General features: G+C 37.5%; 1 protein-coding gene across 1 annotated transcript; it reads right to left on the reverse strand.

The window, feature by feature from the left end:
* Positions 1-1,458: 1,458 nt before the first annotated feature.
* ANXA1 (annexin A1) lies at positions 1,459-17,652 on the reverse strand. Its single transcript, XM_084224935.1, has 13 exons — positions 17,613-17,652; positions 14,066-14,144; positions 11,724-11,817; positions 10,829-10,923; positions 9,996-10,109; positions 9,327-9,417; positions 8,290-8,369; positions 7,337-7,393; positions 5,913-6,006; positions 5,266-5,361; positions 4,213-4,271; positions 3,223-3,345; positions 1,459-1,802 (listed from the first exon to the last, which is right to left on the reverse strand). Exons 2-13 carry the CDS (start codon positions 14,129-14,131, stop codon positions 1,743-1,745), a joined length of 1,029 nt encoding a protein of 342 aa, XP_084081061.1. The 5' UTR covers positions 14,132-14,144; positions 17,613-17,652; the 3' UTR covers positions 1,459-1,742.
* Positions 17,653-72,089: the final 54,437 nt, after the last annotated feature.

The following is a 72,089-nucleotide window of genomic DNA, read 5'->3' on the forward strand; positions in this document are numbered from 1 at the left end:
TTGTAAATATACTTCCTTGGTACAAATCTGTGGACTCTTCCCATGCTTGAACCTCAGCACAGAGAGAAGAATGCTTCTGAATGGAGTCCTTAGGGACTTATTGAAACTCATTTGCAGTCATTTTATGCGAAATTTTTTCCTTTAATGCAAAAAGATAGGGACAAAAAAAATCAACACAACCTTTGACTACTAGTCTTCTGTGGTAATCCATTTTATCTTAATGACAATCTGACAAGAGCTAGCATATGTAGACTTTTATTTACATTTCACTGCTGATGCTGTTATTAATTTTCATTGACAACGAATATTATTTGTGCTGGTCCACTTAATTCTCTGTCTCTCCCCTTTACTGCGCCGCATAGCTCTTTAAGACAAGGACTGTCCTTCTTAATGCCAGGAAGTTACCTTTCCATTTATGTCAGCATACCTAAAAATCTTTGTTTTATTTTGTTTTTTGTTTAGAAACATCTCTCACTTCTTCTCAGACCATCATGGGGACCTCTGGCAGTGAAATAGATGGTGCTTTGTTTCACAAGCATTAACCTCAGTCCTATTTTTTGCAGTATGAAAGTTCATGACCATAATAAAGGGCTGCAAGTTTCCATGGCAATAAATAGATCACAACATTTAAAACAATTGTGAAACAGCCATATGAAAGAGCCATATGAATGGAATATTCTAAAACTTCTGGTTTTTTAAATGTTTAAGGAAGTAGTTCCCTAACTGTACAGAAACTTGTGCCTCCCAGACAAAAGTGAAGGCCTAGGAGGATTGAGCTGGCTTGCAGTAAAACTGAGACTTCTCCTTGATACACCACTACACAAACCAATCCATCCTCTTTAAAACAATCAGTATATGCATTTTAGAAATAGACAAAAATAGAATACAATCAAAATATAACTACCTCTGACTAAGACGCATACATAACAATACTTTAAAAAAATAGTGAAATTGCCTTAAAATTAGGAGAAATGCTTACAATGCAGCAATGCACAGTAAACATTTCCTCTGTTGCATGGTCTGGCAATACCTCTGTAATCAGATAACAACTGTTTTCATACTACTAACATGTTTATCTTCTCCTTTACTCCAAATGAAAATCCTAAGTGCTCCCTCATTCGCATTTTGAGGTTGAATAGTTAGGCTGGGCTCTCACAAAGGACATGTTTCTGCTGAAATGCTTCTGCACTTTGCCAAAAAGAAATCTTATGTAGATCAGAGCTTTGCTTGATATTACTACATTATTTTTTGATTGACATGTTTCTGCTGAAATCCTTCTGCACTCTGTCAAAAAGAAATCTTACGTAGATCAGAGCTATGCTTGATATTACTACATTATTTTTGATTAAGCTGTTTACTGATTTTCCCCCTCACACAACTTGAAATTAAATGCAGAATAGCAACAAAGGATATACAAACATACACACGGCTGAATTCTATTTTTCAAAGTTTATTTGCTTAGCACAGATGAAAATGTAACCATTTTCATAATTAATCCCCTTAATAGAAACTTCGCAGCATTTTTTCACTTAGGATAAATAACAACAATCAGAAATAATGATGCTGTTCAGAGCAAGGATATTGAAAAAAAACCATTCTGGATTACAGGTTTTCAACATCATATGTATGCACTAAATGCCATTCCACAGAAACCTCTGTGTGTAAAGCCTGTGTTTTACATAGACATGCAAATATAAAGATTCTCAGCAACTGGGCTTGAGTGCATTTCAGGAACTTGAAACTTAGTTATCACCTCCACATAAAGCCACCAGGATGGTTTCATAATCCCCTTTGAGTTCATCCTGTAAATTTAAGCATGAAAACACAACAATTGTTAGAATAATGGTCTCAAGTAAAATAAATTTCAATTCACATTCAATTTACATTGATCAAATATCAGTGTTCCATCTATATAAATTAATCCCTTGATAAAACACAAGTTAGCCACAGACTGAGCTGGTACCAAGAACCATCGCTGAAGTTATCTGTATGATCTAGAAATAAACACATGCATTTCCTAAGTTGAGCACAGGAAGATAAGGCTAGTAAAAATGTTGGGAGGTCTAGTGGCATAAGTGAAGAAGAGAAGCACAGAAGAGTTTTGTCTAGCCAGGAGCTTAAGCTTTTACTCTAAATAAAGTGACATTTTCTTTCTTGATCAGTGGTGCCTGATGCTCATTAATATTAAAATACTGTGTATACACATTAAGTCCAAGAGCATCTCAAACAAATGTTAACAGTACAGTGATAGTCTGCTCACCATGGGATTGCTTATTCAGCTTGGTAAAAATGGACAATATACATTAAGTATGCAGTGTAATTATTACTTGGCTTCTTGTTTTCTCTAATTTTAATCCAGTTGTCAGAGGTATATGAATTGTTTAGTGTAGCCAAGCCTCAAGACATTTGGATGCAATTGCCAGTTCGGAACGCGATGAGGTGGTATAATTACGTACCAAATTATAGGCAACACACACGCTTAAGGGAAGATTTAAAGTGACCTTTGGCACCTAACTGAAAAAGTAGCAGACATCAAGAAAAATCCAAAAGGCATTTTCATACATGTAGGGAGTATGTCTCTAGTCCAATCAAGACATCTTTTTTTTTGTTAATGTCTACTACTTTCCACAAAGATGCTTTGCCAGTTTAGCTTTTTTCGAGACCCTCACCACTTGAATTTTCTGGAAAGTACATTGGGGGGTCAGTCCCTTTTAACAAAATATTTTTGTCCATTTAACTCATTCTCATTTACTTAGATCATAGGGAAAACAGGCCAAATACATGTTAGTAAAATTAAAAATTCATTTGCTGAAGTACCCCAAATGTTAAAAGCCAATTATCTAGTTGTGTCAAATACCTCCCTTAGAGCTGTCTGGTGATCATCTCCACTCTCCTGCTAAGGTACTGCTTAAGTACAAGAATTTGGAGATATTGTACTCTCTTTTAAGCTCTTGGATTCTACTATAAGGTGATTCTACTATATAAGGTGATATCCTGAGACACATATCACTACTATTTCTATAGCTCTTTCAACAACTTTGACCTGGAAAAGGAATTAGTTCTCCCAGCCTGCGGGCCATTGGAAACGTAAGGTGCTCATCTGAAATGAGCTATGCAGGTTGAGCTGGTGACTGAGGAGCAGAAAAGTCAACAGACCTTTACTGGACATCAAAAATGATCTGGTTGCTTTGTGCTTCATGTGTCACATGGGAGAAAACCTACCATAATGGCTTGGCGGAGGGAGATGCCATACAGACTCTTGTAATAGCCTTTGATCTCATTCATATCCACTTCATGGCGTGAAACCATGATTCTGATGAGGTCTTTGTGCCGGGTCCCAGCACCCTGTTAAAAGAAACAAAGAAGAAAGGAGGGAAAAGAATTATGCTACTTTTGTCACTTAAATATTTTGATCAAGTTCTGTAGGTTAATCCATCAGACTTCTTTATAGATAAACATGCCCCCTTCCTTTTCATTTAGTATCTCTTGTAACAAGGAGGTCTCATATCTGTCATATGAGCACAAAACACTTCTGATAGGCTACCTCCACCATGTTGTTTTTAGGGTTTTTTAGTATTTTTAGACCTTTCTTTTAGCTGTTTCCTAAAAACAGACATCTCCATCACTGTGCTTGCTCGACATTAGGACAGCCTAGACTTAACTGCTTTTTTAAATTACTCTTTTAATAGTGCAGTGATCTGCATTTTCATAATGTTCCACTCAATTTTTCCCATATTGCTCCTAACCAAGTCACAGGAGTTATGACAATACCAACATACTAGCCTGTTTCATGATCACCAGCTGCCTCACTAACATGGGTTCCAAACCTGCCAGAAGGATCATGGGTATCTCAGTATAGATTACCCTTCCACAAGGTTCCTGCTAAGATCTATAATTGATCTCCTTTTCCCTTTTCACTGTAACTGTTGTTTCATAAGAAGGGTTCCTGTCTACCTCCTGTACCTGTGCCAGTAAAAGATATGTGTGGATGGACAGACGCTCTCCTGAGCATATTACAGCAAACAGTCAACTCCTCCAACAGAAAGTCTCTGGTTTCAAAGGAAGGAATGAAAGGAGTGAGAGAAATACTCTGAATTTGCCTCTGCAGTCTTTTTCTACCACACAAAGGGCCTAGAGACCTCTAGCTAACCTTTATTTTTCAGCTTAAAAAGCACCTCATGTTTACAAAGAGGAGATCGTTATTTAGATTACCTTCATCGCCAAATGCAGTTTTTCTGCAAAGAAAGCTGGTTTGCTTGTGGCACACTTTACTGTAATGAAGCAATGAGACAAGGTCACTTCTGCTATACATGTAATAAAAGTATAATAAAACACTTTCAAAATCATCTCATTTTTCCTACCCACATACCCTATTTATGTACTTCTTTGTTACTCTTCTTTATAATGTATGAGGACAAGAATACCCTCTCTTCTGTTTATTCAGAAAGCAATTCAGTCAGGGGACAATAATTACCATAAAAACAACATATTTCTCCCTAGTTTACTGCCCTAAAATTAATGAAGGTGTTGCAATTCCCAAGAAGAAAAATATGAAAATATTTATGCCTTCTATGGCAGAGCTGGAGGTTATAATCTGATATTCTGTAAACCAAGTTATAGTTCAATTTTGATATTAAGAGCAATCTGATTAAAATTATTCTTTTGTCCAAATTATGTTTGACTGTGATATAAAAGCTATGACAAGATGAGTGCCTGGTTCCCAATTACATCCCTGATCTACTGGTAAGAGGGAGTCCCTTCCTTACCTTACTGTTCATGAACAACAGTCACAAACTTTATATGAACATTTTCTTGAACAAAACTACTGAAAGAATGTTTTTTTAATGTGTTTAATAACCAATATTATAAGCATTCTTGTAACATAAAACTTAGAGAAGAGTGGCTTTGGTTGAAGACAGGTTTAAAACTATTGGATTTTTGATACAAACTATACCTCTTTAGACAGCTTTTTTTAGCATATTGATTTCTTGAAAAGGTATTCCTATGTTGGCAACTCATCTGTTCCCATTAAAAGATCTTTCCAAATATTGGGAGAGGTATTTCTACTCATTCATCAACTTCAACTGATTTTAGGTGTGTCAATTAAATCACCATAACTAGTTTAGACTTTCCAAGGTATCATTGAGCAAGCTCAATGAAGCAGGGTAAGTACAAAACAGTTTCTGATCAGAGCAATTATGACAGAAATAAAAGGTTAAGTTTAGTCAGAACATACAGTAGGTTTCAATGTGCAGAACCACTTACCAAGGGCAGTGAGGCAATTCTCAATATCACCTTTCAGCTCCAAATCCAGTACCTTGTTCATGTCGTGCTTGCTGTATTTGGTGTACTTCTGAAAGACTGAACAATGGGAAAGAAGAGTGTTTTCCCTGCACTGTCTCTGCCCTATTCTGTCCTCACTGCTGCAGCAGAGGACTGTTTGGGGGTCACCTTTCTCATTTTCTTCAGACAGTGCAGTGTAAAGTCATGCAGTAACACAGTGTTACTGCATGTCAATTACTGCTGATGGAGTCAGCAAACGGAATGGGACTTTGGTGGGATGGCAGGGTTCATTTCCCATTGGCTGCAGTAGAGGTAGCCAACTGACTACTCCAGAGCCTGTGATATTGTGGGATAGCCCCCTGTCTAAGGCAAACTGGCTAAGAGGCAAGACCACTTTGGGGAGTTCTCATTGCTTGGCATTGTGATCACAACCAGTTGTGACTTCAGATTTTTTAATAGCCTAAATGACATTGCTCATCTCTAGTACTGAAAGAACTGCCAACCACACCCTAAATCAGCAGGCACTTCCAATTAGAGCCATGTCTTGATAATCTGCATCTTCTCCGAATTCATGACCAGGCAATGCTCAAAAATCACCCCAGAGAAGCACGAAGCTTTGTTCAACTTACCCCTTCGAAGATGCGGGTAGCTTCTTGTAGTAAGGACAGTTACAAACACACCGGTATCTGTTCCTTTCCTTTTCTCTCCTGCTTCATACAAGGCCTGTCATAAAGAAAAGAAGGTCACAAGGTCAATATCTGAATAGTAAAACTCAAACAGGAACACTGTATTTTGAGGGCCATTTCTTGTTAGTAATGAACATTATCCCTTGATCCAATCCAAACCAAAACTCTACCTCAGACTAACTCCAGCTCTGTCAAATAATACTTCACACTTCACTTATGTCTTAATAGTACCTAGGGAACACTATGCCGATAGAAAACATATTTTCAGACACTTTACAACCATCATCTAGCTTTCCTGGGTATACTACATTCTTGAATGAAGTTATTTTTCATTTGTCATGATAGCAGCCTGCCTGAAAGCCTCAGGACTGGTAGGATTTCGTAAGACTGACTAAATTATTTCTGCAACTACCTGGTGCAATACGCAGGAGAAACCTACGTACTAAGTACTTCCTCATCTTTCCAGGAGTGACTTTTACTTCCAGGAAAGTAAAAAGCAAATCAGTCTCCTCCATTTTCCTCTCCTCCTTAAACCTCTCTAAGAGTAATAATAAAAGACCTTCACACAGCATGAATATTTAACACTCTGGATCAAAAGAAACAGTACTGAAGTTTTGAACTTAGGAAAAGTATTAATTTTCCTTCATATCCAGGGCTGATGACAGAACTAAACTCCTTATGTAACAGGAATTAAAGCAGTATTTCTCAATGGCCTTTTCTTTGCTGGGTTATTATGAAAAATCAATTTGAAGCCATCTAAACTTAAATTGTAACTGTGATGTAACATTTTGTTGGTGAAAACTCAGCAAGGAGTGCTAAGTTTTATCAACATTTTAGCAAAAACAGTCCCACTAATTTTGGAAGAAATAAGAAAAAAAACAGATGCTTATTCTAGAATTATTGAGAAAATGACAAAGAGGTTTACCAATAACCTTGAAAGGTTTGTCACCAAAAAGCAATACAATATCTAACATACTGCAGAGCTCACAGTAGCCAGTGTATGGTAGCTGATCTGAATATAGATGAGCACACCCTTGTTCCCTAATTCAAGAACTCTTTTATAAACAGAAGCAAGACTGGATCTGATTCCTCTGCTTGCTGACTTGTACTCCAAACGGTCTTCATGCTTTTCAGGAACTAGACGAGGTCCTGCAGAAAGGTTTCTGAAGCTAGATATTGGGGAGAAGATCTAATTTCCTTCATATAATTAGCTGACATTAATTTTGTAAAATACTATCTCCTCAGAAATGCTTGCTGTATGACATTGAAATCTCTGTTAGGTCTGCAATGCACAGGATTCAGACAGCCAGAGGAATCCCAAGTAAGTCAGAAGAAGCAGCTCTGCAAAGTGCCAATTATGACCTTACCCTGGCATCATTGTCAGCAAGTTCATCGTTCACATGAGGGTTTTCACTTCGGTCGGCCTACATAAATAAATAAAATTTCACTGGTACTCACAATCATTCAGTTCACTAAAGCTCAACATTTGAGAGCTCTGCAACACCACTCTCATACCTAAGCCAATACATAACTGGAAATACGTGCAGTTATGTAAATCATCCTGTGAATAAAAATGTTGTATTGGTAATGAGAGAACATACTACTACAGCCATAAGTGACTTATTTCTTAATTTCTACCTGAAAATCCACATGAAGTATTTGTTTCTTGACATAAAACAGGCTTCAAACCTGTGACCTGGTCCCTGATAATCATTCAATAGACTCTAACAAGTAGATTTGAAATTTAAAACTGGAAGTCCAAACAAGGTACATGGATGTATGAAAAAATACACTCAAAAATCAAAAATTTATTAATTTTAAAAGGATATTTTTATTGGGAAGGTCCAGTGTTTGTAGTCATCCACTTCTGAATGTAAATTTACAAAACACTTTGTCCACTTGTTAACTCCCTGCCCTTGTCCCATTATGTAGCTATTAGAAACATTCATCAATAGGAAAGAAAAAAAGTTTATTTCTCTAATTTTAAACATTTATTCTTTTTCTAGTCAATTGACATGACATTATGCCTATCACATTTTCTACTGCTTAAATATAGCACAAAAAAAGTCATAAAAGCATAAATTATTAAAAAGAAATATTGTTTTACACTAAATTTTTTAAAGGCATTTGAGATAAAATCTCATTATATTTTGTTTAAGAACAGTTTCTAGTGGTCTAGGATTTGAAAGTTTAAAAAAGCAATGTAAAGAAATAAATATTGCATAAATATTTATTTATTGCATGTCTCTCTAAAGTAGTCTTGAGAACATTGATTTTTGATTATAGATATTGTCACTCAAAATGCTTAAGCATAACATACCTTGGCTAGAGCAACCAAAGCCTTTTGAAAGTCTCCAGATGTGTCAGAGATGATGTCTTGTGTCAGATCTCTCTTCAGCACTGCAATCAAATAGTTTGTTTTGAAGCTATCAACTAAGCTGACTACATAATCTTTAAAGGTCCCATCAAAACACTCTATGATCTTTTTCAGTTTTCTTTTTTAGTTTCCCGCTTAAAAATGCCCACTAGAAATACTGTTTTCTTTTCATTTGGTTTCAAGTAAAGGAGTTTATTTGAAACATATCCTTTAAATCTTGTGCTTGAAGTTGGAGGCTAAACCTAAAATGTGCTGAAAAATGCCCTTCTCTAAGGTCTTGTGGGCAGCACTGTCTCAGGTTTCTGCTTGTAAAATTCACAAACCTTGTTTTAAGCCTTTTTCTTTTTCATTCTTACTTCTGGCTGCTCTTATCAGTATTGAACTCAAACAGAAAACTCTCCCAAAAAATCAAGCTTTTAATAGAGGCATCTAAGAAGAAATGTCTTGGTAAAAGTTATCTCATCATCTCAGAAAACAGGATATAATTAGACAATACAGTAAACTCAACATGTAAGAGAGACACCACATTACATCGTAGTACTTTCTTCAAGTAACTTCCCTCTGCAGTTCACTGGTTGCTCCTACTGCTAACATGTCTGTGTTGCTGACTCAGTAAGATTTTTTTTTTTCCCCAAGCCTATGCTTTTATCTTTAAATGTCAGCCAAGGCTTAGTTACAGGGGAAGAAAAGCAGCTTGTCTTTGCATGCATCCAAGGAAAAAATCTGAATGTGTGACTCATTCCATGAGACACCCACAATCCCAGCAGTGGTGATGTATCTTTTCCTTCACTATTGGGATCTATATAGTTCAGCAAAAGTCACCATGATCTCCCTCACAGCAACCCTGTCAAATTGCCTCCTGTTTTGTTCTCAGCTTCTCATACTAAGAGAGGTTGTGAATCTAATGTGTCTGCTATCGTGTTATACAATGGTATAAATTCCTTCTTGCTTCTTAATACTTCTTTCTTGCTCTGAATTACCTTCCTTGTAGTATCTGCTGGCTTCTCTGATCTCTTGGTTGGTTCTTGAGGCCAGAATCTCAATTAAGGTATCTTCATCAGTTCCAAGCCCCTGATAAAAGCAATTGAAGTTTTAGAGATGTTATTCAATACAACAAACTTAGAATTTGTAACAGAAATAAGATGCAAATCATTGGCTTGGCTTTGAAGACACCATACGGAATGAGAAATACAAATTAAAATGTTGTGCTTCCAGATTATGTAATTTCAGCTCTTTTGGAATTAAATTTTTATCACATTCAATACACTGGTGCCAAAAAGAAGTGCTAAAAGTATCAAACAGGGCACATAAAAGATAACAATGTAAAATCTACAAAGTAAAAATACTTACTTCCCTTTTTTCTTTCTCCTATGTAAACACTAATGTAAGTGCTATGGCTCCCATTAGCAACCAGCTTTCAGAAAACAAGAGTTCATTCTCTCAAAAGAATTTCCTTCAACTCTGAAGTTCAGCAGGGATTACTGGGTCTTGCTCTTATACACTGAGTTGGCAATACAAATTTATTTAACAAAATGAAGTTAAAATAAAGATAATATACAAGCCTTGAAATCTATGTCCAGTGTTATTTACAGGCCTTGATAATTAGAGATGTTCTCCAGGAGAGTTTTTCTCTGAAGATTTTGCCTTACCTTCATAGAGGCTCTTAATTCTTCAGCATCAAACTGAGCTGGAGTTTTCAGCAAAGCCACAGCAACATCTTCTAAATGGCCTTTCAGAGCTTTTTTCAAAGCCTCTTCTAGACTCTGTTTCCAGAAGAATAATAAGCACACCAAGTTAATGAAGGCTGGAAGTGTAGTTGCTGTTCAGCTGCAGTCCAAAAATTAGTCTGACCTCTGATCAATCTAACTCTGCATCATTCCTGTATCTAATAGAAAGAATTATGAGCCCTCCTTCAAGTTTCAGATTTGTCCCATTTGACACTTTACATTAATTAAAGTGTCAGGGTTTTTCAGTAAGTATTCTGGAGTGCTTTCACACATTGCAGTTCAGCTACATTGGAATATTTACAGCAGAAGAAGACTCTCAAAACAGGAGAGTCACAATTTTAAGAGTAATATCCCATTATCTTCAAGAGAAGATAATGTGATGTTACTCTTACAATTATGACTGAATTGCTTATTTGTGTAACATCTGAACTCATTCTTTATTGTATGAAGTTTGAAGTGAACATATGTAAAATCACCACAAACAAAACCACAAGTTCTGAAAATAAAGGCTGCCTTCTAATTTGACCTAAATTTAAGTGGAGTGAAAAAAAAAAACCTGTTTTATTTTGCTGCCTATCCAAAAATGTTCTAAAGCCCCTCCCTATAGCAGCATTGGTAGACTTGGGGAAGAGTGTTATTGTCCTACAACTCTCCAATCCTACTCAGTATTCTATTGTTGCTCATCTATACCTTTGGAGCCAGGAGAAACTTTGATATTCTGAGCGAAAATTAAGCTTGCTTTGAATATACTTTACCTTTCCTTTAGCCTGCTGATAGGCAGCTTTGATCTGCTGACGCTGAGCATTTGTTCTCTTAGTCAAGATGTCAATGATGGTGGCTTCATCCACACCTATGAATAAACAAACAAAATTCCAGTATATACAAAATATATACATCATTAAGCCAGCTGAATTTTTTTGAAATTATTATCCGCTTTATTTCATATTTTGATTTCTTGATAAACTCAAACCCAACCAAAGGAAAAGCTGTTATCGTCTACAAACTCATAAGATTAGTTATGTAGCTGAGAAACCAAATAAATAGATCCATGTAGGAGGCAGAAATTTTATATAAAAAGTCTTAAGAGCGTTCTGAGTGTAGATCTTCCACTAAACTGAAAATCCCTATGAAACCCCAAACAAACAGTAGTCCACACTAAAAAACAAATTAGATGGCATTCTCCTTTAGTTTCAGTAAGTCAAACTGGAAAACCTTTGGAAGCACAACACGCCAAATGTGACTTTCATTAATAGAGAGATATGTAACAGAAGCATACAATATATTATCAGCATATAATCACTGCCTCCTACAGGAATTCTATGGAAATCAAGTCAAGAAGTATTAGTATGGTATGTTGCAATATTATTTCCTTCCATAGAAATTACATTTTTTCAACTCTTCCTTCAACATATTCAAGAACTTTAATATAGAATTAAGGTCTGAAACCATAATACAACATCAGGCTATCAAAGAGTTGAGATTCTTCACCAAGTGGCATCATTTAATTTAATAATATTGCCAAGCTTTTAAAAGTAGAGGCACTTCTCCCACTTGCCACTGCCTCTTGCTGCCATATTTTATTCAGAGCTATTCTCAAAATTTTCTAAGGAAGAGTCCTAATGTAGTAAGCTAAACATTTACTCCTCTTACCTTTTACAGTAATAGCTCTGTCCAAAGCAACAACATCAGCTGATGGATCAAAATTTGGGTATGACTGTACTCCACGGATACCTTTTGAGCTCTTCTGCAGAGAAAAAGTAAAAAATAAAATTTAAAACAGAAACAAGAAAAAAATTGCTCATAGCAAAGAATATTTTTTGTACAGAAGCAGTTTTGAATGCCCAAATAAACTATGCATTAGGATTGCCTTTTATCATTAGGGAACATACAATTTTGCAGCTCAGGTAATTGAATGGGTTCAATAATGGATATGCATTGGATCTATTCCTTTCACAGGTCTCATATTAAACAAAAAAGTACTTCATAAATTGGTTTAGATGCCTGAACATCTATTTCTTACTGTAAATTGGATTGCATAGGAAAATAATTAACCATCAAAATTAGGAAATTATACTCAAATTTTGAAGGCTCTAAGCCCACAATTGAATTCTACAAGCACTTCCAGTAAAGTGCTAGTTTCTTTGCTCCTCTTATTCAAACTGACTGTGTTACCACATTACGGGTGTCCTCAGCTGATTCATATCTAAGCTCTCAAACATTTCTTGCATTCAAGATCTTGGGGAAGTGTTCAAGCCTAACCCTATAAGGAGGTGGAGACCTCTTGCCCAGCTTCTTTGAAACTTCAGACATAAGCCACAGTCTTTGCAAAAAAGCATTATCCACTAGCTGATTTTGGTGAATCTATTCCTAGATGGGCACTCTCAAGTCAATGTCTGAAGATCTCTGGGCAATGTACAACAGATCGTTTGGCTTCCCCTGTGTCAGCAACATGACACATCAAGTTACAGGTAGAACTAACAGCACTAAATGACTCATTCAGCACCCAACTCAACAGCACTAAATAACTGATTCTGGTCTACTACTATTACAGAATTATAAAATGCTCCAAGATTCTTGGATTTATAATATGTAAGATTTATAGAAAATTCCCATTGTTGTGATATGTAGTGAGGTTTCTTATTAGAAGGTACCACTAGTTTAGCTAGATGATTCAGAATCCCCTATAGTTTTTCTCTTGTTTCAAAAACTAATATTTCAAGTTTTTTAATCCTTTGCCATTAAAATAAAATACCCCAAAAGAAAGGGCAAGGTTTTATGAATACATTTTTTACATACAACAGTTTGTATTGAATTTTGTACACTTCTAGCATCTGATAATTAAATTATCATCTCCCTACACAATTGTCTCACTAGGAGTTGTAAGAGAGCAGACAGACTAGATACTTAAAACTCTAGCATAGACTTACATAAATCTCATACTTAAATCTCTGCATCTTAAGTCTCTAGCACACTTTTCAAGAGATCATTGTGTTTTGTGTGCTAAGTCAACAAAGGAGTGGGACTCTCATTGCCTGTTTCTCAATCTTGCAGGCTAACCTTTGTATGCTGGTATCCATGCCAAACTTATCTACCAGAAATATGAAAGTCTCTGTAACCATCATAGCCAAGAATGTCTCAGGACCCTGAGAATGGAAGTGGAATAGGACAGTGGAGCCAAATGTTTGTGCACAAAATGTTGTGGAGTCAAAATTACAAAATCTACAAGGGCCTAGAGCAGAAAACTTCTGTTTACTGAAATTTTTCCTATATAATTTTATTTTCAAATTGCAAGTTTTTTGTGAACTTGTGTGATTTCACAGCATACTGCTTTACCTTTGCTTTCATTTCAGTATCTTCACCTCATTATCACAAAGATTCTCCATACCATCCTGGCACAGACACTTGACTCCTCACAACCGTCTCCCTCCCTTCTAATGTACAACCGAACTCATGGTCTGAGGTTTTTTATTACGTGCTGTGGCTTGTTCCACCATCAGCATGACATATGATAAGAAAGCTAGGATAAATACCAGTGGCTTTACTTCCTCCTTTACATTCCTGGGTTCCAACTCATGGCTCCCTGTACCTCAGCCAAAGAGTCCCTGGTTTTTTCACATGCATTATCTGGACATGTTCATACACGTTCACACAACGCAGCATCAGATTACTGCATTAAAGAGCCAATCTGAGTCAATCAGTGACTGGCCACTGGGAATTACAGTTTAATCACACTAACTAGCTCTGCTGAGGAATTGGTAACTAGACTGATAGGTGCACATAGGAGCAATTTTTCATCTTGTAAAAAACTTCCTATGTTATATGGTTACATTAGATTATACACTGCAATAAAATTAGGTTCCAGTTCTAATCTGCTGGAGTTTTGCCATTGTTTTCCCTCTTTTGCCCGAATGAAAGATGTTTAGATGTCTTTAAACCACTTATAAGACTACAAGAAAATAAGTATGGTGTTCTCAAAAGTTCATAATACTTACAATACATTCCTGCTCCTGGTTGTCAATGAACCATGCCTGCTTCAGGAATTCTGATACCATAGCCATCTTGACAGAGTTTCTGGGAAGAGATGCATCAAGTTACGAACAATTATTCATCATTTTCAGCAGCAGTGCAACTCAAGCTTTTCCACTCTCAAAATCACTTCTCTAGCACAATGACGTTGTGGTTGATGCCCCACATGGTAACTGGCCTGTGCTATTAGAGGCAGGTAACTTTGATGTTTCATGAGTGATGTGTTGCACCACAGCTGCTGCCTCACCCCTACACTCTTAGCCACTTTCAAAATTTTAGATAAGAACAGCAGTAGAACTATGTGCTTACAGCAATACATTAGCATTTGCACTTACAAAGGGAAGTTACTAGAAACCAATTATCATCTATGCCCATTTAGTTTGATAATTTTGAAATTCACTCGTAAACAAGGGTTCTTGTCTCATCATTTACTGATGGAGTTCTTGTGTATTATGTCGGGAAAAAAGAAATTCCCTTGTTAATATGCTTTCGTGTAATTTCTTTGACTACATTTTCTAAGAAAGATGAGTAAATCTGGATAGTTTAGATACATTGCTTTTTCTTACATATTTTCTACAATTTCTACATAATAATAATAAATCATTACCAATTTAAGAAGAGGAAATAAAAATAACCACTCAGAAAGAAAGTCCACCCAGCTTTCCCAACAGTCGCTATGCAGAAAAGGAAAAAAATGAGAGGTGATGTAACATTAAGTACTCAAAAATAATGAATAGGTGCCTCATAACAACCTCTGCTGTTGGTGTGGGGAATATTCTGTTTGTTAACTGAAATAGTGAGGAAATAGAAAGAAGAAATAAATGGTTTAATAAATAAAATTATTCAATCTAGATATTTTTTAAATTTAAAACACTCTTCTTCAGCAAGCTCTAGGGAAGACTTGTTTTTAAAGTATACCTGTAAGCAATAACTAGAGATAGTTTGTTGAGAGTAAACAAGACTGATTTTGAAACTGGCGTTAAGAGACAAAATCCTGTTTGCAGTCTTGGAGTACAGATCATATACTCAATTATAAAAAATTATGTTAGTTATGCCGCTAACACACCCCCTCTGTCCTGTAGGAAGTGCAGAGACCAGCCTTTTGACTCAATACAAGTTGAGGACAAGGAGCATAGCTGCAGCCCAGCTCTTTCTTTCCCCCTCAGCAAAACTCTAAAGCTTGCTTCTCCACTCAGCAGCCAAAACAGTGACAAATACCTCACACAGCCTGCTTGCAGCTCTCTCCATGGTAAGAGCCAGCCATATTCCCTCTTCCCCATAAAACTCTTGCTTTTGTGTCCTTCCCTCAGGAAGGAATTTAGCTCTGCCTGTGCTGCCAGAAAAGCTGAAACTTATTTAAAATCTGTATTTTTATGCTATTTAGAGTAGGTCTCAACTGGGTAAATAATGGGCAGAATATTCAGTAAGATTTAAGGATCAACTTTTATGACCTGCTATTTATTCAGAATCAGAAAAGCGTGCTCACATCACAACTGCAGCCTGCACTTTCCTCAGGCTGTCAGAGTGACTCCTGCACCCTCCTATGGACAGAAGGTAGCAGCAGCAGATGAAGCAGGATGGTGCCCAAAATTCTGCTGCATTTTGTAACAGCACACATGAAGGCCATATGCAGTGGGATGGAAAAACTTGAGAGTCTCCACACTGGGTACACTGAGTCATCAACGCGGGCACGTCCTGGGATGTCTGCTGACTGACTGATTCACAGAGCAGAGGACCACTCCAAGCCAGGAAACAAGGTTCAGTCACCCAGCACCAGATCTGAGAAGGGGTGTGTTTTGCCTGATAAAGTAACCCTTTTCAGGGAGAGCTAGCTTCAGGAAGCACATCCCTTTCTTCTACATATTCCCACACCTACCTGTCACACCAAGCTCTAAAGGTTTCCATGCCTTTGGGGCTGGCTGGAGCAGAAGGCTACTAGACTACACTAAATTGGGTATATCAAGCCTCTATAATTGGGTATATTAAGCCAGTCTTTTCTGGCTTCAATGATACAGTAAGAAAAAAAAGTCTGTGCCTTAGAAACTTTTAAAGGGTTATTCTTTTTCTTTTGAAATAAAGACACTGACATGCAGATCCATCTATTTCCATCTAGGAAAGAAATAATGCAATTTTAATAAAAGTCAAAATAGTCAACAGTCCTTGGGGGAAGCTGAAGACCTTAGTCTGCTTGAATTAGCTTTGCAAGGTAAGAAACCAACTTAATATAAATTTTTTCTTCTACTTCGGAAGAAACTACATCTGATAAGAAAAAAGAAGACTGGAATCTAGGAAGACAGCCAGCCCCCTGATGGAGACAAGGTCTTGCCCAATACTTTGTCCTGCCACTCTAAAATGCAAAGAGATCATGAAAACAATTCCTAGCTACAGGAGAGATACATTCAATCCAAATACCACTTTAATATGGTATGAAAAGGACTGAAGTAACTGATTCCCAGTTGGAATGATCAACATCACAATGGGATTGAAAAATCAGACAGACATCCAGACTGAAAGCCCTAACTGCTGTTTCACAAAAATGACCACAACATCGCTTCCTATCTGGCTCCTAATCCCCTGAAGATGCACCCTTGAACGGGACCAATCAAAAATTTACAAGATTTTGAGAAAATACTTTATTAAAAATATTTAAAGACACAACTAGATTTTTACACTACAATCTATGTCAAATGACAGCATTTATCTATGCGTATTTAAACATATCATGAAGCATGTCAGATGCTTGGTTACTTTCAAAGGCTCGATACCAGGATCTTGATGTAAATTACAGTCATGTCACCCAGTCAGAAAAATAGGCAGGAAATCTAATATAGTCATTTACTTTGCAGTGGAAAATCTGCTGAATATGGAAACATCAGAGAGAAAAACATTCTCCTCCTTGTAAAATGCTCTGGAAAGATTTAGCAGGAAGGACTCCAGATGATACAGCTCTTACGTGGCTTTGCCAAGTTCTTAGTCAGAAAAGCAGGATTTTGCTCTTATGTTTCTAAAACATTGGTTTGATTTCTAAAATTTTATTTTAAATTTGATTTCTAAAAGATTTGATTCTCATCACTTTCATGAACAATGACTCCTCTACAGTCATAGTGCAGCAAACTGTAGTTGAAGTATCAACAGCTGTTTCTATTTTTTAAGTTTACATACACAGCATAGTACTTTTCTAGAAACTCTGGTTTTACTACAAATTTCTACAGCAGCCTGTTAAAAAGGCAAAGAGAAAGCATATGAAATAGTCTACTCCAAATAAGTTTGCTTTTGAAGTTTTAACCATTTTTTATTCCCTTTATTTAATTGCATTTAATAAAAGCAATAATTGCCCAAGCCCTCGTGAAAAATGTTTCAGAATGGAAAGTATTTCTCCTGCCCGCACCCGCCTTTCTCCCTGACAACAAGTCCAACCCACAGAAAGTTTACACCAGGCCCCCTGACAAATTCAGCATACAATTTCTAAAGTGCTGGGTCTGCAGAGAGCAATAATGAACTTCAAAATCCTACCTCGGTCCTCAAGAGCAGTGCCTTGCAGGGCTGCACAGTCCGGAGCAAAGGAGCGGAGGGCTCTCAAAGCTTTTGTAGCCTGTGCAGGAAACTCCACCCAGCAACCAGTGTTTCCACAGCCCTAGTAATCAAACGCAGCAGTTGTATCTGGGTGCCACCCAAAGTCGAGAAACATTAGGAAAAAAAAAAAGTCATTGCGAAACTATGTGCTGGCGAAAGTATTAGCCGATTTCAGAGGGGAAAAGACAACAAATGAGCAAGCCACTGCAGCGCTTCTCTCCTGCCCTAACCACATCCCCAGTTTTAGTAAATTGTAAATTAGTAAATTGACATAAATCTTCTGGGATCACACGATTAAATAGTAAGAAAAAAAAATTTGAGTAATTCTCTGCACATTTTAATGTCTGATATAATTTCAAAAGTGAATATATTAAGATATATCTTTGCTCAGTAAAACTTAGAGAGAAGAAAAAGGGAAGAGTCAAGGCAGCATCCTCACTTAACTGAGGCGGCTATCAGCTCTGCAGCTTTTGCATGTGGGTCCATGGCAGAAATAACCCAGGAATAAAACATGTCTTGTATTTCATGTAAATATCTATTCTTTTTCTTGGAAAGAAACTCATGGAAAAAGGCAGACAATATGAGGGCAATAAGTGACACCATAATTAGAAAGAGATTGAAACAATCAGATTAAACTCTGAAGTACAAAGTGAGAGTGATTTGTACAAGATGAGGGTATATCTGCTAGAAGTGGTTTTCTGCAAGCACTTCCTTGCGAAGCCAGCACAGCAGAACACCATCACTAACATCTCAGATTGGCCTGGAACATGATGCCCAGTGAGGAAATACCTGTTGCTGAACCAGAAGTGTTTGCAATGGGCAGATAGGGCTCCCAGCAGACTTTCATCCTCCTTCTGATGACTGGCTGCAATGCACAGGTACCCCTAATATGGCTGATCTGCCCCACAGGAACACACATGAAATGCAGTCTGCATTTCATGAGACCCATGTTTAGCAATTAAATATATGAGGAGGAAGAGGAACAGACTGATGGTAACTATTAGAGGAAATCTTCACAAATTTCTCAAACGTAAAACAACACACATGAACGTTCCAGCATAATTTACGTCTTTCTCTGTACACCCAAATGTGTGCTGCTCAGAGTAATCTGCTCATCACATTCAAGGAGGTCCCTTTCCCAGCAGCCTAAGGAAAGAGCCTCCAGGAGTGCTGAGGACACAGCAGCCAGTCCACCCCAGTGCCAGGATCTGCCCTCAGCAGTGACCTCAGCCCTCATTCCCCACTTGGGTTGCTGCCCTGCTGCCTTAGAGAGGGCTGGGACTGAAAGTGGGACCCAGCCTATGGGCTGATGGCCTGTCACATTCCCAGCCCCAGAGAAGTGCCAAATGCCTGGAGCTGGAGCTGCTCCAGGTCTTCTGCTCCTGGCTGGGACAATGGGATAAGAGGGGCTGCCAGGTCCTGCCTGCTGGCCCCCATGGAAACACTTCTGGCCCTCAGGGAGTCCCCAGCCCTCCTGACTCGCTGAGAGCAATTTTCTCCTATGCTTTGTTATTTCCTTTCCCCCCGTGTATTTAATATAGCATTTGACAAAAGTATTTTAGATGTTTTCAGTAAACTGAATAATTATTGAAGTGGCCTACCAGCTGACAATGTGAGCAAGTGGTCAGGTGTATGTTGATTTGTTTATTTAATTATGATGTGTGATGTACAGATTCCACACCCTAATTCCATATCAGAATGACACTAGCAGTCTCATTTCACTTGGCTCAGGTGTTGACCAGAATCTCTGTTATTGCTCTTTTTCTGGTGCTGTTTCCCCTGTCTATTAATGGACACAGCTAAGGGTAGCAATCAGTGTGCTAGAAGTGCATAGTAAGACACTCCTGCATGTTGATTCTTTTTTCTAATATGGTTTTTCCATAATCAGATTACCACCTCATTTTTATCATAGTATTTTTTTAATACTATTTTCTGATTTAGTTCTCCTTTTTTTTTGGCTTTTTTAAAAATCTAATTCTATTGTCTTTCAGGCCCATGTTTCCACCTTCAGAGTGATACCACAAGAAAGTACAATGACTTGTGCTACTAGTCATTGAAGAAGCTATTTGCATTTGCTTTTCCTTCTTAATCACTGGACAGATGCTGGTTGACTCACTGTCTTCCTGGAGCTCAGCTGAGTCACCATCTGCACTGGAGTGCTTTATTGTACAAAATGCTGCCACTTAATGAAATGCAGTTTTGCATTTGGATGGAGCTCTTAACAATTGTTTATTGTTAAGTTTTTAACTGTTACTCCATCATTTGTTTCATAAAGCTATCACAGTTTGCATATTGTTCATTGTTGAGTTGACATTATCTATTCAGGAGTGGCAAAGCATGCAGCCACTGTTGTAGACGTTCAAATGTCTCAAAAGTGACAAGAATAAGTATATTTGTTTAGAGCACTCAATGCATGGAATGCAATTGAGAGAAACAGAAATGTTCAGTGAAAATAGAAAAGAAAAATGGTTGCTTGATAAACTGCCACATTTGAAATGGTTCTCTTAAGGCTAGTGATGACTCAGTTCAGTTGGGAAGATGGGGTTTCCCCAAACAAGCCACCCTAGACACAATGACAGGAAAATGAGTCTGGAATTTTCATGGAGTTTGAGAGCTCCATGGAGTTTGAGAGCTAGAGCAGCAACCCTCACATCTGTTTAAGAGACTGCTACCAAGCTGCTGTAATTCTGTGTCTATTCCACCCAAGATGCCTTAAAGAAGAGTTAAGGTTGGATAAGTTTAGGAAATGATGATTCTACCTACATGAAATCAAAGACCACATTTACAAATTACCTTCAGACTGCCTCCGAGATAAACTTTAAGAGAAAATTGATGCTCACAAATGGCATTGTTATGAAATAGCACTATCCTGAGGGAGCTACTGACAGAAGGGTCAGGCTATAAATCCTAGAAGAGAGCTCTGCCTGTTTCATGCCTTGACAGCCATCCATTTTGAACTATCTGATAGCCACCCAGAGCCAACTGGAATCTACCTCTCCTATCTTTTGCACCTTTGTGACTTCATTTATCTTCAGTAGCTTTTATCCACTTCCTAAAAAACTGAGGAGGGACACATTACTCCATTTCCTTAGGCACCCAGGACCTGCAGCATAGCACCTGTACTCAGGTTCCAGGCAACAGAGACATTAATATCAAAGATACAGATCTAAGAGTGTGTATGACTTACAGCAGGCCTACTGAAGGCAGTAGTACTCCCAAGAAGACATTCCAGACATAATGCAGTGTTTTTACTACATATTTACCAATTCCTGTACAAATCCTATTTCAGGAAGTATGGCTCAGTTACATTTTTCAGAAAAATATCTTTCCTGCATATTGAGGTAAAGGGCCTCCTCAGACCTTCATCTCTTCCTTTGACCTACACAAGAGATAAAAGATCAAATTCAGTGAGAACAGCTACACACCTATTCATTTGCACCTGATCTGCATGGTTCTAGCGAGGTCCATCTAGAGTCCATCTAGGTTATGATTATGTGTATGTATCCCTGTGATCCTGTTCCATGGGCTGGATGGATTAAAATCTAGACATACAATTTCTTTTTAAGTTTCATGCTTAAACAAAAAAAAAATCATTAGACACTATAGGACATTCAAAACTGTGAAATATCTCTTATGGATTCTGTAAAAGGTTTTATTTTTATTGTATTTCCCACTCAGATCATGTTTCCGTTCTGAACCTCTTTGCAATCTTGTAAATAGGGAAAGGATTGGGCAACATGCATTTGTTGATACTGATGTAAATCGTAAATATTTTTGAGGAATCTTCTAATAAGGATTCATTTTATTTACACTGCATAAAATATTTAACACCTCTGCCTTTTAGCAGGGATTTGCATTTTGTTATTGCTTCATGAAATACTGAATTAGCAATAATTGTCAGGCAGGAGGAATTCCATAGTTTAATCAAACATACATCTGCTTCTATAATCAGCTTTAATACCTACTGCTCTCTCAGTTGCAGTAAATACTTTTCTGCAGTTCCATAAATTTTGAGAAGTCTAATGGGATATTCTGAGTCTCATGGTTAAACAAGGCTTGGCTATCCAGAAGACACAAAATGTTAATGAGCAGCCCCCTGCACAGAGAAATAAAAATAGCCCATCCTCTCATAGAAACAAGCAGGGTAGCCACATGAGAAATCATGTCAAGGCAACATCATTTTGGAGATTAGAAATCCCATTCAGTTTAAATGAACTCAAGTTCAGAGAAATGCTTCCAGAAGCTTTTCAATGTCTCAGGCAGCCTTCCAGACAAAAACCCCTACAATGCCAAAGTAATTTAGATGAGGAAAATGTAGACCTTCTAGGAAGCCTCTAGGAAAAAAAATATTGGAAGTCTTTGTTACACAAAACTTCATCCAAATCACAGTAGAGCAAAACAGACCTGTTTGATGATGAAGTTGTGACAAAAATAGTAAATTACAGTGGAAAGTAAAACTCAGTGCACATTTAGAGGAAAGTGCTAAGGGGACAAGAAAAAGTGGGAATGCATAAGCTTTTTATAGTCCTATGCAGTGTACAAGGTTGATCAGAAGAGTCATTTAGGTCAAGGGAGCACAAGTGAATTTAAACAATTTAAACAATTGTACTGTGCATAAAAGCTGTGGAAATGTCAGTGTCTTTAATGGAGAAAACATCCAAACATCCTCCCTGAAAAAAATCAAACCAAAACAAGAGAATTGGGGGTATGTCACAACTGATCTGAGAATCTCTTCTAGGGAAACCACGCAGCAGGATGAGCAGTCCTCTGATTTACAAGAGACTGAACCCTGCTGCACAATTAAGCTGTTGTAACTTCAAAGAAAGAAGAGACAACACTAATTAACAAAAAAAAGTTAATCACAAGATGAACTACCAGTGGTACTGAAACATGTAAATTAAATTTAGCCATCTGGGATTTCCCAGTTTGTTTGGCATTCTGAAATTGATTCCTTGAAGTTGCTTTACATCTACTGTCATTTCTTGTGCCACTTTTTCTTTTAAAGAAAATTAATATTATAAATATTTATAAATATGCCCTTAGCAAACTGTACTCCTTTGGTTGCTGTTGAAATACATACCAGTGAGTGCATCTATTGACAAAAAATGTCCAGGTTAAAACAATAAAACAATAAAACATATCTGATTCCCTATCTACAGCGAGGATCAAGTGTCATGCTCTGAATCTTCAGAATCACTTCAGACAAGGTCATGTTTGTTCTGAGTGGCATAGCCCTGACTTGGCTCCCCCTACTATGAAGAAACAAGAATTACATAATAAGTGCATAGTAGTAAATCATGTTTTGTTCATTGTGTACATTGAAGGTGGGGTGAGAACAATCATTAAAAAACTGAGGAAACGAGACATTCCATTCACTCTTGTAACAGCTTGTTCCCAGAATATTGAGGGTGGTTTGTGGTTAGAAGTTTCTGGATACTGCTTGGCTGTTACTATTTCACTCAGCAGCTTACCTGCCAAAATTAGGAGACAAATTCGCAATTAGTCAGTGATTGCAAAACCGGTTTGCTTCTATGGAACATCAGAATAGTTTAACCTCAGACAAAGTAAAACTTTTCATGTACCTTTCCCTCAAATCTACACAAAACCAAAGCATTGATAGTGAAAAATCTAAACTGCAGTATTCCATTTGAAAAAGTAGTTTTTCTTATCTCCTTCATTGTATGCGTTTTTTTCCTCAATTTAAATATAAGTTTATTGTTGACTTTCAGCAAAATATGATTTGTATCCAGGAGATTTCCTACAAACTCCTGCATTGTGATGTTGAACAGGAATATGTTATTGTGCTTCCAGGTAAAACCCCTGTTTTAAAAACTCCTATTCTTTTGTTTTAGTTTTACTCTAGACTGGATTGTCTCGAACTGCTGGGGAAGAATTACCACTAGGTCACAATGATGCAAGTCACAGTTATTAAAGGGAAATTTTGAAGGGTTTAAGCTTGCTTCTGTTTCAGGGAGAACAAGGTTCAAGGCATGTTTACATTTGCTGTAATTTGTCCCATTATAGAACAGCCTAAAGGTACAGAGTTTGATTTGCATTTGATTTTCCTCAAAGGAGAAAGACGCAGATGCCACATTTCAAATGTAGCCCAGTTCTATAGTAGTGCAAATTATTTATCCCTGGAGCTGCTATAAGTTTCTTAAGGTAATCAAAGTCATTGGGAATATACATAGAGGAACATGAAACTCCTAACCATAGAAATTTAACTTCACATAATTATGCATTAACTATCATGGATAACAAAATACGAGACAAGAGTGGAGTAGTGAGTTGCAATGACACTAATTTAAGAAAAAGACACAGTGTAACTGTAAAAATATAGGATTTTTTTAAGGGTGTTTTAAGTAAAAATGTAAAGCTTTGTAGGGTAAAAATTTTTCCTAAAGTAAAATTAGCAAGAATACCAGCCAAAACAAACATACCAAAAGGAGTGATCTCGAGATATCTGTGGCACTACCAATCTGTTTTATTGTGTTTATTTAATAGTTAGCACAGTCACATTCGAGTTCTAGAATGGAACTACTACACAGCCCTGAAAGATTAAACAAAGCAAGAAACATCACAGTGAATATTAAAAATTTAAGTAGGAACCTAAAATACCTTATTTAAATGCAAGTGGGAGTCTGTTACTTTCTGTTTGCTTTGCTAGTTTCTTCATTTAGCAGTAGTTGTAGTGCTAATATGTCTTACATAATTTGTTACTAAAGAAAATAATTTGGAAACATACTCTGTCAAATATGTTTTTATTTTTTATAAGATTGTAAATATTTAAAATCAAATACCCTCATTTGTTCAGATGGTTGATTTTTCTATTGTTTCTTTTTCTCCTTTTCCATTCTTTATCCCTTTTTTCCCTTCTGTGGTAAGAGGAAAGAGAAAGGAAGGCAAAACCCCCTTTTGTTATCATAAAAAGAAAAATTGCAAAATAGTTCATTAAAAAAAAAAATGTTCTCTCAAAAAAGCCTTTTGTATAGGTCACGTTGTTATATGTGTTCTTCACATCCCAGTGAAGCTATAAAATATTCAAATTAGCACAGTAGAGCAAATAGTCATAGAAATTTAATTAGCTGTGGATTAGTTGTTCAAAGGCTCACAATGAAGCTGCTTCACAGCGAAACTGCTCGTTGAGTTAGTGATACCAAAAGCCTTCCTTTTGTACAATAATCTAAAGGCAAGTTCCTGGGTTTAGTCCTTTTTGTCATAGGGGTGGGGTAGCAACAATAGCAGTGAGGTAGAAACCCTGAGCCATTGGTCTCACCTGCCTAGGCTGGATCACGTCCGCCTGCAGATTTCATTCTGGTTTGGTTTTTTTTGCAACTGCTAAATAGTATTTGCTTCTCCCTGTTTCTGCTGCTGTTTTGTCCATATTCATCTAGGAATATATCAGAAGTTTTGTGCCTGGAGTCATTCCAAGAGAAGAGCATATTTGACTTAGAGTTCAAAATAACCTGCCTGTCTCAGCTGAGGCCAGTCACAGCATAATGGCTTTTATCACAGAAGGTGATAAAAGTGTGGGCTTGCTTTACATTTAATTAGCAGAAAGAGAAATGGAAATATACTTCCTCGAAAAAATTGTAAAAAGCGAGGAAAACTTTGTTCTAATGTACTAACAGCTCCATCTGGACTGATTTAATTACACAGTTCATATAAAATTAGAGCTGAAATTGTATAAAATACTCCTTGGAACTCTATTAATTTAACTACTCCTGGAAGTGTAGCAAAAAAATCATGGTTCGCATTCTTGCAGCTGAAACAAGCGTGGAGATTTATAAATTATTCTAGTGAAACCCTTCTCATCTTGTGGGTATTTGTGCTTTCAGATACATAGAACCAACCTGTATTTTTTCACTTATAATAAGTTTTAGTTTGCTGGCAAAACAGACATTGCCTGACACAGGAGTCAGTGAGAAGAAACCTTATCCATGTCCATTTTACTTTCTGCAGGTATCTTGTTGCCTAGTGAGGCTCTTGCATTTTTTGCAGGTTAAATATTTATGTACACAGTGTGGGAGGTTTTCAGAAAATACCAGAAGTTAACTCTCATCTCTCTGGAAACACTGAGAAACAGACGGATAACCATGGATGAAGGTAATTATTTAGGACTTATTGTGTATTTTACACTATGACACACAGCTATTGAGAGTGGAAGGGTGGAGCCAGGCCGCTACTTAATCAAATAAATTGAGTGCAAAGTGTGAAGAGGGCAAGCATCTTTTTTTCAGGGAAAGAAAAGAACTCACATATGAAATACATACTAAAAGAGCTAAGTCCTTTACATAGCAGAAAGATAAGCATGAATGACAATCATTTTAAAAACAGCTAATTGCTTTTCAAAAGCTCTCTTGCTAACCTAGGAAATATGTTTTTGCATTATAGGGATAATTTAGAAAGTTGTGTTTGTGTCTTCATAAACATTTGGAAAAGTGTGATAAATTAAGATCTTCTAAGTAAAGTCACTGCAGATTTTACAGATAGTTTGTGATTTTTTAGAAAAACAGGCCTGACTTTTCACAGTTCAACAAGTTATTGAGTATTTCAGACATAACACTCAGGTCATTTCAGAAAATGCAATCTTAGAAGATGAGCAAGAGAGATTGTACAGGGGAATCATCAAAGGGCCGATGAATGTGGCTTCTGGTGAAAGTCTGAAAAGTGGAATGATGGTCTAATAATGGAAGAATCTTTAGTTATTTCTCAGAAGAGTTCAGAAATCTTAAAAAATTATCTATTTGATTGTAGGACAGGAAGCTATGAACTACGGAAAGGGAGTTTCATTTGGATTTTAAACATTGACTATTTTCACCATAAATGATTACAAATGGGTTAAATAGGTCCTATTTCCTTTTTTACCATTATTTTATTTAAGACTTTTTTTTTTTTGCAAACTTAGACCTTTCCTCAAAGCCTTACATCTCTGCTGCTTATTTCTTCCCTAAAATGTAAACTCCTGTTTGCTGAAAAAAAATAACCTGCAAGGCAAATTAATTTTCCCAGAAGATTCTGCCTCAAAGAAGAGATGATGAGGCCACAACAAAATTTAAAAAAAAATATTGCCAAAAGTTGCAGGTTTCCTTGTAGATTTTCCACGGAGATAACGTGTATCCTAACCATGACATCTTAAAATTGTCTTCAAATTGCACTTGTACTTGTAAAAGAATTTTTGTTATGCAGAGTACCTCCTACAAAAACTATTGTGACTGTTCTTTTTCTTCTGCTACAAATCCCAGTGTGGCCATATTTGAGGCACTGAATAATGTGAGGTGGTTTGTCTTGCCCCACCTTACGAAGCAGGGTGTTGAAAAGCAGAACAGGGAAACATGAAGAAGATTTACAGCTTCTTCTATGCAACCTGCAGATTCTGTCCATAAATCATGAGGGAACAGTCTTCCCTTACCTAATATTGGGCCTTCCCACATATATTTGTAGTAGTTTTCCTTCAAATGTCAAACATAGCTCTTAAGCATTGTGTTTAAAATTCAAATGCAATAGTAAAGATTAACATTGAAATGCCATGTCTGATTTAGAGATGAATAGCAACACCAGTGGGGCACTGAGGTCTGTGTGTAGTCTCAGGCTCTGACTAATGAATGAGCAGACTGCTAAAACCATGGAACCTCAGGTCTAACCAACATGAAGGAGCAACTCTGTCTATCAACAGACACACAAACAGATGTCTTTTTCCAAGGAAAGTTAAATCTACCTTCTTGCATTTTGTCCAGCATCTCTGTGACTTATAGTACAAAATGCATGCCTTTATTTTTATTGCCAAGATGAAAGATCAACAAAACACACCAAGAAAAGCTTTACTGTCTGTGGTAGCTGGAATTTTAACTCTTGACATGGATGTTTTGCTCCATATTGGCAACCTATCAGGTGATAGCTGCCATATATTCTCTTCTTCTTGCCAATATACTATATATACACATATATGTCCTGACTGTTTAACCTTCACATCAGAGGTGAAGAATAACAAGTTAAACATGTTTGATTGTCAGTTCTGTTGGGCAATACAACTGGGCAAGGTTGTTACTTAAGGCAACGTAACCTGAGAATGTTAGAGATAAAAATGTTGTTTGACCAGACAGAGTAAAAAGAAAATGTTTGCATAATACATTTCCACCTGGAAAAGAAATGAGTTGTAGCTTGTAACAATGTAAACAAGTCTTTACTTGTAATATGCTAAGTTCATTGCCAAATCACTTTTAGGGGATGAGATGGAGTTATAAAAGATATCCTGGTACAAATCTTCATTACCAGTTGATACCAGTGTGATGTAGTAGTAATGAGGAAGGAGTGGACTTCAGTAGCAACTGCTGTTGTTACATTCCTGCTTCCCTGAGTGATCTCAGCAGGGATAAAAGTAACAATTTCCCCTTTTTTGTAAGCCACAAAGGGAAACAATATGGTCTTGCTTGTCAGGGCGCTGGGAGAACAGTTACTCTCCATTTTCCACACGATAAAGCAGAAAACACTTTATATCTCTCTGCCCAAGTCCAGAAGCGATGGTCTTTTTCATCTCTCTGTTCTATGAACCACACTTTAAGGACACTCCCACCAGGCCTCTCTCAGGCTGCTGTTCTTTGTTTTGTATCCGAGCACAGAGGGTGGGACAGGCTCTGTTCAGTCCGCTGCTGCTGTTACAAGAAAGCCTAGTGCGTGCATTTGCACTACGGGCAGCGTTGAATAGGAGAGTCTGCGCCTCAATAGAAAGGGCAGTAACAAGAAGCAAGAAAGAAACTTGGGCTCAGACAGCCTCTCTACAAAGTTATTAAAAGAACCTTTGTTTTACATTATGAGACAGTGCTGTGTGAGAGAGTCTTGGTGCAAGCACGGGGGGATTACAATTCCTAAACCACAACACTGTCCAAAGGGATATCCCATGCCATACAATACTATGTGCTGCAATAAAAGTTTAGCATTAAGAGAAAAAAGAAAGGATTTTTTGAGTTACAGAATTTGTCTTTTAAGCAACAATTTATGCAATGGAGCCCTGCTTTCCTGTAGATGACTAAACATTGACTTGCCAATGGAAACTAGTGAGTTAATTCCTTTTTCTGCATGTAGATCTTTGCTTTACTTATTAAACTCTCTTAAACTCAACCCATGATTTTTATCACTTTTATCCTTCACCCATCACTGTGGGGGAGTGAGGAAGTGGCTGCATGGACCTGAGCTGCTAGACAGGCTTAAATCACAGCAGAAGCCAGTATCAATCTGGCACCATATTCTTGTGCTACTTCTTTGGGTAGTACTACTTACTAAATTGATCAAGAAAACATAAAAAAAACCAAACTGTGGCGATAGTGGGAGGGACAGAATATTTAAACCAGGCTGATCTTTGTTATACTGCATTTCTGAGCTGCATTTCTCAATCCCTTATATGAAAACATTCTGTCAACTTCATTAGCTGTGTAGAACTTCAATTTCTCCATGGTCATATCAATAATAACATTGCTATCATTATAATTCTTTTTGACCACTTTTTTAGTGTAATTTTTAGGTTTTTCCAGAGGGCACAAGCCAAGTTTTAAAGGCTTTAGCACTTTTTGTGCGATATTGACAGGCAGTGCCAAGTCCCCTAGCCAGCTAGTTGAAATTACTGCAATGACATGTCTTCAGTTGCTGAACTCACAGTCACCTGCAGCTTCATTCCTGTGCATGTGCTCCGATTACTCCCCAAAAAGCCTGCCATTTGTATTTCAGAATCCAGCATTCATTTTATTCCTGCCTTTTTATAAACCTTGAAGAGCTAGAGAAGCAACATGTTTCTCTATGGAACTTGTGAGGTTGGCAAGGTATAGAAAAAAAATCTTTTTGGTGGTAAATATCTTTGATTTCTTTAAAATTCATCAAGAAAAACTTTTTCTGGGGAAATAGAAATTTATCATAAAAAGAGATCAAATATCTTAGAGATATCCAGAGACAAAAGTTGGCCAAGAGTTATGCATTGAGGAGTTTGGGATGTGCTTTTGGATAGAAGCTGCATGAGACTTGACAGGTTTTATTTGGGATAGATGGTTAATTCTGACTACTTTATTTCATGGACCTAATGTGCTTTACTAATTCAGCTAAACCTGGCAGTCAAACCAAGATTAAATCACCAAATCATGTTAGATTTCAAAAAAGACAGAAAGAAGGACCCAAAACTAAAGGTTGCTCTGATCGCTTTCTAAGAAAGTCACCCAGGTTTAATTAAACTGCTGACAGTTTGGAGTATTTTGATCTTAAATCCATTTGGTGTGTGATATTACAGATCTGCTCCTGTTTCACAATTTTGATTTTAAGACTCTTTTTAAGACTCTTTAATGCCTTGTCCTGGCATTTTATTAAAAACAATTATGTTGCTTGTTTTTCAGAAGCATGGGTGCAAAGTGATGACCTTTCAGGCTGGCAAGTCCCCAAAGATTCAGGACGAATTAATCCTAGAACTAAACCACCGACCACCAGGCACTCTGCTGTTCCCTTACCAGGCAGCATTGTTGATTATCCAGAGGATGTCCGGGAACACCCGTCATGTGTGATTGAAAGCGTGGTGGAAGACACACCTGAGGGGGGTAAGCAGTAGCAGTAGTGCCTCAGGTGCTCAGAATGAGATTGTACTTCCCTGCTTTCCACAAAAGGAAGTGGTAGTGTCTGTACTGTAGGGCCACAGAAGCAGAACTGCATAAACATTATAGTCCACATGGTCATCAGTGCTGATACACCTCAAATATGGATAAAAATCAGTACGGACCAAGTGGAAGGGTTCCTGTCATAGCTTTTGGTTCAGCTTATAGCTTGTGGACATGATCTTCAAGCTCGTGTACAACAGAGGCATAGTGGCTTTGTGCCTGTTAAAATGAAAGCCATCAGAGCAGGACTAGATTTTTTATATGGTCTACACCTGTAACCTCTAAAACAAAGTGTGCAATCTCTCTGAAAGCTGTCAAAAAGTACAGTTGTAGCTATTCAGAAATAGCAATGTGGCTGCCTAGACTCTGCTGGATGCTTTCATTGTAGCTGTATTCTGAGAAAGGAGAGACCTCTGGTTTGAGGAGCCTTACATTCTAAAGGAGTTAAACTGCAAGGAGCTGTCGTACCCAGAGTGCCCTTTGAGAGCAGTCTGACTGGAGGCATTAGAAAGTAGTGCAAAGAACTGTTACAGATGTCTCACCCCTGCCACACCACAGAGTTCTGTGTGAGTTAACTCACAAGTGGTGTGAAAAAGGATGGTCAGTAGCTTTGAGAGTCACAGGCTCTGTGAAAAGCTAAGTTCAACAGAAGACATATAGACTGATTGTAGCATTCATTAATTAACCAGTTGGAGTTTCAAATATTCTTCCTCCCAATGGTCTGTCTAAATTGAAGACAAACTTTGCAGTTGCATCAGTACATGATATAGTAATATATTTTCTAACTCGGAAATGAAATCTGGATGTCTGAATTATCTTTATACTAAGGAAAATATAGATCCTATGCACTTGGCCTGAAAGCATTGATTCATAAGTGGCTAATTTTGCCTAAAGTAGGATTATGTGAAGTGAAGGGCTGCTAAGAGTCTCCAAGATGGCAGAAAGAAAACAAAATGTGAACTAAAAGGATGTAGATGCAAGACTTCAAGTCTTTTAAAAAGCAGGTGTTCTATGCAGATCTTGTGACCTTCAATGACATCACTCACAGAAAAAAAGGCTGATATTTTTATATTTGTAATGTATAGCAATGAAAAGACTGAATTCAGATAAAATAATAGCTTGAGCCAAGGGTACTCTTTTCAACTTGTATTTTATCTATTTCATAAATCACCAAAACTGGATCTTGAAAAGCAAGACTTTTATGGCTGTACCTGAACAGGATCCAATGATCCACCTAGTATCTGGACAGATTGTATTTTAGCATGGTGCATCCACTCACAATTCAGCTAGTAAAAGCAACATGTGGAGACAGGTATTTGTTAGTATAAAATCATCGCAGTATGTAACTACAATTGCGTTAGGAACTCAGGAGAGGTATGCATTTATGTTTCCCCAGTGCAAAAAATTTCTCCATTTCTGATAATTGTTTTGACCAATTCAAAGAGCCAGAGGACTTCTGACAGGCACTGTTTTCTCTTTCACATCAGAGCACTTGAAGGTGTTGTGGCTTGGTTTTGTCTCAGCAGGAGCACTGAATGCATCCAGAGCTCTCATAAATATACCTGTCAGACACACCTGATGTAACAATGTGATACAGCTCCACCTCTTAATACATACAGTCACATTTTTCAAGATTTTGGGCAAAATCCAGTTTATTTTGTAATTTTTCAAAATAACATTTTGAAAACATTCCTACAGAAGATGAGAAGGAAGTCCAGAATACAGCCTTTGTATTCAATATCTCTATTTTCAGGATCAAGTGGAACCATTCAAGTCTCACACAAGTCCTTCTTATACTTCTGGTTTTCTCAATTGCTTCCCAGTCTCTCACATTTTTTGTATCCCTTTTAAATACTTAAAACACTTTAGAGGCAAAGAGAATCAGAGCAATGTCAATGATTTTCACAATTTTTTAGCACTTGAATTTTGTTAACAGACGGAGAGGGAAACTCATGGTTGCACAAGCTTGGAATAAATATAAACAAGTGGTCATTTCTGAATTCCCTGATTGGATGGAGTGAAGACAGAACTCAAGAAAAAGGTATATTTACAAAACAATTATTATTCTTGCTTTCTGGAACAGATAATACCTTAAAGAAAATGAAGAGTTTTATTTTTTTTTTCCCTTGCATGTGAGCTCTGATTGAATTTAGCTGTGTTACTTGGATTTCCAAATAAAATTACTACTACTTAAATTTGTTTTCCAATAGGAAGTCAGCTCTGTATTAAGCCAGAGCAATCTGACTGGGAGAAAAAAAGTAATTTTATGTTTTTATTTAACAAAAAGGAAGATTAGAAAAAATTAAAATTTGTATCCTACTCTGATAATAAAATGTGTCCATCAAAAACCTTGTAAAATGTAGTTTCCCAGGATGTAAAGTGCCCCTCTTAGTTGTGGTAAAAGCTAGTTTTTTTAAGAAGCAACATGTTTCTGCATGGGTTTTTAAACCAGATTTTTAATTTTTAGTTTTAATGACTTTTTAAATGGCTTTTAATTTTTAGTTTTAATTACTTACATATAAATATATGTAAGTAATGAATATCAGAGTATTCAGGAACAAGTAATTGTCAAACATAAGTTGATATGATGGTGTCCAGAGATAAAAGCTGACAAATCTGAGATGCTGTATTTCTCCTCCCAGGGGCCTATTTTGTTACTAGAAAAAAAAAATGGAAAAGAAAAAAAAAGGTATTCAATGCCTCTAACAAAAAATTTTAAATGTAATATATACATGTGAAGTTGCAGTGCATTTTAGTTTATAAGGTAAATATTGTTTTACACTAGATCAGTTTACCACATCTGGAGTTTGTTCTGCTGTTGATCACAAAGCAACTGAGTTGGAGGAATGTACAACCAAAGAAGTGCCATACATCCCATACAGCTTAGCTATGCTGCATATCACCAAGGTAAAAAAAAAGTTATAACAAACATCCCCCTCCCTCAAAGAAATTCGCCAATGATAGGATGGTTTACAATATTTTAAAAACTGACAGTATAAGCAAGCATCTCTTTCCTTAGGATAAACTGGATGAATTGTCATAATCGTTATATAATCAGTATAAACTCAATTCACATAATCCTTGTGCCCAGCAGGTTGGGTTTTTGATTCGCATTTGAGAGCCTGCAGTTCAATTTTGAATATTGGTATAAAAATGTGAACATTAATATCAAAGCATCATCTTAACTTAGATCAGATTGTAAATTGCCTAAATGCCTTTCCCAGGCCCGTGTCTAAAGATGAAAACTCCCTTGTAACTGTGTTTGGAGGAAATCCTTGCCTTCTTATAGATATTTCTCATCATTATTCTTCATTGCTGGAAGCGGTATGTGGCTGGAAGTGTAAGGGTCTATCCCATTACAATATTTTTGGTGCCAGAAACTAGAATAAATTATGATTTTGTATTTCAACTTATTTAATTTATGGAACATCAAATGTACGCATTCGCCTGTATATAAAATAAAAAGAAACGTACATATATCCTGGTTTACTGGTTTCCTTGCTTTATTTATTCCACTAGATATGGTCTTGTATTCTAGGTCTTTTAGTATGAATTAAAAATGTCCAGTGGTGTTTTCTTTTGTACAGAGTGCATACAGACTTCTGGCCTAGCTGTAAGACACAAGCTAAATACCTGAATCAAATTACTAAAATGACTCAGACCTCTGTGGGTGATGTGATCTGGAGCCCATCATGAGCTTTTCCATCTTCTCAAAGAGGCTTTTCTTGTGTCTTAAAGTTTTGATTGTGTCTCTTTAAAATTTCTCTATTTCCACAGGAGTTTTTGTGGATGAAGGGTAAATAGGAGAGTATATTTCAAGACTTGGTTACTTTTATGTCACTTGAACTGTGACAGTGTCAGGTGGTAGAGATTCCTCACTCCCAAGTCAACTACTTGTAAATATTAATAAAGATTTAATCTGTCAGCCTAGATCCATGCTAACAACCACTATTTTCAAATAATGCATCGGCCACAATAAATAGTCTGAGATTTTATTCTGTTTGTTTTGCTTTGGCTGAGCTGCTCACTGTCAGCAGAATCTGCATCATGGGAAGCTTAAATGAAGAACTGAAACCAGGGAAATCTCTAGAAAACTTCTAGATTTTTATCATTTACATATGATCATGTTTATTACTGCTGTAATTGACTGAGCAGTATCTGTTAATCTCACTGATGTGTCAGTGCAATTTGACATTGCACCTACCAGACAGCTATGTCAAAAAAAAGGTGGAGAGCAGAAGCTAGGACTATTTTCCTTAAGTGACTATTATGAATTGAATTAAAACCAAAATTAATTAAAGAGATTTCAGACATGAAAATGCTCAATTTGTCCATCCTTGATGTACACATCTTTATTTATTAGTCATTAAAACTGCCAGTGTACTTAAAGTCATACCAATTTTGTAGGATTTAAAATTATTTTAATGAAATACAACATAAAATAGAGTGTATTCTTTAACCACTTTGCTTTTGTAACTCTTAAATGAAGAAATGCAATCTTCCTCACTGATTGCCTTTTTTTCCCAGTTATAGGCCTCATAATGATATTCTTCTTTTTCAAGAACTTTAGAATTGTTATAATGACTATGTCTTCTATTTTCTATTTAGATCTCAACATTAAAAAGGAAGAAGTGGAGGTGCAATGTTAGGACCAAAAGAGAAATTCCATTTCAAGTTATTCACATGCTTTTATTCAATAGCATAACATATTTTCTATTATTGAAGCCTGAAAGTTTTGGCCTGTAGTTCTACTGAGCACTTATCTCTGGTTCATTACAACTGGAGTTGGTAGGGCTCTGAATTTCCTTCTTCCTCTACAGATTGTAAAAGACATGCAGCAAATGAAAAACCGACACATGAAGATAATCAGAAAACTAGATGATATAAGGAAAGAAAAGCAGGTAATTATACTGGAGCATTAGAACTCTTGATCATTAACCAAAGTCATACAGAGAGAGAAAATCTACTTCATTCAGAAGTAAATATCCATTCCTGTACCATTCTTTGTCTCTGTAAATAATGCCCGTGTATCTTGAAGTGTACTTTATCTTACAACTTTTTGAAGTCTGCTTTTACTTTTGGTCTGGCACAATGGCAGAGATTTTTCTAAAATTTATCTGTTACCAAAATTTTCTCTTAATAACACCTTCATGTCATGACTGGCACCATGGTTTCAACACTTGCATTTCTGTAGGCTGTGCCTCTCAAGAATGACTGCATTGTTAAGGGTTGTGCCAGGCTGTATTGCCTTTATGGCTTTTCTTTTTCATGGGTGCATTCTTCGTCTACTGTTTACTTAGCTTGGCTTTAGCCTTGCAGTATTTTTTCTGTGTGGTTTATAGCATAACAGACTCTCTTCACCTTTAAACTCCTTCAAGGTGACAATGAGGGTCCAGAGGTGCCATTCCTGTGGCGTAAATTACACAATATGTCTCTTCTTAGTGGAAGCATTTCTGCATTCCATTAGTCAATAATTCTCCCAAAAAGATGGAATTACCTACATCATCTTTCACTACTCTGTTCTGGAATCTTTTCTTGCAGTTACAGCTTCAAGCTTCTCTTTATTTGTGGCATCATTCTCCTTTTCTGATCCATAGTAAGACAGGCATTTAGTTTCTATGAAGAACAAAGCTTTTCACACAATTAAAGTTTACTGTGGGCACTCAGAAAGAGGAGATTCAGAAATTCCTCTAAAGCCACCAAGGGGAAGTGAGCAAAATCATCTGACTGTCAAGTAAAATCTAGAGAATTTCCTGTGTGTCATGTATAAAGGCTAGATACCCTTTGGTGTAGAGCAAGATTTCATCTTGTTCTCAGGTTGTCACATCTGCACAAGCATTGTACACCAGTGTAAATCCATTTCTGAACTTTGATTGGGATGTAACCCTGGCACAGTCACATCTTCCACTTTCGACTGACTACAGATCACTAAGGGAAGAGAAAGAGAACAGGGAAGAACATAGAAGACACAGCAGCCTCCTGGGCAGTGATGCAAACATTGTGTAATGATCTTACTCCACAGAATCGCTCTCATTTTGGTTGCTGTGTGGATTTTTTTAATGCTACTTCCAAATTTTCCCTGTCTGAGCTAATTTTAATTTCTTTAAAACTGCTTAACTGTGCTTGGGTTAATTCATTCTGATCTACTCTGAGAAAGGCTTTGGTTTTTATTTCTGCAGCAATATACATAAAATATATGTTATTTTAGCTGTAAGTTTTGCTTGAAGTCTGCAATGAATGACACTACAAACCTACTGTGATCAATAGTAAATGTTTGCAGACAATAAAAAACATTGAATAAGGAGAATAAAGAAAACCTGATACAGAAACTTTCCTTTATTGTGCCTGACTTTCTGTTCTCATTCACTATTAATTTTCTCAATAATATTTTGTTATAAAGGAGGAGACTATAACTACTGTAAAGAAATATTACAGTGAGAAAATTAGGTGTCTGAAATCCCAGTTAGAAACTTACCAAGAGCTGATGAACAAGAGCAACACACGCTGGCAAGATACAGTTGAGGTAAACAAGCATTTCTGTTTCATATGGGGATAAGCACAGCAGGTATTTACAGAGGTTGCAGGAGCAGATCTTATAATTAATGCTCTCTTCTTATGGACAGACAGTTAAATGAAGACATGCAGTTTGCAAAACTGTAAAATTTTATTTTAAAATAAGCTATGGCTTTCTCATTCTGGAGATGAAAAAAGCTTTGCACAGTATACTTCCAAATCAGTTTTCATAGCTTGGCCTAGCTGTGCTATGCACTTGGAAATAGCTTTGCTTAAATGTAAATAATGTGTGAAGGCTATTCCTAGAAAACATAGGATGTGTGCTGCTTATTTGGTGATGAATAGCTATAAAGGTTTATCCTGTTTCTCATTTCTGTTCTTCTGCTGAGGAAAAGGTTCAGAGTCCTCAAGTATTTTGAAAGGGTATTTAGAAACAGACTCCCTCTGGCCACAGATGGCCATTGCTAAATGAGGACTTTAATTTTTTTTAAGATCCACAGGCCTTAGAAGCCTGGTCCAAATATGATGGCTTTTCAAGGCGTAGAACAAAAAAAACGCAAACTGGATGCCTTTCTGAAAAATAGCATTGCAATTCTCATCCCTTTTGCCCTATTTTACTGCCTTCAGAAACTGAGAGAAAAAAACAGAAAACTGATCCAAGAGAAGGAAGATCTTCTTTACCAATTGAAACAAAGAACAGAGAACTGTAGAAAAGAAAAGGTAAAGAAACACAGTTTGTGTTTTCTTTTTGGAGTCAGATGGTGTTCTTGCTATTGTTTCCAGTGTGTGCTCTTTGCCTGCCGGTATACTTTTAGATATATACATCTAAATTGGTGAAGATTGAACTACTATGCACTTGCCTTCTTTTTTTTTTTTAGAAAAAAAATGTATGTTTTCATCCTTAAACAGCAACAAAGATAGCATATGCTGTTTCATCTTACTATACTTTTCCACTTAAAATTATTAGATGGTCACTTCTATTGCATTCTACATTTTATGTCTTTTTTTGTAGAATTTAAAAATTACAGTACTGCACACTGCTTCTTCATTGTTTAGCAATTAAAAATCATCAAAAGCATGTCATTGTCTATGTTACTGCAATATTGCATTTCAGCGGGCTGACACAGCAGCACAACTACCTTATTTGGTGATTTGCAGGAAAAACTCCCTAAAGTTCCTGAGGCTTTCTAAAGTTATCTGTAGTACTTTAATTTATTAACAGCGTAGGTGTAAAAAAAAAAAGAAATTTGTTGGGTACGTAATAGACAGCACTGGCAAACATGGCCTGATAGTTGTTATTTTCTGCACAGGCTTCTGCTCTGTTCAATATGTGCAACTCTTCCTTTAATTTTGCAACACTGCTTTGTTACAGGCAGCTCTCCTTGCAGTTCCCCATGACACGAATTCAGAAGATCTTACCCAACCTTGTGCTGGGGAGCCATGGGAGGGGGTCTTGGGGCGGGGTCTGTGAGGCAGATTCTTTTTTAATTCGTGGAGCTGAATGAAGAGCTCTCTATGGTTTCCGAGCGAAGATCTCAGGCAGGTTTTTGGTTTCTCTTTTCAAGTGTCCTAGCACCACCCTCCGTTTAAGTTCTGCATGGCACCAGTATTTTTAACAAGGGTTTTCACTTTCAAACACATTGAGCCGGGCCCATCACTGTAATATCCTGTGTCTTATTGATAAACTGCAAAAAAAAACTCGTGGGGTTTGTAAATCTTTTGACCTAATATCGAGGAAATGCTGCAAAAGCATTATAATGAAAAGTTAAAAGCGATGAGGGTGCTATGTTCTAAGGTCTGGGGAAGAAGGAATATTTTCTGTTAGGCAGATGCTAACTGTTAATGCTTGTTAATGCTGTTAACATTTGGCATGCACAACCTTTTCTGCAGGTTTGCTGTAGGAATCCTTGCAAAAGCTTTTGTTATTCAACTATTTCAGGAGAATCAATCCTGAAACATTTTGTCGCTGTTATCTTTCAGCAGTGTGGGCAAATGCTTAAGAAAGTATAAGCATGGGACCCCTTGACTGAGGGTCTTGTGAAAACACTGGTGCCTGAGCAGTCTCTGGTTTATTTCTGTATATTTTTGTCCAGGGACATCTAATTTTACTGCTCAGTAGCCCATTTGTGTTGGTTGTATACATCAGTAGCAACAACGTTATTTCCTTATTATTGATTATTCTTCCCAAGGAAATACGATGAAAATTGATAGAGTATTGATTTCCTGCTATTCTTCTCTTCTTGTCTTGCAGGCCTGGATTCTTGAAAATTTGGGTAAAAAGCTAGATTACCTTTATACACAGCACACACTGAGTGAGTGTTTCAGATGCAGAGTTTCTTGATCTGTTTCTGTTTCTTCCCTGTTTGCTCTTTTGTTTACACTAAGCTGCATACCTGCTGAAGTATCAATATAAGTATCTTTTTTCCAATACTCTGTGCACAAGTGGAATAATAAAAGAATATTGAAGCTACAAATACTGCCTGTAATGACTCCAAACTGCTTAGCACACCTTGCTTTTTACAGTCAGCATAATTTCTCAGTAGGTTTATTTCAACACTTGTAGCCTTTCCTTTGGAAATGCAAAGCAAAACAAAGCATGAATGTTTAAAAATTCTTTGAGTTTAAATAAATAAAAAGAGTAATTGACGAAAATGAAATATTGATTATTAAAAAATATTGGTTTGGGACAAATTATTGATATCTAAAGGTAGTTAATTTTACAGAGACAGTATTGTTGGAACTGCGGATTAGAAATGCTGAAGTTATTCTTACCTGGTTTCTATTGTTTTCAACTCAGCTTTACAGGAACTACACAACATCAGTTTACATGTGGAAAGATTGCAAGACCTCATGAATTTCCAGATAAAAATTCTTCAACAAAAGTCTGAAAAGGCAGGAGGAAAAAATTCAGATGTGTCAGAATCTTTAGTATTAAAAACAGACCAAGTAAGCACAAAAATGTACATTTAACTGGTGGTTTATGGGATTGCAGGAGATATTTCAAAGTCAATCAGGCTGATTCTTTCAAAAGCTAAATTCAACCATGGGCCTAACTGATAGTAATTAAGGTGTGCAAATATATACATGGCTTGAGAATGATACATTCATGATGAATGATTAAAACATCACAATAATGAAACAATCTTATTGGATCTGGAATCACCAATAAGTGTGCTATGGTTGTCATTATATATTTGATAGTACACACTTTGCTACAAAATGCCTTTAATTATCCACCCCTTTGATGTAAAAAGACTATATTCTGAATGTTGGAACCAAAGAAATCATCTTATTCAATATTTCATTTGCTTTTCTTCATTTCTACTCCACCTTGCTCATTAAATTCTTGGTAGTTTTTATGAAAGCGATCCAAATTTAGATCTTGGCTTAGTGTAGAAGAGTTATCTTTTTTGTCTGCAGGCAGCTAATGAAGAAAGGAAGACTGACTGGTCAGTGGAAAAGCAATATCTTTGGCAAGCACACACCATCCTGCAAGAGATACAAGAATCTTTACAGAAACGAGAGAGGGAAGTCACTGAGCTCTTACAAAGTGAAAGAAGATTTAACAAGGCAATGAAACCTCAAGTGACAGTGCTAATATTCTTGAAATTGCTTATCAAGATGGTAAGAATACAGTTTCAGCAAAGATTAAATTTTATTTATTGGGCTTTCTAAAAAGTTCATTAAAGAAAAAGAGTGCAGTTTCGTTTATTAATGTCATAGTCTTAAATATGGCAAAATGTTATTTTGTACACATTAATTTACTGGTAAGATTTTCAGAATATCGTGTGTAATTTAAGACCAACTTGCCTACTCATAGGTTGGCATTTTTTTAAAAGATAAATTAATGAAGCATGAGAATGGTGCCATGGAAAAAACATGTTTTTCTAGCCTTTCAGTCATGTGACCTGCATGAACTGCAACTTTTTATCCATGTTAGGTTCACACCATATATTGTGATGTCCCTGAGGCACAGCAATGCTTCCATCAGCTTCTCAGGAAGAACAAGGATGAAAAACCTGATCTGGAAGAAGTTTTTAATAATGCTCAGGCTGACATTCTGTCCTATGAAATATTTTGTGGACATGAACTTATGGATGACACAAGGTACATTGAATAGTTAATAAAACAAAGATAACATAACCTAGAAAAATAATGAGCTCTTTTCACAGAGAGAAAAATATATTTTGGAGAAAGCTGTTATAGTTTTTATGTCTATTTATAGGGGGAGAGTATTAAAGTAGGGTCTACATCTATATTGTGAAAGAAATCTATAACTTAGAAATACCTTGTATAAAAAGAAGAACTTGCTTCTGAAAGTTTTTTCCATTGTATTATAAAAATGCTGAAATAAGCTTATTTGACAGCCCTGTGCTACAACATCATCATCTTCTCTTCCTACTTTTTCTACAGGAATTTCCTTAAAAATTAGCCTCTTTACAAATTAACTTCCTTACAAATAACTTCTAAGGAGTTTTTAAATTATTATTTTTCTTGCATTTTTTCCATTTTTCCTTTTTTTTTCTTTTTAATGATAGGACACAGCTCCCAACGAGGCTTTTCATAAACATTGGGAAAGCAAAGTCCGATTTAGAATATGTTGAAACGGAAAAAATTGTGTTAGACTGTATCCAGACAGGAGAAATTCCCAACTGGATTAAAAGGGATTGTCTTCATGTAGCCTGGTCAGGTGAGAAATCCTCTTGTCAAATCACAGAAGCTTAACTATCCTCACCCAACTTTTGAATACATAAAACAACAGTGCAGCAGTAAAAAGTATGTTGTTGCCATGCCTTAAGGGTTTCCATGCCACACCTTCCATTTTGTGCATTTTAGTGAGGTACTATGTGAATTGTAATAATGGGTCATTGTCACTCTGGGTTTTTGAGATTTTTAGAAGGCCTTCTGATATTGACATTCTTGTGAAGAACTCTCTCACACACTTTTCTGTAAACAACTCGTTGTTTACATTCCTTTATGGAGGAGGAGAGAGTTGATGGACTGTTGGCTAAACCAGTGTCTGTGGAGAGGTGTCACTGTCACCCTCCAATCCACTGTCACCTTTGTAAAACTATAAATGATGGAGTCAGAAAATAAACGCTCTCTTTTTTCTCTCACCTGGACAGTGGTGTGTGTGCGTGTGTTCTTTCGTGTCCTACAGCGACAGGTCATGGCTTGTAAACACAGGGCTTCTGAATTTATACTCCACTGTGCATCTTTCCTTTGGTACCTTTATCATTTTGAAAATAGATGTCTTTTTATATTGTGTCTAAATAGCTCAATGCATTTTCTAGGTAGATGCACCTAGAATCTCCCCAGATTGAGCAGACATGAGCTGAATGAAATAACAAATGTGGGATCCACATGGCATAACCTCCTTTCATGAAAACTTAAAAATATCCATTGCATGAATTTAGCACACTCTACTCTTCTAGTCCCACGACTAGCAGAAAATCTTTTTCAAATATTTGATTGGCTTTTTCTGTGATTCTGCAACACAAAATCTGGTCTTGGTGCCTTAGGGAAAGGAAGGCAGATGTGATTTTCTACTTGGAAAAAAATTATTATTTCTAATTTAGAAGATTTATTGGCTTATATATTGGTCCTGTGTAACTATATAATTATTTGAACTCTCCAGAAGACCTTGCAATATGCTCTGAGAAGATAGAGTCACCATTCTGAGGAAGTCATGCAGAAGTTTAAAACGGAAATCAAGGTAATACCTTACAATGTATCACCCCACATGGTTTTAAATAAGTTATTAATAATGTGCTCGTTTTCCTAGCCATTCTTATGGACTTGAAATTTGCTCTTTTTCTGTGATGTCTAAGGACATTTATATCCAAGAATGACGTAGTTTTGCTAACTAGTGAATTACAGGATTACAGTTTTCTGTGTATGAAAGAATTCCCATGTTGTATTTTGCACCTGTGTGTCTATTGTGTTGTTCATGTACAAGTCTTTATGCATCTTGGTTGCCCTTGATACCTATTAGAAGTAAAATATATTAGAATCTTTATGCTGGAAAAGACCCTTGTGATCATTCAGTCCAACCATTAACCCAGCACTGTCAAGTTGACTACTAAACCATACCCCTAAGTGCCACACCTACATAGTTTTCTAAATACCTCCAACTATGGTGACTCAACCACTTCCCTGTACAAACTGTTCCAATGCTTGGCAACCCTCTACATGAAGAAATTTTCCCCAATATGCAATCTAAACCACCCCTGGCTCAACTTGTGACCATTTCCTATGGTCCTGCCATTTGTTTCCTGGGGGAAGAGATATTTCTCCATCAGACTTCTCCATCACCTCCTTTCATGTAGTTGCAGAGAGCAATAAGGTCCCCTCGAGCTTCCTTTTCTCCAGGCTAAAAACCCATAGTTGCCTCAGTCAATCCTCATAATATTTGTGATCCAGGCCCTTCACCAGCTTTGTTGCTTCTCTCTGGATGTGTTCCAGCAGCTCTGGTTTCATATCCCTAATGATCTGGTTACATGGATTCCTTGCTTATTAGTAGGTTACAAAAAAAGCATTGCCTCATCTGAATTTACATCAGAGTAGATAACTGAAAAAAGTAACTGTTTGAACTGAGTCTTCCCACACTGGGCAAAGGACAGTCCATGGGCCCTGACAGGATGCACCCATGAGTGCTGAGACACCTGGCATAAATCATATCAAGGCTGCTCCCTATCATCTTTGAAAGGTCATGGAGCTGGGGAAAGGTGCATGAAGACTGGAAGAGAGCAAATTTTTAGAAACGGCAAGAGGGAGAGCACAGAGAACTGCCACCTCAATTCCTGGAAAGGCCATTGTCTTGGTTTAGGGAAAATGGGGGAGAAAACCTCCAAAGCGGCCCCTCGCCCAACTAATTTGGGAAAATATTTCCTTGGAGGAAAGTGGAAAACAATTTAACAGGCAAAGCATTCACCATAACAAAAAAAGAAAAAGAATAATATTGAACAATAAAACCTCTTGCCAGTCTGAAGAGATGACAAACTCAGAAAGTCCTCTTCATGGGCTGTAGCCCAGCTCACTCAGACTCTTGTCAGTCCCTCCAGTGCTGGAAATGCCACAGCCCAGGCCCTGCCCAGATGTGAGCTGCCAGTGCCCTTCTGGGTGCTCAGTCCAGATCAGGTTTAAAAAGTTCCAAGAAAAAGAAAAAACACAGTCCAGGGAACTTCTCTCCCTCAGCTGGCTAAAACTAACTAAAAAGCAAGGGAGAACTCTCTCCCGCTGCCTGTCTGTCCACAGACAACACAGTCCAGGAGCTGGAATGTGAAGGAGCGAGCGCAGTTTCTGCAAACAAACCGCACCCTTCTTCTCTTCCCATCTTCGCACTCAGAACCAATCTTAAAGGTTCCAAACTTATTTCTGGGCCTAAACAGACAAATGAGGACACAAGTATCATAAAGTCACCCCAGGACAGCAATGGACCTCCTCATTCTGGAGGCCATCTCTATCCATGTGGAAAAAGAAGTGATCAAGAGCAGTCAGAATGGATTCTCTAAAGGCAAATCATGCCTGACCAACCTGTTGGCTTTCTGTAATGAAACAACTACCTGGATGGCTGAGCAGGGGATGTTTAACTCAACTTCTGCGAGGTTTTCCAGGCTGTTTCTCACAACATCCTCATAGGCTAACTCAGGGAGTGTGGAGCGGATAAGGGGGCAGTGAGGTGGATAGAGAATGGCAGATCCCAGAGGGCCATAATCAGGCACAGGGGGAGGTTGGAGGTCTGCCACTAGAGGTGTCTCTCAAGGTTCTACACTGGGCCCAGCATTGTTTGACTTATTTACCAATGAGTTTGATGAAGGGGCAGGTGCCTCCTCGGGAAATTTGCGGAAGACTGAGCTGGGAGCAGGGGCTGGTACCACTGTTGTGCTGTGCTTCAGAAGGGCCTCCAAACAGAGGGAGGAGAAGGGCAGAGCAGAGCTGTTTGAAGTTCTTCAAAGGTAGGTGCAGGGAGCTGCACCTGGGAAGGAACAACCCCAGGCACCAGCACAGACTGGGGTGACCTGCTGGAGAGCTGCTCTGTGGATAAGGACCTGGGCAACCCCAAGCTGTCCATGGGCCAGTGGTACCCCTGTGGCCAAGAAGCCAATGGTGTCCTGGGGTGCATCAGGAAGAGCACTGACAGCAGCTCAGTGGAGGCTTTAAGGTTTTAAAAATTTTATGCTTTTTAATAGACATTTGTAAGAAATCTTCTAAAGGAAAGGAACGAAAAAACAGCTTAGCAATGACCTGAAAGAGTCTGTGACTGAGCAATGGGGTCTTTGAGTCCAACAGGTGTAGCTCTGTGGCAAGTGGATGGGGTATATAAGTTCTTGCTGTCTAAAGTGGGGCATTTAACATGCCCCCACAAGCAATTTCTGCAGAGAGATGCCCCTAAGGCTAACTTTCATCTGTGAAGCACAAGCCTCCAAAATTACTTTGCTTTGTCCTAATTCAAACTATTTAGAAATTGCTTTAAAGTGTTGGCTTTTGTACTTCGGTATGTGTTTCAACTTTTCACAGTTTCTCTCTTTTTTTTTTCTTTTTTTGTTTTTTGTTTAAATAAAAGATGATATTAAAAAATTATAGATAGGAAGAAAACTTTAAACATATAAACTTCAAAAATGTAGTAGTAATAAGGGGCAAATGAATGTGAAGATGATGGTTGTTGTTGAAGACAACAACTTTTCTCTAACAAGCAGTTGTTGAAGATGATAATGCTAAGTTCCTGGAAGTAAATGCACGCTGGAAATTTAAATACCAAATGTGTGCTTTTAGAGTTGGGTTGAGATTTTGTTGTTGTCTGTTAAGCATGTGTACCTGGAGCTGAGTGGTTTATTTTAACTACTCAGCTGCATCATGTACCATATCATAAATTGAAAAAATTTTGTATTCCAGCACTGATCTATAATTCAAATAGTAACATCCACAAGCTTTATTTTTTTTTTACTGCATGTCTGTTCATAAGGTGCATCTTCTAGGATTGAATTGCCTATCCAGAAAGAGCACTCTGTACTGATGAAACATCCCTATGAGAGTGCTTTTGTGCAAACAAATTGATGTGTACTTGTCACCGTCCTAGTGGGAACTGTCCTTGTGGGAACTGTCCTTCTGGGAACTGTAGTACTGGGAACAAAATGTCTGTTTCTGAGTTCCATTACTGTTTTCAGGGCCTTTTGCATTTGAATCTTAGAGTGCATTGTGAGATTATCGGAAAGGAATGAAGGAAAAAAGAAGCAAGGACTTAGATGTCACTGAAAAATAGATGTATTATGGTGAAGATGCTGTAGATAAAAACAGCTAGAGTGGGTAGAGAGGGTGATCTTGAGTGTTTTGCTGTGAACATACCACTCCAGATGCAGCAACACTGCATAAGTCCAAGGTTTAGACAGGACTGAATCAGTTCCAGTCCACCACAGAGAGAGAGATAAAATAAATAAATAAATACATATTTAATAAATATTTGTAAAAGCTATATACAATCTATATGCAGGAAGTACACATAGAGATGGTTTGATTTTTTTACTGCTGTTAGAATTTTGATTTTTTGGTAGTGAGACAGTTAAGGGCAGTTTTAAATCAGCATTGAAAGATGGAAGTCATGTAGTAAGCCTGTACACTGTTTTAAGTGAAAGGAGATTTTTGAGGTGTGGTTCAGCTCTTGAACTGCAATGAAATTGAACATTTTATGTATAGAAGTTTAAAATAAAATATCCAAAAAACAAATGTTTTTATTAACTTTATTGTTTAGCTTTGTTAGCTATTTAGAGTCCTCATGTGAAAATATTTAATCTATGAAGAAATTTTGGCACAATTCTTATTCTTTCTCTAACCTTTTTGAATGCCTGATTCCAAAGCTTAGAATTTAGCTCCTTTCCTCACCTAATCTCATGTCTATGCAAGTTTTCTGAAGCAATTTCATGGTGTCACATGAAAGCTTCTAGCTTTTATATCTGTTTTTAATTATATGACAAAGAGAAAAGGAATGATTATTAGGCTATTGGCCTTTATTTACTTACAATGTCAACATTAAGGCTGGGAACCAGATTTTAATTAAAATTATCCATAAAATATAATTTTAAATACCAGTCACTACATACTTTAAATATAATTAATTTAATCAATAAGCAATAGGTGATAAAAATAAGAATAAAAAACAGTGTCATTTCATTTTAGAATCTTGGTCCACGAGCAATTTATCCCAACAAGGAGGAAATTGGGCAAAAATGACAGAAAGCCTGCATGGATGGCAAAGGAGAGCAAATTCAGAGGAAAAGATGAGCAAATTCAGAGGAAAAAAGAGGCTTTCAGGAAGTAGAAAGAAGGACAGGTGACTTGGGAGGAATACAGGGGAATTGCAAAGGAAGCTAGGGACAAGGTTAAGGAAGCCAAGGCCCAGTTAGAAGTGAGGCCACCCAGGGATAACAGGGATAACAGAAAGAGCTTCTATAGGTGTGTTGCAAACAACAGAAAGTCTAGAGATAATGCAGGCCCTCTGCAAAAGGAAAAAGGAGACCTGACTGCCCTGAACAAAGAGAAGGGTGAGGTTCCCAATGAGTTCTATATCTGTCTTCAACAGGAAGTGCTCTAGCCACAAGTTGAGAACAAACTCAAAATCAGGACCTGGGAGAATGAAGACCCCAAGCCCACTATGGGAAGGGGTCAGGTTTGAGACCACCTGAGGAACCTGAATATGTACAACTCCATGGGAGGACCTGATGAGATTCATCCTAGGGTTCCAAGGGAACTGTCATAGTTGCTAAGTCATTTTCCATCAATTTTGAAAAATTGTGAGAGGCAGGTGAAGTCCTCAATAACTGAAAGAAGCAAAATATAACTCCCATTATAAAAGGGGGAAAGTAGAAGACCCATGGAACCACTGACTGGTCAGTCCCACCTTAGTGCCAGGCAAGATCATGGATCAGATTCTGCTGGAAACTATGCTAAGACATGCGGAAAATGAAGAGGTGGTTGGTAATAGCCAAGATGGCTTTACAAAGGGGGAATCATGCCTGAAAAATCTGATGATCTTCTGTGATGGGGATACAGCCCTGGATAGGGGCAGAGCAGCTGACATCATCTACCTGGATTTATGCAAAGCATTTGACACTGTCCCTGATAATTTTACTTCACTATTCCTCTAGTGTATGGAAACAAACAAACAGAAGATTAAAAAGCAATGCAATTAAATTACAGAAGAGTACAACAAAAGAACAAAAAATAGAAAAACCACACTATCCAGAAACGTAATTTTAAAATTATTTTCTCTTATCAGGGAAGAATCTTAGCTGTAAAAGTCAAGTACTCTTTAAGAACACTTCTGTATAGCTCTAATTAGCATATCTATTCTTTTGTCCTGAAAAAAAAAAAAAAGAATTATTTTCATCTTGCTCATAAAATAATGGATTTTTCTTGAGTAAAATATGATCATATTAATTTATTATTGAAATTTTATTTGAATGTCCTGTAATGATTCTCTATGTAAACAGGGGAAAAAAAAATAAAATAAAAGAGAATAACTAAACAAACAAGGACAAACCAGCACAAACAAAAACAAAAACCGAAACCAACTAAATTAACAAAAAAAATTCTACACACAAAAAATCACACAAGAAATTCAGTAAAATGTAAGCTAAAACTCCCTATTCTAAAATACTCTGACATTCTCATGAATACCAATTTAAAGCTTAGAATTACTTTATTAATGCCCAACAGCTCAAAAAATGTCTTTCTATTTCTGTTTGATAAATCTGGAATTTTTATCTTAGTTGCGGGTTTTATATCACCAGTATTTAGAATGTTAGAAATGTCATCGAAATTATTTCAAAATGTTTTTTTTAAAGGGATACATTTGCAGCCAAAAATCTTTCTCAGGACATCCGGAGCATCGTAAGTAGTAGGCTTCACTTCAATCAGAGGTATATGGGACTTGAGGCTGCAAGCACCCCAGACATTCCCACTAAGGAAATTCTTGCAAGTGCACTGATCTGGGCAATGTTCAGGTGTTCTCCCTAGCCCTCCAGGACCTCTGCTTCATGTGGGATGCTCTAAGCTGAATTAATTAGAAAATAGTTTTTTAGGGAAAAAAAGAAATCAATTATTAAATTATTACTTGGTTATGATATGAAATAAATACTGAAACCCTAGATTGCTAATAAATGAGAAAGCACAGCTAGATCTATTGCCTCCCATCAAATTCAAGTCATAGTTATGAGAATTTTTTACAGGCTACATTTCTCAGTAGTGTCATACAGTGCTTTATACATGCACTACTATTTCTTTATCTACTCTCAAAATGACAGTTGTAGACACAGGTGCATAATTGAAATTATTATCAGGCAGATTAGCCTGTCCAAAAGCTGCACGTACAATATTTTCTTTATTACAAGTGCAATCCTAAAGTGAGCTGCAATTTTTGCCTCACTCTGTGCTCAGGAGCAGTGTTGGTCCTGATGATGCTGGCTCTGGCTGTGTCCACAGTGTTTCCAGTGTTGGGCTCACCTCTACAAACAGAGCAGCCAGCTGCATCTCTGCCACATTTTGGGCAGAAGTCAAGCTTGCCTGTGCCAGTTCCCTCTCTGCTGGTGGCAGAGTGAGGCAGTGTGGCCGTGGGCTCAGACTGGAGCATGACCTCATTCCCCAAGCACCTGGATGACAGGGCAGACTTCCCTTCTCTGTGGTTTAATGCAGGTGTGGATACTGCTTTCTGAGAAAAGACTCTTATGCTTCTGCTTGTGGCAGTTTTTTTGGCATGTTCAAGGTCAACACCAGAGGTTAATCCTCACCTGTGCGATGAATAAAATTTGAGTGCATTGGAAACTTCTGTTCCTGCCATTACCTCCTTTATCTTGATCTCATTATTTCAGCATCTGAGCTATTTGCCTTCTCCTTATTTACTAAGTTCCTACTGACGACTCTATTTCGTTTCCACCAGGCATTTTATTTCTCTGTTTCTGCATTTCACCATCCCTTCTGCAAAGGACATATATGCAGCTTTGGCAGCATGAATAATTTTTAATTCATTGAAAAACACAAATATGACCTGATTTTAAATGGTCTAGAGGCACTTGGCAGTTAAACTCACACCCATCCTATTGATGTGTGAGGACCTTAGTAACATACTCTGCAAGCCGAGCAAGTCCTCTATGGAGCAGACACAGGATTCTTGGTGAAACTTCTTTCTTGAGTGCCTCAGGAGATGGCATATCTCTGTTCTGAATTACAGGCCTTTTGCTGTGACAACTGCATTTTTGGGTTTCAGTGCCTCTCAGTCCTTATCTGTATCTTTGATTGTCTCTTCCAGATAAATACCTTCACCAAATTAAGCTCTATTTTTTTTTCCTATATTCTTTGGTACTTATACACTAGTATAAAAATACATTATTATGTATACCACTTATTATACATTGTTGTGTGTACCATACCATTTGACCACAACCAGTGCATCACATGCAGGACATGCATTTCATTCCCCATTTTTCTTCTGCTCACACAATGTTATTCTACGAAAGGCCATGGACAGGTCACAGACAAGTTTCAAAAAGAATGTTTCACAGTCTTCTGTGTGGAGTTCTGCCTCTGGAGTTCTGCCTCCATTGACTGTAAGAGAAATGAGGTGCATTCAGAAGGTGATGCAGAAGGACTTTTCTGCATATTTGAATCATAGATCCAAGTGAAATTCTCAAGTTAAAGAGATCATACCTAATCTATGTCTAAAATATTTTTATAGAGACAATTTTTCAGACCATTTACAAGTTTCCTGCTGTAGAGTGCTCTGAGTTTGAAAAAGAAAATTTGATTAAACACCAGAATGCATCTAGCTGTAGTAGTATCCAAACCTATAAAATTAAGCATTATATTTTACATTAGATATATTAATACAGTCATTCTGTAAAAAATTTTTGATTTGGCAAGATACAGAAATCAGTTTCATGAGTTTAAATAAAGCCCAACCCATATACAGGAAAAAATAATTCAAATTTCATAAACATTATATTAGCTGTGCAATGTAAATACAGTGGAAGAGAAAGAGGAGAAATTTGTCCTTTTAGGGGACTTTATGTTGTACCTTTACTATCCAAATTTGAATTTGTGGATATGACTAAAATATTGAACTTTGATATTTAACCTATAGGTAGCTTTTTAGATAGAAAGCATGGTTTTGGTATGGAATAGAGTGTTCTACCTATCTGAAAAGTATCTCCCAAGGTCATACTTGGATATAGAATCCTATATTGCACCTTTAATTAAAATTACACTTACAGTTTCAATGATTAGTGTGGAGGACCAGGCATAGGCATGTTTTTTCTCAAACATTTTGACTGTTGCAACTCAACAGGGAGGGAAGAGAGGGTCCCAAACCCTCTCTTGGAGGTGGGACAGTGCTGTGCTGAACCAACTTCCTTTTCCACCTTGACACCTGTGTTCTGTTGTCATCCTTGTCACAGTCATTGCAATTCCTGACTCACTCCCTGGAAGAGTGTTCAACAGGCTGTCTGTGTGTCTGAAGATGAAATGGCAGGACAAGTATAGTTCACATGACAGGCTGCAGGAGGTTAACTGTAAAAGGAAGCAGACCAGGCTCCCTCTCTTTTTCCTCTATTCCTCTTTTGCTTTCTTCCTCACTACCTCAGCCCAGGACCATCCAGGCAGCAGGACTAATATGGGGTCTGGGGTCTTTTTTCAGCCTGATGAGAATTTTCAACAATTATCTTGCTCTGTACCAATGCATCTTGACAATTAGAAACAGCTCAGTAGGTGTCTCAAAAAAGTTGAAATAACAATCAAATTTAAAAATTACTGGCATGCAAATCTTGTTTGTTTTGCATGAAAATAACGTGGCAAAATTCATCATGATACAGGATAAAAGAAGAACTCATATATTAGCACTTTATATGTCACACCAGCTATAAACATATTTACAAGTTTGATGATTAATCAGAGACATTAAACATCACCTATCAGTTAAAGACAACAAACTATCATGGTTGAAGTTATGGGATTAGTTGTTAAAAAATAGTTTTAGTGGCTTTTTTGCTTTCAAATGTCATTTTAATGGCCTTTATAAGTAATGTACAAGAATACACAGAGACTGCAATAGGATATATTTTATGACCCAAGTTTATTTTAAAATGCATTTTATGGTAAAGAGGGCCAATTGAATGTAACTATGTTTGATTTTAGACAGTATAAATTACTTAAGAGGCTATTTTAATAGGCTTTGTGATGTGAAATCATACTTGATCATAGAGGGAAGAGTCCTTTTGTTTAAAATAGACATTGATATTATATTAAAAACTGGCAGAAATATTTTAAAAATATGATTCACAATAGTGGTTACATTTATTAAGTTTTTCTTTTGTGTAAAATTAAAAGTTACTGTAGTGCCTTCTTGACATTGTGTAATTGTAATTGCATGATTAGTAATAAGGAATTTTAAAATAAAGCTCATACCAGATGATCACAAATTAATTTTACTTCCATGACAAAAGACTTTTGCAGTTTCCAACAGTTAGTGCTAATATGGGCTTGTCCTTTTTATTTCACTATTTCTTTACATCCTAAGTCACAAAATAAAAAATTTCCAGCTTACTAAAGATTGAATCTGCACATAATCTTTCAAAGAGAAGTTGCTAACAGTAGCACTGCACTCTCTTTTAATGGAAAATTCTGACCAGCAGTTCCTGTGGATTGGCATTACTTTATTGCCTCCTTCTTTATGATATCTTTCAAAAGCTGAAATACACAATAAAATAAATCTGCAAATCCACAACTTCCATTGAAGCTATTTCTCTTTTAAATGGGCTAGGTTAAAGTAATATTCAGAATAGTTCAGGATTAAATCCCAGATTCACAGAATGGGTACGGCTGGAAGGGACCACTGTGGGTCATCTGATCCAACCTTCCAGCTCAAGCAGGGTCATCCCAGAGCACATGGCACAGGACTGTGTCCAGATGGTTCCTGAATATCTCCAGTGAGGGAGACTCCAGAGCAATCTGTTCCAGTGCATGGTCACCTACACAAGTTATTCCTTTATGTTCTCATGGAACTTCCTGTGCATCAGTTTCTGCCCATTGCCCCTTGTCCTACTGCTCAGCACCACCAAGAAGAGCCCGTGCTCCATCCTCTTGGCATCCTCCCTGCAGATACTTACACTGATGAGATCCCCTCTCAGTTCTCTCTTCTTGAGGCTGAACGGCCCAACTCCCTAAGCCTTCACTCATAAGAGAGATGCCTTGGTCCCTTGACCATCTTTGTACCCCTCCTCCAGACCCATTCCTGGAGCTCCATGTCCCTGTTGTGCTGAGAAGGCCAGAACTGGACACAGCAGTCCAGATGAGCCTCACCAGGGCTGAGCAGAGGGGCAGGATCACCTCCCTCGAGCTGCTGGCAGGGCTCTTCCTGATGCAGCCCAGGATAACATCAGCCTTCTCAGCCACACAGACACACTGCTGGTTCATGGACAACTTGTCCACCAGGATCCCACGTCCTTTTCCACACAGCAGCTCTCCAGCAGGTCACACCAGTCTGTGCTGGTGCACAGGGTAATTCCTCCCCAGGTGCATTCCACTGCATTCTTAACAAGAGAAAAGGTACATTCCATATTTTGAAAAGTGCACAACTTCACCTTTGGAGATACTTCAGCAGGTACACAGGCTTAACAAAAATATGAAATTCAAAATTTTTGTTTTTGGAAAAGGAAATGAAGCAGAAGCTATTTTACAAGTAAATTGCATGTCTAAAGTAATACCTGAATTTGTAGATATTAACTTTTTCATTTTTATCTGGTTTGCACCTGTAACACTATGCAGGCACCTGAAAAAGAAAAATTGATCCTCAGTCAGTGATACTGACTGAGTAAGAATTTTTCAGCTACCCTCAAATCTAAAGGTGTTCCTGATGGGATACAATGTTCATTTGTTAACAAACAACTTGCTTTAATCTTTTTCCACTGTGTAACTCTGAAATTCACAGCAGAAATATATGTGTGTTCCTATCAACAATTGTCCCCCACAAGGCATACCATGTACTTTTTATTTTTCTCCTTTTTTTGAAAAAGTTAACTGAAATTTATTTTCATTGCCATCACAATATTGTGCTTATCAAAAAATAGGATATGATGTATTAGTACGTGAAAGTTCAGTAAAAAACCACATGAAACTCAAATAGCATGCCATTACAGAATTAAGTTTTTAAAAACACAAACAAATCTTCCTGAAACATTATTTTCTCTGAATGTTTTTATGCAAACATTTCTTAATTAATATACTATCATGAAACAAATAAAAATATACAATTCCTGAAATGCTCTTTTCTCTAAGTGAATGTTTTTATTTGAATATTTCTTAATTAATATACTATCAAGAAACAAAATGATACAACTATATAGCATTTAATAACTCTGATCAAAAATTTATCCAGAGATAGATAAGTTATCAAAACTGAATAATTGTGGAAATATGAATAGATTATGTACATACACACAATTCTTTATATGAACAGTATATCTTACCCAGGCTAATGTGGAGTTTTTTTGCAAATTCTGACTATTAATTCCATAAGAGTCAAAATGTGTTATTCCTGATTCTGTTCCGTTTCAGCAAATGTATTCAACTAAGTGAGGTGAGAGCTGAGCTGAGCCTTCACCTCCCCTATTTTTGTGTGCAATTAACTGTAACAGAGACATTAATTAAGGAAAATAATTCACCAAGCAATATTTCATTTTACACAACCAGTTGAAACTCCATTATTAGCTAATTATAGATATGGGATGTCAAACAAAATGTTTTAAAATAGCTGGTTAAAGAATTCTGAAGTTTTAGAAGGGTAACCTGGAATGCACAATTCTTCCTTTTTAGAAGACAAGGTCTCTCAGCCTTCAGGGGTTTCTCTGGGTGGCCTAAGAGCCCAAAAAAAGAGTTCCCAACTCCAGAGCCACTGCTGAGAGAAGGAGTGACCCAAGAGGCTCTCTGGTAGGACTCCCCATAGTCAAAATTGGTCGATACAGTCACATCATTACCTGGGGAAAACTGGGATTCTGTCCTGCTGCAGCCACCCTGCAGATGTGATGGGCTCAGTGCACATGGGCTGGTCAGTGCTGCACGACTGAGGCCAATGTTGGCTGCTCTGTCAGTCATGGTTCAGTAGCTGGTTCAGTAGCCCCAAGCCCTGCTGCAGCAGTGAACCTCCTTTCCCATTGTATGTGCTTGACTTTGGGTCCACTGCTTTATCCCACAAAATGCTTAGGGAGCATTCTTTGAGCTCTCCCTGCAAGGAATCATGGCTGCTTGGCAGTAATCTCCCCTTGAGCTCAGACAGCCCTTAAGGCTGCTCCTCAAGGCTGGCAGGCTGTCTACTGACAACAGATCTCTGGGTGAGTCAAATCTGAGCTCTCTCTAAAGTTGCAGCAGGACAGCATTCCTGTGACTCTCCCTGTAAGACTCTCCATGCCTCAGAGTTTGAGATTCCCTACCTGAGACTGGGATATCCTTCCTTACCCAAGGCAGGGAGAGTTCTTACTTGGAGCAAATCCTGGGTAAATGACTGATAACAAGCTGAATTAATATTAGTGAAATCCATATAATTTATTTCTGTAGGCATAAATCATTGTTCATCTAAGAGACTAAGTTCTATCGGGAGTTTGGGAAGCAAGGGGTCCACTGTGAAATTCATCATCCGGGGGAGAGTCTCCCATACCTTTATGCATTAGTCTCATTCTAAGTCAATCAATTCTGACTCAATTTGCATTGTATGTTTCATCCATACCGTAAGTAACAATCCAACCTTGTTAAATTGCATTTTTATAAATCCATATTGAAACCATTTTTGCTAATACTTTTGACAGGGATACTTTGAGTGACCATAAATGGCTCATTTGAGACCGGCATGTATGGATGCCACACCAACATAACATTTGATGAAAATAATTCTAGACAAGTAAACCATATGAAACTTTCACAGAAAGAATGAAAATATAGATTAATGTATTTCCTTGTTTAGTTCTCTCATTTTTCCCCTCTATGTTTAAGAGAATGTTGACTTTCAAAAATCCCCAGTCTAAATGCTTAGTAAGTCAGTCTACAGAGACACATATACAAAACCAGGGCAACAAAAGATCTATAAAGACTCATGGATATTTTGCCACAATGCTCAGAATATGTGAACAGATGTCACTATGCCAAGAGACAGTGGAGGTAGGAAAGTTACCTAAATTATAACACCTGAACTGTCCCTCAGTCTAAACGATCAGTAGGAGTCCCATCTGCCTGAAGAGATGTTTTACCTTGTTGAAACTCAGCGTGGGGTGATTTTTAAAATTGGACACAGCAAAATTTGTGCTTCTAGTTTACCTTTATGGCAGAAATGAGAGTCTATAAAACTTCAACAAACCCTACTTTTGAAACCGTAAAGAAAATATCAACATGTGCTTGATGCCCAGTTTAACCATGGTCTATTTGTGATACAAAAATAGGTGTTCAATCCAGCTGTAATAACACCCATTTTCAGAAAGACTTTGTCCCCCTCTAAAATCAGGGGATTTGTACTTCTGTGGGAACGAGTGGATAGCATGCACTTCACATTTTAACCATTTGAGTTTGAAACTAATCACCCTCACCCAGTGTTTATGTACATGCATTCCATTAAACACCAAAATCTTTTATTTTTAAAAGGAAACAAATGTAACCCATGACCCCACCTGAGGGAAAAATCTGCCAAGGATGACATTTTTTAAACCACAGGCTGTTCACTTTTAGGAGAGCCATTAAAATTTTGATGATTCCCTTGGACCTGAAGTACAAGTATCAGAATTTGTATTTAAAGCCACTTTGATTGCTATTGATAACCAAGAGACTCTCCTCAGTAGTAGCAGTCTGTTTAGCAAATTTATGTTCTTTGCAGGAAGAGTCTGTTCCCTTCTAGTTTGCCTGCCTCATCATCTTTCTTTTATGCAGATGCTCATAGATGTAGAAGAGTCTGCCAGGAAAAAACATCGCTGAATCTATGGGGACAAACTTTAATCAAACTGCAGAAAAATCAGATATTTGCTGAATATCTGTGCTTAATTTGCACACACCATTTTTACTCTGACTTACTACCAACAATGTTTGCACCCTGGATAAATTTTGAAATGAGAGATATCTCATGTAAAATTTATCTGTCACAACCCAGCAACATGGCCTTCCCACTTCATACAACAGCAGGTGCCATTTAAAGAACAGAAAGGCTGACAAAAGACCATTGGCAAGTCTTGGCCAGTCGCAAGCACTAATAAATAATTGAGCACCATCCAAGCAAATAAATTCTTGAGTGAATGAGGGAGTTCAGCTGTCCCAGTTTTCCATTCTGGTAGCAGTTCCCCATTGCAGCAGGAGGCATGGCTGGCTGGAGCCTCTGACTTCTAGCCTCTTGTCTCCCCTTGCTTTTCATGAAGCAGGTTACAAGTCACTCCAGAGGTATTTTTAAGATCTTATTTTACTTTTCATCATCCTGCTCTGATTTTGTTGGAAATAAATTCAATTAGTATCTCTAATTTGAATCTGTTTCCCATGATGCCATTTGATGAGTGATCTTTCCCAGTCCTTATCTCAACCCATGGATCCTTCAGTATATTTTGTCTCCCCTTTGCAGCTGTGGAAGGGAGTGAGAGCTGCTTTGGTGGGTGCCTGGCATCCAGCCACAGTCAATCTGCTACAGTGGATTGAAGATCATGTATTCAAAAGGCACCATGACATCCACTTTCTTCCAAAATTTTTGTGTGATGAACTTTGAATGCAGAGGGTTTTTTACACATATAAATCGTTCATTCTTTAATATAGAAACATTGTCGTAGTGTAGGCAGAGGATTTTTTCACACGGCCCAGTTCACACAAGGGGCTGCATGCACAAAAAGGTAGAAATAAATGCTCCAGGGAGTGAATTGCTGCATCTATCAAAGCAAAGAAAGGCACTAATTTGGCAAAATTAAGAGCCCACAATTAATTAAGGCATTCCCAAATGTCCCAGTGTTTCTACTGAAAGCTCCCATGATTACCTGGGTGAAAACTGTATTTTCACCCAGGTAATTTTCAGGTACACTGGAGTACCAAATCCTGACATGATCTTTCTGGAAATTATGTCAGGTCATGATAAGTAGAATCTCATGCCTAGGCAAGATATAAGGGATTTTGCCCTCACCACTCCTAAGAAGTCTGATGACAATTTCAACCTCCAGATAGGAGTTCTGAACAGCTTCAGGAGAGCTGAACAGAGTTGCATCACAGCATCTAAATAATTCCTGTCACAGTCTGTGACTGGTGCTAAAGGCAACAGCAACCGGGGGTTGCAGATGGATTTTAACTTTCTCTGTCTGCAAGAACAGGTTTTGCCCTCCACAGGATATTTCATTCTTTGTATCTCATTGTCCCAACGGCAAAAAAGCTGGCATCCTATGGCTGGGAGTTGACAAGGAAAGTGTGGCTTTGCACATCAAATATTATTTGAAGATTTTTAATAATACTAAGCTGTTTCATTCCCATTGTGGACACAAAGTCTGATAATTCAAGGGAGTTCAAGCCTTTTTTCACCTTCTGTGTTGAACAAGTAGAGCTGTGCCATGCTTTAAATGGATACTGTTTGTGGAAATTAGGCTTTCTGGTCAGGGAATGAGAAATGACAGAAAAGATCATTTTCAAATAAGCATTTCAGATTAAAGAGAATATAGAGGTGAAGCAGGTGTTTCCTAAAAAATATACCTATATTATTTACTTTTGCTGGAAAAATTATTTTGCAGTATTTTATGAATAGATAGTGCAGAAAAAAACAGAGTATTCTGAAATACATTCTGTACTTTTCTAGGTAACAATATTTAACAGTAAGGAAAGAACAAGATCTTCAGCCATTCCTTGTTTGTTTTCTAGTCCATGGAACCCACATTTACATAATAAAGTTTCTGTAAATACAGAAATCTATTTCAGAAAATCTGAATTAATTATTAGACAGATATATTTTTATCTGAAAATAACAAACAATAAGGGGATTACTCAAACCAACACTACATTATATATGTAAAAATAACTCTGTATGCACATATGCACATGATCTCAAGTAGAGTAAGAGAGCAGGGAATAGAAAATTGCCATCGTCTTCCTAGATATTCCTAACACAAAGATGTATAAAAGTTAAATTTTAAAGCTACTAATATCTTTGTTTTCTTGTTTGTCTTTGTCATTGATTTTGTATTCTGTCTTTGGAGAACTGTATTTTTATGATTTTTTTTTTCTGGTTTTTTTTTTGGCTTTGGGCTTTTTGGGACTTTTTTTGTTTGACTGTTTTTGAGTTTGGGGATTTTATTATTTTACTAATTTTTTTTTTTTTAATAAATTTAGAGATCTTAACATTCAGTTTTACAAGTGGAAGTTTTTTATTTACAAGTAAAAGATTCTCCCATACAACTCCAGGGAAACACCTGGTTTGGTGAATACTGCTCAGGTTCTGCGGGACATTGAAAAGAACTGATGGAGGCATCTTATTAAATTTTGTTTTGTCCACAGCTTGGAAAGTGAAACCATATCAAAACCATGACTGTAGCAGATACAGTCTCTAAGGGAGAGAAAGGTAAAATTGGTGGATCCTTGAAGATCCTAGGGAGGCATAAGGAGCCCAAATGAATGCAAACTTTGAATGCTCTACAGTCACCTGGGGCTGTCAGTATAGTTAAACAATCTCTGGCAGATAGTCTGCTGCAAGATATTTGAAAGCAGGAAGAAGAAAAGGGAAAAAAAAAGAACCAGACATGGTGCCCTTGAAACAGGTGAATAGTAGGCAGCTGATGCAGTGGCAAGCATTTGGGTCACAGTGTTATGTAATAGTGACAATATTTGGTTTTTGACTTAGGTATATTCATACTGCTCAAAAATATGCCTTCTGTAGGCCAATTCTTATGCAAATAGCAAATAAACTGCAGATGCCTATTTAATGTATTTTTTGCAATAATCGTGGAATCACAGAATGGCTTGTGTTGGAAAGAACCTTGAAGTTCACCCCATTCCAACCCCTCTATCCAGGGGCACCTTTCACTGGAGCAGGTTTTTCAAACCCCTGTCCAACCTGGCCATGAACACTTCCAGGAGTGGGGCATCTGCAGCTCTGTGCCAATGCCAAAGTTCTGCAACAACCGTGTGTCTAAGGCGCATCACTTTTTTTGTAGACCACAAGGAGGTGCAATTGATCTTTTTTCTCCTTCTTTTGTCTTTTTTTTTTTTAATTTGAGCGTCCATACTTAAAAACAATTAATTTACAGTGAGCTTTGGTGTTTTTCTTTGGCATTTCCTATTTGGCTTTAATGAAAACACTAAATATCCAATACTCCTATTCTTTTTTTCTTACCTAAACTGTTCTTTGGGTAGAACAGTTGCAGTATTTCTGTTTCCTTGCTAAACTCAAGTCCTGTGTCCCACTTGCAATGATGTAGGAAGAAAAAAAAATCATAAGAGAATCCCCAAACTACCGTCACAATCCTGCGATGGTTTTGGCTTGTAGAAGGTGTGAAAGTCCTATTTTTTGGATTAGTAAACTTTAAGGATGAAGTTCATGAGGTATTTCCACACTATAAAGAGAGAAGGCTCATCCAGGGTGAAGACCACATCTGGCTGCTGGTTCTGTTGAAATTATTAATGAAAATCTGCAATATGTATTTTAGATCAATCATCAGCCTCTTTCTTTCCTTCTTTCTGATAAAAAAGAAAAAAAATATTAAAAGAACCTTTCCATTTGAACTTGCTAGCATTTATCACCTACATTATTCAAGTAAAATCGACTATTAGTCTGATTTAGCACATTTGAACAGAACATATATTTTAAAATCTTGTTTTAACCTCCCAGACAAAATCAGTCATGACAGCTCATTTGCTGTTTCTTCTCTCTGAAATGGAATATTGCCTTCTTTCAACCTGAACAGTTACCTAATCCTCATGCTTCAGCAATTGTTATTTTGTTTGGATTTTTTTTGTAGATTGGAAACCTGAAGACGGAAAGAAGCATGCCTCTTACAAAGACATTCCTTCAGCATTTCTACAAAAGCTGCATGGATGTGCTGATCCCCTTAGAATTTAACTAATTGTCCTTGTGCTCACAGTCCCTTCCTGCTTTTGGTCAGCACTTAATCCTGAATCTCTTTCTTAGCTCTTCCTCTAAATGACATATTAACAAGGCTAATCTGACTGAGATGGTGATATGTTTGCCCCAAAGTTCCCTTAAACAGTGCCTTAGCCATTGCTTTTTTTCTGTATCAGTGTTTGGTCACATCACTCAGTTTCCACTCACAGCTCTCTGCATGTTTGGAGTGTGCTGCTTTCATTGTTTCATCTGTTTTCACAGATGAGCTTTATTGTTTCTTCTCTTCACTCTGTGAAAAGGTGTGATTGCATTGCCCTGTGACATTTCACTCAGCCTTTCTATACAATAAACCTATTTTTTCTTTTGTTCTTTTATAATTTGCTTATTAATAACCTCCTGAAAGATAATAGACTCTACCAGTATCTCCTCCCATGATGGGAACATATTTATAGCATCCTTTAGCAGTTTTCAAATTTTATCTGTTGGTTAATAAACAAACTATGTAAAGCTCGTTGCATTTTTCATTTTCTTATCCTTAAAAGACAAAAACGTATTTTGAAGAAATGTGAATTTTTAATTGCATTTAAGCAGTATGTTGAGATCCTGGATGTAAAAAAAAAAAAGATTCATCATTTCCACAGTAAAGACAAGGAGTGAACTATTTACATCTTGGTGGAACATTTTGCTCCTTGTCCCTCCACAAGAAGTGCCACTCCAAAGAGTTCTCTTATGGATACCTTTAATTTATTCTATTTTTAGGCAGTAATGCTGGATCCATCCTTACTGCCTGCACTTGTATGGTGAGTTGAGTTGAATAATCTGTCTTAAAAATCAGTGCAAACCTTAGCTACTCCCTAACAGTGACAACTTCTAGTAATCATCATTGTGATCCCTTTGTCCTGCAAAGAAAGGACACCTCACCAGGTCTGTCTGTGTTCATTTTCAACTCCAGAAATGAAAATAGCAAGTTTTTCAGGAGCTGAAGATTCATTTATACTTGTACTCAGCATCTCAGCTTCAAAAAAATTGGATCACCACAATAAAATGGCACCTTTCCTACTTTCTTTCAGGAATTTTCTTGCAATTCCCCCACTAGAAAGTGGACAACAAAACTTCACTGTCAGCGATGCAGAGAGACGGGGGAGACGGACTCGGTGATCAGAATCCAGTTTTATTGGGGGATACAGACGCTTATATACTATTTCAGGGAGGCTAGTAATGTGTACTACAGTGATTAGGTTAAAATCACATACACAAACTTGTGCATATAACAACATCTCTTGCTTGCAGAGTTTAATGGGATATTTTTTTCCAGTAAACCCATTTGATTTAATCTTCTTGCAATCTAAGTCTAATTTTCAAAGTTCTGCTTGCTTTTGCCAAGGCATCCTGTTATCAAATCTCTTATGTTAACCAGGTCCAAAGTCCATCATCTGTCTTGTGTCCCCCAACATTCCAACACTTCACCGAAATATGTAGCAGAAGTATTTTCAAGTGTTGTGGGATTTTGGAGAATGCACATTCCAAATTACAGTCTGATTGTAAGCCCTTTCTGCCAAGTGACCCGGAAGAAGAATGATTTCAGAGGGGGCCCTGAGCAGTGACAAGCCTCTGAGCAAATCAAGCAAGAGATAGTTCATGCTGTAGCCAGTCCAAACAGCGTGAGATGTAAAAAATTTGCTTTGTACTGTAGTTGGGGAGAGCAGCCCAATCTGGAGGCTGTGGCAGAAAGCACCAGGGAACACTCAGGGTTGTCTTTCTGGTTTTTGGACTTGGCCATACAGAGTGTCTGAAGTCCTCTATATTCAAACTGAAAAGGAGGTACCAGCAGCTTATGAAAGTGTCTGAGCACTTCAGAGGCGATTGGTACTGAGGCACAACTCCTCCTGGCACCCTGGTTACTCCTGTTGGATTGGATGTTCAAAGGGAGCATCTCCTCTAGATACTGTGCAACAGATGCTACAGGGAACAAGTAGGTCACACTGACCACACAACAAGCTTGGACAGGAAACCCCAGCTCTTCTGAACCTTAGAAGTGTATCATGGACTGGCCAGAAGGCAAAAATTTTGGACTATCACCAGAGAAGGATGCTGAAGGGGCCCCACTATATAATGAGTTGCCAGAAAGTGAAAAGCAATATGCCTTTTTCACTGATGGATCCTGGCATCTTGTGGGGAAGCATTGGAGATGGAGGTGGGAAGCAGCCGTGTGTAGGAGTCTTCTATGACAAGTTACATAGAGGGAGAAGGTGAATTGAGTCAGCTTGCACAGGTGAAACCCATCCAGCTGGCCTTAGACCCTGCTGAGCGAGAGAAAGGGACAGTACTTTATAGTGATTGATGGATGGTGGTAAACACCCTGTGGGGCTGGCTGCAAGAAAGGAAGCAGAATAACTGGTAGCATGGTGAAAAATCTGTCTGGAATGCTGCGCTGTGGCAAGGCATCACTGCCCGGGTGGAGAACATGGCTGGGAAGGCAGATTGCAGAGGTGCTCATGTAACCAAGGGTCAGGACACAGAAGAACAGCCAGCAGGGGTATCAGGCTGCTAGGATTGAAGTGGCTCAGCTGGATTTGGACTGACAAATAAGTGAGAGTTATTCCTAGCCTGGGGGGTCCATGACACCTTGGGACATCTAGGAGGAGATCCAACACGGGTGGTCCAACAGGAGGAGATCCAACAGGGGTGAACCTAACAATGGATCCTATCTCCCAGTTATCCATGACCATGAAATGTGCTGCTGTCAACCAGGGCTGAGTGGTTCTTTGGTATGGAGGACGATGGCTGGAATGTAAGTATAGGAAGGCCAGGCAGACTGACTATGTCACCCACCCCCAAAACCATGATGCCAAGCACTATGTGCTTATGGTGATGGAAGCAAGCCCTGGATGGCCAGAAACATACCCTGTGTCCCATGCCACCACCCAGAACAGTACCCTGGGCTTTGAAAAGCAAGTCTTATGGCAACACAGTACTCCAGAAAGAATTAAACCAGAAAATGAAAGTCTCTTCTGAAACCACCTCATACATATTTAAGCCAAAGAATGTGGCATTGAGCAAGTATATCACAATCCGTGTCATGCACCAGCCTCTGGAAAGATCAAATAATGTAATAGACTGTTAAAGACTACACTGAGAGCAATGCCTGGTGGGATTTCAAACACTGGGATACAATGTTGTATCTCTTCAAACACTGGGATGCACATTCAGCAAAGACCGCCTGGTCTGTCAACACTCGAGGCTCTGCCAATGAGGCTGGCCGGGCCCAGTCAAAATTATTATGGACTGTGGAAAGGGATAAAATTCTTGTAGTACACATTAAAATATGCTGGGGAAAACTGCATTATTTGTGCCCCAGCAAAGGCAATGCCATCTGTGGGATGGTGGTTTTGCTCTGTGGGGTGCAGCTTTGGGGGTAATACAGGACAATGGGGAGGTCCACGTTGTGCCCCGAGGGGATTTGATTTTGGCTGAATTATGAATTAGGCTGAATTATGTTAATCACTACAGCACTGTGTATTAGCACTTCTGTGATATGTGCATCACCTCACTGAGCACCTCATGGAATCGCTCTCAGCCACAAGCCTTCTGCAGGTCTGACTCCTCTCTGATCACAGCAATGAGGAATGAACTTTGATAAAACTGAACAAGTGCAGCAGTGCTGCAATCAGAACTGACTTAAATGTGCAGCATGCAACCACCCAACGCCTCACAACATTTTTACTGTTCAAAAGATTGCTATCAAGAATGAAGGACAAAATCATGGACTCAATGAGTTCAAAATATTGTGAGGGGTTTTGGTCAGTGTTTTTTGGTCTTTGTTTTGTTTTGCTTTGTTGTTTGTTTTGTGGGGTTTTTTTGTGCTTAGACACTTTATGAACATTTGACAAAGGTGCTCCATAGACCTACAGAGTTATTTTTATATGTATATTTATCAAAACAGATAAGTAGAAAAGGTGATGAAATATTGAGGAGAGTGAAATGTGGCATGGAATAAGGGGTGGCTCCCATCATTGCTTTCATGGTTTCAGGCAGGGTAGAGTTAATCCCTTCTCAGAAGCTGTTACCATGCTATGTTTTAGATTCAGAATGAGAATGGTGTTGATAGCACACTGATGTTGTGTTTTTTTGCCGAGTTCTGCTTCTCCTAACTCAAGACCTTTTTCTCCTTAAATGCCAAGAAGGAGATACACAAAAGAAACTGGAAGGGAGCATAGCTGGGACTGTTGGCTTGAATTGACTAAAGGGATGTTCCACACTATAGAACATCATGGCCAGTATATAATCTGGAGTTACCTGAAGGATAAACTGATCTGGATTCAGGAAGGGGGTTTTGGTTTTAAGCTCAGGTGAAATATAAATAAGAATTAACATTGTTCATTATCTGCCAATAATAAAATTGTATTGGTATTTTATTTCATCAGTTCTGGAAGTTTCTTATTCCACTCATACAGGTAAGTGGAGAGAAATTGCATTGTGCAGCACTTGCAGCTTTCCCTCACAGTTGTTTATTAGTACTACTACTACTATTACTATTATTATTATTGTTGTTGTTGTTGTTGCAGTATTTAACTTTATTTGCTATTATTATTGTATTTTACCTTTTTTTAATTATTAAACTGTTCTTAACTCCACATACAAGTGTTACTAGAATTCTTCTTATTCCACTGGGGTGGAGAGGGAAGAGAGGAGGGTTTGAGTGAGTGGGGACAAGGTTTTCATCTCTAGTTGAGCTTAAAACCGCAGCAATTACTTATGCAGGCACATTCTGAGGGAAGGGTCAGGAAACTAAGTGGTACTTTAACTCCCCCATTTGCCATGGGATAATTTTTCTGGTTCAAATAAATACTACTTTTTGCTTCTCATTTAAATCCTGCTCTTTAAAATTTTATAGACAATCACAAGCTAGAAAGATTAACCAGCTCATGAAAAGACTGGCCCTCAAGGTAAAATAGTGATGAACAAACAAATTAGGGTGTCATGACATAGCATGGTGGTTAGGAAAATGAGGCTTGAGTTTTAATGGATTTTATAATTTAGAAATATAGTATGAGTTACTCCATTCTGTCTTCAGCTGGAATAGAGTGTGGACTACAAATGGTAGACAATGGAAAAAGTAGAGGAAGGAGTGGGAAGCTTCCAAATTCTCTACAAATCATATTAGATTTAATAGACATAATGGCCTCCTTGCTGATGTTTTGGACTTAAGTTGCAAAAACCAGAGTTTTCAGATTTTTACACAATCTTATATATTATTTTCAGCTCTTACAGGGGTTTTAGAGATGGAATCCATGGAGAAATTTTAGTACTCCAGAAAAGTAACAGTCAAGACTCCAGTCAGGATTTTCTTTTTCTTTTGCCTTGCTAAAAGAACATTTTGAGGTTTCTTGAAAAGTAAAAAAAAAAAAAAAAAAGAAAAAAAAAAAGAAAAAAAAAAGTCCTTATTAATCCAGGATAGTGCTGTGGGAGGAGTTCTCCAACAGGAATTTCACCTCAGGCTAAATTCCAGCCCCTGAACTAGAAAAGTAACTCTAATACTTCCACTATCAGGGCATACTTCTTCCTGTGTATTCAAATAGCCCCATGTCAGCTGTGACTCTTTTAGTCCTTGCAGTGCATCTTTAAATATTACTATACTACTGAGAATGAATGCTGGAAGTGTTAGTAAATGATTTCTACTTAGTTCTGCAGTCATCTTGGTAAAAGGGGCACAGTATGCTCTGTCACCCAGGCTTCACTGAGATCTGCTCTAACACATCCTCTGTGGACGCATTCCAAGGCATTATCCTCTAACTAGATTAAAATGTCTATTCATACTGCAATTATTCCTCACTTCAGTGCAATATAGATCACTGAAATTAATGATTTCTTGCTCTTACATTCTGCTTACACTGAGCCAATATGAAAGTATAGAAATTCCTTATAGCCCTCTTAGCATCATTCCTGGAGAGAGGAAATCATCCAGCAGTCATTTTTTCCCCCCTTTGAAATCATCTATCCAAAGTCACCAAACACCCCATTTTGGCAATATTCACAGAATGGACCTCAAGGTTGCATGGCTGCACATTAAATAATAGTAGATATTTAACTTTGCCTTCTGAGTACAGGTTGCTTGAAATCTCTGGCAATGTCTTCAAAAAGCCTGCGTTGCAGGAGTCTTAGTTTTTATTGACTTCTATGTATTATCTCATTATCTTAGTTTCTTATTTACTTTGCTCTGACACAGATCTCATCAAAGGTTTCTGATTCTCTGCAGCTAGACTATTTTTTTACTGAATCCACCACTATGCTTAGTAAACCGGGTAACACAGTGTTGCTATTAAATTATAATCAATTTTTAAGTTTAAATTATTTAACAATATGATTATCAGGTAATTTAAGACAAATAAAATATGAACACACTTTAAAGCTTTATAATGAGTTTGAGTCTGGTAATGTAACACCTTGTGAGCAGAATTTAGAGCAAAACTTTATAGCTGCTATCTGTATAACAAAAAGCAGATACAGAACGTGGTCCAGAAAAATGGCTAAATCATTAACAGTCTATAAACAGGAAATTGCTTTATGAGATGACTAAGAAACTTCCAGAAGTGATGAAATAAAACACCAGTACACTTTTACTCTTGGCAATAATGAACAAAGTTAACTCCTATTTATATTTCTCCTGAGCTTAAATCACAGTTAAATTCATCACACAACCACTACATTAGTGTAACTTCACTGATCTATCTTTATGCCAAGGTCTGGCTGACAGCATGATTCCCAGGCATCACTGCTAAATACAGGCAGTGTTTAAGCTACACATCAACAACACACAGAAGCAGCTTTATAGTATGCAATGTGGTTGTATAGGCTTGAATAGGACTCTAGACATTTCTCATGCAGATGTGATAAAGATAAGCCCTGTAAGCAGCTATGAATAAACAAAGAGAACTGTTCAGATGACATCGCAAGGTAAAACTGACAGTAAAATTGGCAGTTTTACAGAAAAGGTGGAAAGCATTTTCAGCAGCTGCCACCTAGTTAATTTCTGTTCTGAACTCCTAGAAAAGAGGGTTCCAACAGCTCAGAAGTACATTAATGTTCCTAAAAGGGTTGAGCAATTGAAGTTTATGAAAATTTCACAATCAAGCTTCTTTTTCTGGAGCATGCTTGATCTGCTGCCCGTGAATTCAGAATCCAGACTGAATTCAGACTGAATCCAGACTTTTTCTTGGTTCTCCCTTCATTGCCTCTTCCATGGTTTGTCCTGCTACAGCTCCTTGGAAAAGTATGAATCTCATCATAATGAAAGAATTAAAGGAACTTCTCAGAAGAAAAACTATTGCTACTATGGAACAAAAAACCAAATAATGGTTATCTTGGATTGAGAAGTCACTTCAAATACCTTCTGAAAAATGCTGCTGATAACTATTAAACAGGAAAGTGAACTGCAAGATATTTCTCAAATAACAGTAGAAAACCCCCAAAATAACTGATTATTAACTCTTGGGATCTACAACGGTTTTGGCAACGTAGCTTGAAAGATACAGCCACAACTGCTTTCCTTACCACAAAGCCTAACAACTTCATTTTGATTACATGTGCTATACATTTAAATGATTTCACTGTTAGTCAGAATTTGCTAAGTCTGTATATAAATTAAATGAGAACTGAGCCCTAAATTGATATGTTTTCCATTATTCCAAAAGACATGGTATACAAATCATGCTTTAAAAAATCCTAGCCACATGCACAGCATTTTAAATGGTGAAAGTACATTATGAACAGCAATGAATTGGCAGCACAAGACTATTTGCCACTGCAGCCTTTTAAGCTACTTGAGTTACCTCAGGCTTAAGGGATTTCAGGTATGAAAGTTAGGTTTTGAAATCAACAAATTTTTAGCAATGGAAATAGTGAACGACTAAGAAGGGAAAGACCTGTACTTTTACAAAACATTACATAATATTCTGTAGGCAATGTTTATGGCATATACTGTATTAATTTATCAGGTTGTCAGGAACAAACGTGTTTCTATAAAATATAGACGGCAAGGTTATTCACTTCAGCAGTTCATTCATGTATATTGCAGTTTATTATTGCCACTTGAAAGAAAACATGATGCAAGAAGTGATGAGATTAAGCATGTATACACCAAAATTCTTCCATGGATACATTAACAAATAAATATAATGAAATCTCTGTAGTGATCAAAAGTACTACTTATTCAATTATGAAGAAAAGCACGTTAAAATTCTAATCATAAAGCAATCATGTCAGCTGAGTGCACAGTGTTAAAATATCTTTGGGACTCAGCCAATATTAAACCAGTACACCAGTTCCCCAGGAACAGCAAAACTTCTTTGAATACAAAAGTTGTTTTAATATAGAAGACAGCTGACTTTAGTAGTCACAATAAAGCAGCACTTTACTGAGAAAGCAGACACCTTTGAAAAAACATGCAGGAAAACATGAGAGCTTATAAAGTTAATAAAACTTCACCTAAAAGAATGACTAAATAATCAGCTAAATTAAATTCCTTTCATCAGTAAAATTTCATCAAATTTATCACAGGTGGTCATTCACAGAAGGAAGCTGCATTCAAAGAGATTTTTTTTATTCAGACACGTTTCTTTCTTCAAAGAACAAGAATAAAAAGGCAGACCTAGGAAAAAAAAAATTAAAAGTATGGGGGCTTGCTTCTATGAAGAAATGGTACGTAGTAAATCTTCTTGTGACAGGCTCTTTACGCAGCTTGGTTAGCTCCAATCCAACTAAACTTACCATGACAAGGTGCAAATTGATCTCCTCACAGCTAATTATTCATGCCATACAATAAAAAAGTCAGAAACAACAAACTCCAAGATTTTAAGGTTACTTTAAAACTGTAATTAATACAAACAATTCCAGGCTGAAGGACAGACAGATTGTTCTCCTGAGTGATTCTAATTGTCCCATTCTGGAAATCCTAGTTCATCACTTGTGGTAGAGCCAACCTGTTGGCTCTCACACTACCACAGTCTGAATAGTGATGGGCTCTGGGGACTTTGTTCTCTCTTCCTTCAATATGTGAAACTTCATAAATCTCCAGCATTTTCCTGACAGTTCTGGTCTTGTCCTTTACAGCTACAAGGCCACACATTGTAAAAAGTAACACAATGACTGAAGCATTTCCCATAAAATTTTCTGCTGTACTAATTTTCCAGCAACTGTCAAAGACTGATCCATTGCATTTGTTTTGGGGGAAAGTTCTCAAACTGAATTTCTTTATAGAAACATGACCATGAGTTTTGGATCTAGAGGTTTGTTGCTTGGCAACAAATTTAGCTGTGTTATGCCTTGAATTTTCCCGGACAACTGATTCTCAGAGCCAGATATGCAAGGTTTCTATAGCAAATTGAACATTAAAGCATTTCTGTCTTACTGTGAAAATCTGAATTACTGTTAACATGGAGCATGTGCTAAATATCTATACTACTTCTCAGAATGCTAAATGCAGTCTTTAGGGTAGCTGACATTTGCTGCTTACCTTAATTTCCAATAGGCATCGAGTTAAACAAAACTGTACTTCGTATGCTGCATGAATGTGACACACTGAGGTGCATCAGATATGTGGTTCACTTCAAGAGGCTATTTTGTCCTGAAAAAAGTTTAGTAAAAATAGCACCCATATTAGACAATTTCTGCATTTTCTCCGAACTAACATACATTGTGTTTCTCTGGTGGACATACCAATGCCTGAAATTAACCCATGACAAGTGATGCAGCTGGAGATTCAGTCATGCCAGACATTATTTAGGGGATGGACTTTCTGAATTCCCTAAGCTCCTGTTAGCTTGACTTGGCAACTGTTAGGACATTCTATAGCAGAACAAAGACAAAATCTGATGGAGAAGAGCCAAAAACTCCTTATCCTCCACTGATCTGCAAGTGATTGAATGAAAAAAGGATGAGTAATGTGGCAATTTCTCCCTATGATAACATATGGCTTCCCCTCTGAAGAGTGCATTACAATCTACCAGAAGATATTCAGCTTTTGTGAGCACGTTTCACCACATTTATGCTTCTCAGGAACCCACACTAGAACTAATGGAGACACAATAGGTGCAATATTTGCCAATGGTTTAAACATATCCAAATACTACAAAAACCACAACGGAAATGTAAGTCACTTCTGGTTATACAGATCTGACATTGTTTCACTGCTGGAGTAGTTTAGTGTGACTAAACTCCAGTTGTGCTCATGTAAATTTGGCAAAAGTCTACACTGAGTGCTGATCATTATTTTAGAGCTTTCAGTACTCCAAGGCCTGAAGAAGAAAAATGTAGAAAGGGTTTGCACAAAATAATCAGACTTAGAACTTGGTGCAAATGCTGCATCGTTCAGGTAATTGCTGCATGTATGAGTGGCTAGGACAGTTACAATCCAGTCAGGCGCTGACATAATTTAAGCAGGATGCACAGAATTACCTAGAGTGGATGCTAAGACTGCTGACTGTTCTCTGTCTGGGCACTAATGCCTCTGCTTGACAGCATCATGTCACAAATGAATTGTTAGGCTTAAGGTCTTGTCATCAAAGCTGTTGGCAAAAGAGCAGATTTTAATATAAATTTGAGAAAACGCCATTTTAAGAGAGCTCAGTGACAAGGCTCACTCTATCACTTACAGATGAATCAAACATAAGGAAGTCAGACTAGAATTGATGTAGAGTGATTTATGTAGAGATTGTATGAGGGTTAAAGTACAGAGAATGTGGATACAAAAGTTAAGGGTTCAAAAGGGTTCAAAAGGGTTCAAAAGGGTTCAAAAGGGTACATTAATCATTGACTAATTTAACATCTATACACTTATTCAAAAAGATAAGCTAAAATTACAAGAGTCACTTATTTACAAATTCAGGATAAGAACAATCATGCCATAACCAGCTCTCACACATCTGCATAGGCAAAGAGTTGTCTACATCTACATCTGTGTGTTTAAAGGAGCCCATCAAAAATTCACCTCCAGTTCAGTCAAACGCTCACACCAAATCCCCTACCATCTCTTAATGGGCACTGTTGCACCTCGAGGAGTTTGTGTGTGTTTGGGGCAGTATCAGCTGAGGGCTCATAGTCAGTGACAGTCTTTCAAGTATTGTCCACTGGAGAGCTGCCAGGCTCCAAGAGCCATCCCACTGGGATGGGGGCACTGGCACAGGTGTC

The sequence above is a fragment of the Fringilla coelebs genome, assembly GCF_963513975.1.
Source record: "Fringilla coelebs genome assembly, chromosome: Z".
Taxonomy (NCBI): Eukaryota; Metazoa; Chordata; class Aves; order Passeriformes; family Fringillidae; genus Fringilla; species Fringilla coelebs.

Bases quoted from the DNA above. Each gene is read 5' to 3' on its own strand.
- ANXA1 (XM_084224935.1), bottom strand. From the start codon at position 14,131: ATGGCTATGGTATCAGAATTCCTGAAGCAGGCATGGTTCATTGACAAC. The intron at 6,007-7,336 runs GTAAGGTCATAA...TCTTTATGACAG, and splicing joins TTGCTGACAATGATGCCAGG to GCCTTGTATGAAGCAGGAGA. The intron at 4,272-5,265 runs GTAAGTGGTTCT...GCTTCATTACAG, and splicing joins GAATTGCCTCACTGCCCTTG to TAAAGTGTGCCACAAGCAAA.